The sequence below is a fragment of the Oncorhynchus gorbuscha genome, unplaced genomic scaffold, assembly GCF_021184085.1.
Source record: "Oncorhynchus gorbuscha isolate QuinsamMale2020 ecotype Even-year unplaced genomic scaffold, OgorEven_v1.0 Un_scaffold_1435, whole genome shotgun sequence".
NCBI lineage: Eukaryota > Metazoa > Chordata > Actinopteri > Salmoniformes > Salmonidae > Oncorhynchus > Oncorhynchus gorbuscha.
The window spans coordinates 1-72,089 of NW_025746215.1; the positions used below are offsets into that span (position 1 = coordinate 1).

Here is a 72,089-nt window from a genome sequence, read left to right on the forward strand (position 1 = left end):
GGTTAAATCCACTTCAGTCAGTGTAGATGAAGGGGAGGAGTCAGGTTAAATCCACTTCAGTCAGTGTAGATGAAGGGGAGGAGTCGGGTTAAATCCACTTCAGTCAGTGTAGATGAAGGGGAGGAGACGGGATAAAAGAAGGATTTTTAAGTCTTGAGACATGGATTGTGTCTGTGTGTCATTCAGAAGGTGACTGGACAAGACAAAATATTTAAGTGTCTTTGAACGGGGGTAGGGTAGTAGGTGCCAGGCACACTGGTTCTGTCAAACTGCAACGCTGCTGAGTTTTTAACGCTAATCCGTTTCCTGTCTGTGCCATGAACGGTCCACCAGCCAAAGGACATCCAGTCAACTTAATATATAATAATAATATATGCCATTTAGCAGACGCTTTTATCCAAAGCGACTTACAGTCATGTGTGCATACATTCTACGTATGGGTGGTCCCGGGAATCGAACCCACTACCCTGGCGTGACAAGCGCCATGCTCTACCAACTGAGCTACAGAAGGACTTGACACAACTGTGAGAAGCATTGCAGTAAACATGGGCCAGCATCCCTGTGGAACGCTTTAGACACCTTGTAGAGTCAACATGGGCCAGCATCCCTGTGGAATGCTTTCCACACCTTGTAGAGTCAACATGGGCCAGCATCCCTGTGGAACGCTTTAGACACCTTGTAGAGTCGACATGGGCCAGCATCCCTGTGGAATGCTTTCCACACCTTGTATAGTCAACATGGGCCAGCATCCCTGTGGAACGCTTTCAACACCTTGTAGAGTCAACATGGACCAGCATCCCTGTGGAACGCTTTAGACACCTTGTAGAGTCAACATGGACCAGCATCCCTGTGGAACGCTTTAGACACCTTGTAGAGTCAACATGGACCAGCATCCCTGTGGAACGCTTTAGACACCTTGTAGAGTCAACATGGGCCAGCATCCCTGTGGAACGCTTTAGACACCTTGTAGAGTCAACATGGACCAGCATCCCTGTGGAACGCTTTAGACACCTTGTATAATCAAACTGGACATTGTCTAGGGGTGTGAATACAACTGGACAATGTCTAGGGGTGTGAATACAATCAAACTGGACAATGTCTAGGGGTGTGAATACAATCAAACTGGACAATGTCTAGGGGTGTGAACACAATCTGAAAGCTCTGTACAATCTCCGGCTGTTATTCTACATGAGCCCCTGAAATTACCACCTTTCTCTCTCTCTCTCTCTCTCTCTTTCTCTCTCTCTCTTTCTCTCTTTCTCTCTTTCTCTCTCTCTCTCTCTTTCTCTTCTCTCTCTCTCTCTCTCTCTCTCTTTCTCTCTCTCTCTTTCTCTCTCTCTCCATCCAGGTCAGTGCTGAGCGCCACATACAACGTTCCAAATCATTCTGTAACCACACAGAGATCGAGAAGCTGCTGGACAAGGAGCTAATTGGCGATTTCACTAAATCCTTCGCCCTGTCTACCGTGGAGGGAAAACACCAGGACCTCAAATACATCACTCCTGACATGGTGAGGAACAGTCACCCTTTCATTTCTTTACCACGATACCTTGTTCTGTCCCTTTACCTGAGTTGGTGAGGACCAGTGTAGCTGTAGTCCCCCCCTCCCTCCCGAAAAATGAAACATGATAACATTTTGCATTGTATCAGCCACAGGAGGTTGGTGGCACCTTTGAATTGGGAGGACGGGCTCGTGGTAATTGCTTGAGTGTAAGGGTATTAAATACATCACACACACATGACATGGTTGTCATAATAGATAAATAACACATTCAGAAATGGCGAAAAATGAATCGTAATAACACGTTTTTGAAGTGTTTTTGTCCTATATCTAGGAGATGTAAGAGCAGCAGCTGGGTAACGCCCAGTTGGGGAGAGGTAATGCTGTATTTAAGATGCTGTATGGAAAAGCTGCTGCGCCTTTTGCCTGTAGATTTCTTCACATTTTATTTTTTACAAAGTGACATTAAAATAGATTTGTCAACAATCTACACAAAATACTGGGTCAGTGGAAGATCATTTTCTTTGTGGATAATAACTAAAATAGTCATTGAATGAGTATTCAGTACCTTTGACCAGCCACAATTCTGTTCAGGAGGCAAATGTGGCATCTTCAATAATAGGGGTTGAAATGTCTTTTTTTGAATGACCACTCCTTCCTCTGTCCCCCCCCCCCCACACACACACACACACACACACACACCCATCCATCCATTCGTAACGTCCCTCAGGTAGATGGGTAACAAATCAGACAGTGAATATCTCTTTATGGTCAAGTATTGTATTAAACCACCCAGACACCAAGAAAGTCGACCTTATGAACTGCAGAACAGGAAGGCCACTGTTCAGGGAGCCATGAGGCCGTTGGGGATTTTTTAAAACCACAGTTCAATGGTTGTGATGGAAGGACAGGATGGATCATCAACATTGTACTGATAGTGACTGAGCTGACAGTGTCTAACCAATGACCTCATGTTTCCCTGAGTACAAATATACAGAATAATAATCTTGTATACAACGAGGTACTAAACTAATACTGCAAAAAAAAACACACAGCAAAGGAATATACTTTTTGGCCTGAAGTCAAAGCATTTTATGTTTGGGGTAAAAAATAGAAAATAAATTATATTTAGTCTACACACACTACATTTACATTTAAGTCATTTAGCAGACGCTCTTATCCAGAGCGACTTACAAATTGGTGCATTCACCTTATGACATCCAGTGGTACAGTCACTTTACAATAGTGCATCTAAATCTTAAAGGGGGGGGGGGGGTGAGAGGGATTACTTATCCTATCCTAGGTATTCCTTAAAGAGGTGGGGTTTCAGGTGTCTCCGGAAGGTGGTGATTGACTCCGCTGTCCTGGCGTCGTGAGGGAGTTTGTTCCACAATTGGGGGGGCCAGAGCAACGAACAGTTTTGACTGGGCTGAGCGGGAGCTGTACTTCCTCAGTGGTAGGGAGGCGAGCAGGCCAGAGGTGGATGAACGCAGTGCCCTTGTTTGGGTGTAGGGCCTGATCAGAGCCTGGAGGTACTGAGGTGCCGTTCCCCTCACAGCTCCGTAGGCAAGCACCATGGTCTTGTAGCGGATGCGAGATTCAACTGGAAGCCAGTGGAGAGAACGGAGGAGTGGGGTGACGTGAGAGAAACTTGGGAAGGTTGAACACCAGACAGGCTGCGGCGTTCTGGATGAGTTGAAGGGTTTAATGGCACAGGCAGGGAGCCCAGCCAACAGCGAGTTGCAGTAATCCAGACGGGAGATGACAAGTGCCCGGATTAGGACCTGCGCCGCTTCCTGTGTGAGGCAGGGTCGTACTCTGCGGATGTTGTAGAGCATGAACCTACAGGAACGGGCCACCGCCTTGATGTTGGTTGAGAACGACAGGGTGTTGTCCAGGATCACGCCAAGGTTCTTAGCGCTCTGGGAGGAGGACACAGTGGAGTTGTCAACCGTGATGGCGAGATCATGGAACGGGCAGTCCTTCCCCGGGAGGAAGAGCAGCTCCTTCTTGCCGAGGTTCAGCTTGAGGTGGTGATCCGTCATCCACACTGATATGTCTGCCAGACATGCAGAGATGCGATTCGCCACCTGGTCATCAGAAGGGGGAAAGGAGAAGATTAATTGTGTGTCGTCTGCATAGCAATGATAGGAGAGACCATGTGAGGTTATGACAGCCAAGTGACTTGGTGTATAGCGAGAATAGGAGAGGGCCTAGAACAGAGCCCTGGGGGACACCAGTGGTGAGAGCGTGTGGTGAGGAGAGACAGATTCTCTCCACGCCACCTGGTAGGAGCGACCTGTCAGGTAGGACGCAATCCAAGCGTGGGCCGCGCCCGGAGATGCCCAACTCGGAGAGGGTGGAGAGGAGGATCTGATGGTTCACAGTATCGAAAGCAGCCGATAGATCTAGAAGGATGAGAGCAGAGGAGAGAGAGTTAGCGTTAGCAGTGCGGAGCGCCTCCGTGATACAGAGGAGAGCAGTCTCAGTTGAATGACTAGTCTTGAAACCTGACTGATTTGGATCAAGAAGGTCATTCAGAGAGAGATAGCGGGAGAGCTGGCCAAGGACGGCACGTTCAAGAGTTTTGGAGAGAAAAGAAAGAAGGGATACTGGTCTGTAATTGTTGACATCGGAGGGATTGAGTGTAGGTTTTTTCAGAAGGGGTGCAACTCTCGCTCTCTTGAAGACTGAAGGGACGTAGCCAGCGGTCAGGGATGAGTTGATGAGCGGGGTGAGGTAAGGGAGAAGGTCTCCGGAAATGGTCTGGAGAAGAGAGGAGGGGATATAGGGTCAAGCGGGCAGGTTGTTGGGCGGCCGGCCGTCACAAGACACGAGATTTCATCTGGAGAGAGAGGGGAGAAAGAGGTCAGAGCACAGGGTAGGGCAGTGTGAGCAGAACCAGCGGTGTCGTTTGACTTAGCAAACGAGGATCGGATGTCGTCGACCTTCTTTTCAAAATGGTTGACGAAGTCATCTGCAGAGAGTGAGGAGGGGGAGGAGGATTCAGGAGGGAGGAGAAGGTGGCAAAGAGCTTCCTAGGGTTAGAGGCAGATGCTTGGAATTTAGAGTGGTAGAAAGTGGCTTTAGCAGCAGAGACAGAGGAGGAAAATGTAGAGAGGAGGGAGTGAAAGGATGCCAGGTCCGCAGGGAGGCGAGTTTTCCTCCATTTCCGCTCGGCTGCCCGGAGCCCTGTTCTGTGAGCTCGTAATGAGTCATCGAGCCACGGAGCGGGAGGGGAGGACTGAGCCGGCCTGGAGGATAGGGAACATAGAGAGTCAAAGGATGCAGAGAGGGAGGAGAGGAGGGTTGAGGAGGCAGAGTCAGGAGATAGGTTGGAGAAGGTTTGAGCAGAGGGAAGAGATGATAGGATGGAAGAGGAGAGAGTAGCGGGGGAGAGAGAGCGAAGGTTGGGACGGCGCGATACCATCCGAGTAGGGGCAGTGTGGGAGGTGTTGGATGAGAGCGAGAGGGAAAAGGATACAAGGTAGTGGTCGGAGACTTGGAGGGGAGTTGCAATGAGGTTAGTGGAAGAACAGCATCTAGTAAAGATGAGGTCGAGCGTATTGCCTGCCTTGTGAGTAGGGGGGGAAGGTGAGAGGGTGAGGTCAAAAGAGGAGAGGAGTGGAAAGAAGGAGGCAGAGAGGAAAGAGTCAAAGGTAGACGTGGGGAGGTTAAAATCGCCCAGAACTGTGAGAGGTGAGCCGTCCTCAGGAAAGGAGCTTATCAAGGCATCAAGCTCATTGATGAACTCTCCGAGGAACCTGGAGGGCGATAAATGATAAGGATGTTAAGCTTGAAAGTGCTGGTAACTGTGACAGCATGGAATTCAAAGGAGGCGATAGACAGATGGGTAAGGGAGAAAGAGAGAATGACCATTTGGGAGAGATGAGGATCCCGGTGCCACCACCCCGCTGACCAGAAGCTCTCGGGGTGTGCGAGAACACGTGGGCGGACGAAGAGAGAGCAGTAGGAGTAGCAGTGTTGTCTGTGGTGATCCATGTTTCCGTCAGTGCCAAGAAGTCGAGGGACTGGAGGGAGGCATAGGCTGAGATGAACTCTGCCTTGTTGACCGCAGATCGGCAGTTCCAGAGGCTACCGGAGACCTGGAACTCCACGTGGGTCGTGCGCTGGGACCACCAGATTAGGGTGGCCGCGGCCACGTGGTGTGGAGTGTTTGTATGGTCTGTGCAGAGAGGAGAGAACAGGGATAGACCGACACATAGTTGACAGGCTACAGAAGAGGCTACGCTAATGCAAAGGAGATTGGAATGACAAGTGGACTACACGTCTCGAATGTTCAGAAAGTTAAGCTTACGTAGCAAGAATCTTATTGACTAAAATGATTAAAATGATACAGTACTGCTGAAGTAGGCTAGCTGGCAGTGGGTGCGTTGTTGACACTACACTAATCAAGTCGTTCCGTTGAGTGTAATAGTTTCTGCAGTGCTGCTATTCGGGGGCTAGCTGGCTAGCTAGGAGTTTTGATTACTTTACGTTGCGTTAAAGAACGACAATAGCTGGCTAGCTAACCTAGAAAATCGCTCTAGACTACACAATTATCTTTGATACAAAGACGGCTATGTAGCTAGCTATGTAGCTAGCTACGATCAAACAAATCAAACCGTTGTACTGAAATGAAATGAAATGAAAATGTGATACTACCTGTGAATGCGACCGGGTTGTGAGTCTATTCGGTAGACGTTGGCTAGCTGTCGGCTAGCTGTTGGCTAGCTAGCAGAGTCTCCTACGTTAAGGACGACAAATAGCTGGCTAGCTAACCTCGGTAAATTAAGATAATCACTCTAAGACTACACACTCTAAACTACACAATTATCTTGGATACGAAGACAGAAAAGACAGCTATGTAGCTAGCTAACACTACACTAATCAAGTCGTTCAGTTGAGTGTAATAGTTTCTCAGTGCAGCTAATCAGTGGACGTTAGCTAGCTGGCTAGTGAAGACTACGTTAGGATGGTGAAATACAATAATTACGCAATTATCTTTGATACAAAGACGGCTATGTAGCTAGCTAAGAAGAAATAATGACAAATCGAAAACTGTTTTTTAGAGTTGTTTTTTTTTTAAATTAAGGAAAAGAACTATTACATTTACATTACATTTGAGTCATTTAGCAGACGCTCTTATCCAGAGCGACTTACAAACTATCTTATAAAATACTTATTTTCCAGCATAATTTGCAAATAAATTCATTACAAATCCTACAATGTGATTTTCTGGATTTTTTTCTTTCATTTTGTCTGTCATAGTTGAAGTGTACCTATGATGAAAATTACAGGCCTCATCTTTTTAAGTGGGAGAACTTGCACAATTGGTGGCTGACTAAATACTATTTTGCCCCACTGTAGATGAGGCATCAGGCTTGAATGTTCATGCTGCTGAAAGCTCTAATCAAATCCTGACCTATTAATATGCTTTAGGTTGACCTCTTGTCGAGAGGATCTATAACAAACCTGTCTGTCTGTCTGTTCCTCAGGTGGTGTCTGTCTGTTCCTCAGGTGGTGTCTGTCTGTTCCTCAGGTGGTGTCTGTCTGTTCCTCAGGTGGTGTCTGTCTGTTCCTCAGGTGGTGTCTGTCTGTTCCTCAGGTGGTGTCTGTCTGTTCCTCAGGTGGTGTCTGTCTGTTCCTCAGGTGGTGTCTGTCTGTTCCTCAGGTGGTGTCTGTCTGTTCCTCAGGTGGTGTCTGTCTGTTCCTCAGGTGGTGTCTGTCTGTTCCTCAGGTGGGTCCTCTATAACCTGGGACTAACCTGTCTGTCTGTTCCTCAGGTGGATCCTCTATAACCTGTCTGTCTGTTCCTCAGATGGTGTCTGCTCTGAGCGGCCAGCTGCATCACGTTGTCGAGAGGATCGTGGTGATTGACTGTCGCTACCCGTATGAGTTTGAGGGGGGCCACATCAAAGGAGCCCTGAACCTCTACCAGGAGGAGCAGGTAGAGGAGTACCTCCTACGCACCCCCATCACCCCCCTCTCCCCTGACCACAGGGTCCTGCTCGTCTTCCACTGTGAGTTCTCCTCGGAGCGAGGGCCCGGGATGTGTCGTTTCGTACGTCGGAGGGACAGGGCGATGAACGAGTACCCTAACCTGCACTACCCAGAGCTCTACGTTCTCAAGGGAGGCTACCAGGAGTTCTTCCGTCACTTCGGGGTAAAACACAATCATAGATGACAAAACGTTTTCATCTCTAGAGGTGTGCTCATTTAAATGATCGTTACCATGCAGCCATGTCATATTTATTTCTATAACAAAAAACACGTAGTTAGGATGCAGCGTTGACGGGGGGCCTCGGCGTTGACGGGGCCTCGGCGTTGACGGGGGCCTCGGCGTTGACATCTACTCACACATGTTCAATGTATTTGCGTCAATGGTGTCAAAGCAACGATGGTCTCTATCTGTCCTCTCTGGGCAGCCAGACTGTCCTCTCTGGGCAGCCAGACTGTCCTCTCTGGGCAGCCAGACTGTCCTCTCTGGGCAGCCAGACTGTCCTCTCTGGGCAGCCAGGTTTGTCTGTGACGACCGGTCTCTATAGCCAGACTGTCCTCTCTGGGCAGCCAGGTTTGTCTGTGATGACCGGTCTCTATAGCCAGACTGTCCTCTCTGGGCAGCCAGACTGTCCTCTCTGGGCAGCCAGGTTTGTCTGTGACGACCGGTCTCTACAGCCAGACTGTCCTCTCTGGGCAGCCAGGTTTGTCTGTGACGACCGGTCTCTACAGCCAGACTGTCCTCTCTGAGTCTGTACCTAGTCAATGTTTTCCTCAGTTTTCTATCAGTCACAGTGGTCAGGTAGTACATGGTGGCAGACTGTCTGTTTAGGGACAAATTGCATTGCAGTTGACCTTTATGTGGTGTCTTTACAACAGGTGATTTTAGTTCTGTGATGATTTGGTTGGGCCAGATTTTCTGACTGCTGTCCTGAGGCTCTATGGGGTTGGTTTGGGTTAGTGAACTGAGCCTCAGAACCAGCTGGCTGACTGCTGTCCTGAGGCTCTATGGGGTTGGTTTGGGTTAGTGAACTGAGCCTCAGAACCAGCTGGCTGACTGCTGTCTTGAGGCTCTATGGGGTTGGTTTGGGTTAGTGAACTGAGCCTCAGAACCAGCTGGCTGACTGCTGTCCTGAGCCTCTATGGGGTTGGTTTGAGTTGGTGAACTGAGCCTCCGAACCAGCTGGCTGAGGGTCGACTTCTCTGGTTTCATCTCTTGACATTGTAGAGCTGTGTGATGGAATGTTTTGGGGTCACTTGTTTTGACATGGTTGTAAAATGTGATGTCTCCTTTTTTTCTATATGTATGAAGTGTGGGTATTGGCCCAATTCTGATCTACATTAGTTATTTGGAAGGTTTCAGTCTGGCAAAACTCTGCATGCAGTACTTCGATTGGATGTTTGTCCCTTTTGGTAAATGCATTATTAGAGATGGGATCCCATACTGGATACTGGATCCCATACTGGATACTGGATCCCATACTGGATCCCATACTTCACTGCCATATAGAGCAATTGGTTCTAGAACTGATATGAAAATGTTGAGCCAGATTCTAATTGGAATTTCTAATTTAATGTTCCTTTTAATGGCATAGAATGCTCTTCTTGATTTAGTCTCTCAGCTCATTCACAGCCCTGTGAAAGCTACCTGTGTTGCTGATATTTAGGTTGGTTTTGGTGTGTTCTAATAGAACTGGGTCCAAATACAATTTTATATTTGTCATCCTGATTTCCAGAAAAAAAATTGGAATATATATTTTTTTTAGATTAACGGTCAGAGCCCAGGTCTGACAGAACCTGTGCAGATGATTTAGGTGCTGCTGTAACTTCTCCTTAGTGGGAGACAGCAGGCCCTCCGTAGTGGGAGACAGCAGGCCCTCCGTAGTGGGAGACAGCAGGCCCTCCGTAGTGGGAGACAGCAGGCCCTCCGTAGTGGGAGACAGCAGGCCCTCCCGTAGTGGGAGACAGCAGGCCCTCCCGTAGTGGGAGACAGCAGGCCCTCCCGTAGTGGGAGACAGCAGGCCCTCCCGTAGTGGGAGACAGCAGGCCCTCCCGTAGTGGAGACAGCAGGCCCTCCCGTAGTGGGAGACAGCAGGCCCTCCCGTAGTGGGAGACAGCAGGCCCTCCCGTAGTGGGAGACAGCAGGCCCTCCCGTAGTGGGAGACAGCAGGCCCTCCCGTAGTGGGAGACAGCAGGCCCTCCCGTAGTGGGAGACAGCAGGCCCTCCCGTAGTGGGAGACAGCAGGCCCTCCCGTAGTGGGAGACAGCAGGCCCTCCCGTAGTGGGAGACAGCAGGCCTTCCCGTAGTGGGAGACAGCAGGCCTTCCCGTAGTGGGAGACAGCAGGCCTTCCCGTAGTGGGAGACAGCAGGCCCTCCCTTAGTGGGAGACAGTAGACCCTCCGTAGTGGGAGACAGTAGCACCAGGTCATCTGCGTACAGCAGACCCTCCGTAGTGGGAGACAGCAGGCCCTCCGTAGTGGGAGACAGCAGGCCCTCCGTAGTGGGAGACAGCAGGCCCTCCGTAGTGGGAGACAGCAGGCCCTCCGTAGTGGGAGACAGCAGGCCCTCCGTAGTGGGAGACAGCAGGCCCTCCGTAGTGGGAGACAGCAGGCCCTCCGTAGTGGGAGACAGCAGGCCCTCCGTAGTGGGAGACAGCAGGCCCTCCGTAGTGGGAGACAGCAGGCCCTCCGTAGTGGGAGACAGCAGGCCCTCCGTAGTGGGAGACAGCAGGCCCTCCGTAGTGGGAGACAGCAGCACCAGCTCATACAGAAAGGTCTGCTCAATCCAAGAGTACAACCAATTGATTACAGCATCAATACTGGAGGAGGCAGGTGGCAGCGGGAGGAGGTAGCGAACTGGTCTGTCTGCCAATATAAAGGATCAATACTGGAGGAGGGTAGGAGGAGGTAGGGAACTGGTCTGTCTGCCAATATAAAGGATCAATACTGGAGGAGGCAGGTGGGAGTGGGAGGTGGTAGGGAACTGGTCTGTCTGCCCAATATAAAGGATCAATACTGGAGGAGGGTAGGAGGAGGTAGGGAACTGGTCTGTCTGCCAATATAAAGGATCAATACTGGAGGAGGCAGGTGGCAGTGGGAGGAGGTAGGGAACTGGTCTGTCTGCCCAATATAAAGGATCAATACTGGAGGAGGTAGGGAACTGGTCTGTCTGCCCAATATAAAGGATCAATACTGAAGGAGGTAGGGAACTGGTCTGTCTGCCCAACATAAAGGATCAAAACTGGAGGAGGCAGGTGGCAGCGGGAGGAGGAAGGGAACTGGTCTGTCTGCCCAATATAAAGGATCAATACTGGAGGAGGCAGGGTAGGAGGAGGAAGGGAACTGGTCTGTCTGCCCAATATAAAGGATCAATACTGGAGGAGGCAGGGGGAGGAGGCAGGGAACTGGTCTGTCTACCCAATATAAAGGATCAATACTGGAGGAGGAGGCAGGGAACTGGTCTGTCTACCCAATATAAAGGATCAATACTGGAGGAGGAGGCAGGGAACTGGTCTGTCTACCCAATATAAAGGATCAATACTGGAGGAGGAGGCAGGGAACTGGTCTGTCTACCCAATATAAAGGATCAATACTGGAGGAGGAGGCAGGGAACTGGTCTGTCTGCCAATATAAAGGATCAATACTGAAGGAGGTAGGGAACTGGTCTGTCTGCCAATATAAAGGATCAATACTGGAGGAGGCAGGGAACTGGTCTGTCTACCCAATATAAAGGATCAATACTGGAGGAGGAGGCAGGGAACTGGTCTGTCTACCCAATATAAAGGATCAATACTGGAGGAGGAGGCAGGGAACTGGTCTGTCTACCCAATATAAAGGATCAATACTGGAGGAGGAGGCAGGGAACTGGTCTGTCTGCCAATATAAAGGATCAATACTGAAGGAGGTAGGGAACTGGTCTGTCTGCCCAATATAAAGGATCAATACTGAAGGAGGTAGGGAACTGGTCTGTCTGCCCAATATAAAGGATCAATACTGGAGGAGGAATAAAAACCGCATAAATAGTAAAGTAATCCAGTTTCATTTGAGGACCAGGATGTTGAGAGCTGTGCCATACAGATTCCATGGTACAGGGTATGCGTTGTTTTATATATCAACGCAAGATTCAAGACTTCGTGCTTTTCAGCTAAAATGATTTTATAGAATTCTTGCCACCAACAAAATGTTGAATATTTGGGGCATTAAATCATCGAAGCGCTGCAGATTTTGTTGTGAGGATACAGAATCAATAGACTGTTTATTTTGGTATTGCCCTCAGCTAGCCTGTTTCTGGTCTTAGGTTCAGGAATGGCTGAAAATGCACAACATTGATCTAAAATTCACCCGAGAAATAGTACTGTTAGGAGATCTGGAGAGACCAGGTCAGTCAATTACTAATATACTAATACTCTTAGTAAAAGTATTTATCTTCAACAGGTAATCTGTAGATTCTATTCGATACATTGGCAGGTTGATTGGTCTGTCAGTCTCTGTCCCTCAACTTATGGCAGGCAGCAATGTAGTGCGCTGCCAACCCACAGCTCTCTGCGTCCTCCCCCAACAGGACGGGTAGCCTATCCTCATCAGAGAGGTCTTCAATGTAGTGCGCTGCCAACCCACAGCTCTCTGCGTCCTCCTCCAACAGGGCGGGTAGCCTACTCCCATCAGAGAGGTCTTCAATGTAGTGCGCTGCCAACCCACAGCTTTCTGTGTCCTCCCCCAACAGGACGGGTAGCCTATCCTCATCAGAGAGGTCTTCAATGTAGTGCGCTGCCAACCCACAGCTCTCTGCGTCCTCCTCCAACAGGGCGGGTAGCCTACTCCCATCAGAGAGGTCTTCAATGTAGTGCGCTGCCAACCCACAGCTCTCTGCGTCCTCCCCCAACAGGACGGGTAGCCTACTCCCATCAGAGAGGTCTTCAATGTAGTGCGCTGCCAACCCACAGCTCTCTGCGTCCTCCTCCAACAGGACGGGTAGCCTATCCTCATCAGAGAGGTCTTCAATGTAGTGCGCTGCCAACCCACAGCTCTCTGCGTCCTCCTCCAACAGGGCGGGTAGCCTATCCTCATCAGAGAGGTCTTCAATGTAGTGCGCTGCCAACCCACAGCTCTCTGCGTCCTCCTCCAACAGGGCGGGTAGCCTACTCCCATCAGAGAGGTCTTCAATGTAGTGCGCTGCCAACCCACAGCTCTCTGCGTCCTCCCCCAACAGGACGGGTAGCCTATCCTCATCAGAGGGGTCTTTGAAACCTTGAATAAGGTTTTCAAATTTGGGGAAATGACACTAATTGTAAATTTGACATTGTGTCAGGAAATGCAGCTCCGTCTCAGGTTCTGCTCTGGTGCAGTGGTTGCACGCCCTTTCCTCTACAGGAAGTCAGGTTTTTATGTGTCTACCCTTCTCGATGGAAAGCCTTTGCTCACCGAGTCTGTACTTATCATCACTAATCATGGTCAAATAGTTTGTCAATTTAGGGCCAGATAGCACTGCGCTTTGCTTTGTGCTTGTGTTTCCCAATAAGTCATGTAGTTTTGTTTTGACTGTGTTGTAATTTGTTTTATTGTGATTGATTGGATGTTCTGGTCCTGAGGCTTCAGTGTGTTAGTAGAACAGGTTAGTGAACTCAGCCCCAGGACCAGCTGGATGAGGGGACTGAGGCTTCAGTGTGTTAGTAGAACAGGTTAGTCAACTCAGCCCCAGGACCAGCTGGATGAGGGGACTGGGGCTTCAGTGTGTTAGTAGAACAGGTTAGTGAACTCAGCCCCAGGACCAGCTGGATGAGGGGACTGAGGCTTCAGTGTGTTAGTAGAACAGGTTAGTGAACTCAGCCCCAGGACCAGCTGGATGAGGGGACTGAGGCTTCAGTGTGTTAGTAGAACAGGTTAGTGAACTCAGCCCCAGGACCAGCTGGATGAGGGGACTGAGGCTTCAGTGTGTTAGTAGAACAGGTTAGTGAACTCAGGACCAGCTGGATGAGGGGACTGAGGCTTCAGTGTGTTTTTATTATCCGTGGATATTGGCCTAATTCTGCCCTGAGTGCAGGGTTTCAATTGGGTGAAATCTTGTTTTGTAAGTGGACCTCACACCTCACTGCCATAATGTGCAATTGGTTCAATAACGCATTCAATTAGTTTTAGCCAAATTGTAATGGGTATTTCAATTCTAATGTGTTTTTTTAAATTGCTTAGAATGCCCTGTGTGCTTTCTTTCTCTGTTCATTCACTGCCTCATTAAGGTGACCAGTTAAACTAATGTATTCTATCTCAATTCACTTCACTTTATTGGCCTGATGTAACAATGTACATATTGCCAAAGCTGGCTGGCTGTATGTATGTTGTAACTGGTCTCTCTCTCTGTGTGTAGATGCAGTGTGAGCCCCAGGGGTACCGGCCCATGCACCACCAGGACTTTAAAGAGGACCTGAGGAAGTTCAGACTGAAGAGCAGTACCTGGGCCGGAGAGCACAGCAAGAGAGACCAGTACAGCAGACTGAAGAAGCTGTAACCCTACTGCCCCCCTGTAACCCTACTGCCCCCCTGTAACCCTACTGCCCCCTGTAACCCTACTGCCCCCTGTAACCCTACTGCCCCCTGTAACCCTACTGCCCCCCTGTAACCCTACTGCCCCCTGTAACCCTACTGCCCCCCTGTAACCCTACTGCCCCCCTGTAACCCTACTGCCCCCTGTAACTCTACTGCCCCCTGTAACTCTACTGCCCCCTGTAACCCCCTGTAACCCTACTGCCCCCTGTAACCCCCTGTAACCCTACTGCCCCCTGTAACCCTACTGCCCCCTGTAACCCTACTGCCCCCTGTAACCCCCTGTAACCCTACTGCCCCCTGTAACCCTACTGCCCCCTGTAACCCTACTGCCCCCTGTAACCCCCTGTAACCCTGTAACCCTACTGCCCCCTGTAACCCTACTGCCCCCTGTAACTCTACTGCCCCCTGTAACCCCCTGTAACTCTACTGCCCCCTGTAACTCTACTGCCCCCTGTAACTCTACTGCCCCCTGTAACCCTACTGCCCCCTGTAACTCCCCTGTAACTCTACTGCCCCCTGTAACCCCCCTGTAACTCTACTGCCCCCTGTAACTCTACTGCCCCCCTGTAACCCCCTGTAACTCTACTGCCCCCTGTAACCCCCTGTAACTCTACTGCCCCCTGTAACCCCCTGTAACCCTACTGCCCCCTGTAACCCGACTGCCCCCTGTAACCCGACTGCCCCCTGTAACCCGACTGCCCCCTGTAACCCGACTGCCCCCTGTAACCCGACTGCCCCCTGTAACCCCCTGTAACTCTACTGCCCCCTGTAACCGCCCTGTAACCCTACTGCCCCCTGTAACTCTACTGCCCCCTGTAACTCTACTGCCCCCTTGTAACCCTACTGCCCCCTGTAACTCTACTGCCCCCTTGTAACCCTACTGCCCCCTGTAACTCCCCTGTAACCCTACTGCCCCCTGTAACCCCCTGTAACTCTACTGCCCCCTGTAACCCCTGTAACTCTACTGCCCCCTGTAACTCTACTGCCCCCTGTAACTCTACTGCCCCCGTAACCCTACTGCCCCCTGTAACCCCCCTGTAACTCTACTGCCCCCCTGTAACCCTACTGCCCCCTGTAACTCTACTGCCCCCTGTAACTCTACTGCCCCCTGTAACCCCCTGTAACTCTACTGCCCCCTGTAACCCTACTGCCCCCGTAACCCTACTGCCCCCTGTAACCCCCTGTAACCCTACTGCCCCCGTAACCCTACTGCCCCTGTAAACCCCCATTAACCCGACTGCCCCCTGTAACCCGACTGCCCCCTGTAACCCTACTGCCCGGGGGGTTGTGACATATATATATATATATATGGGTTATATGCACCACGGCAAAGGGAAGATATAGAAATGTATTCATGTCTACATTTGTTTTTACCACTTTCAGACAACTTAATGCATTTAAATTATATTACTTGAGCTAAACATAAATAAAAACATTAAGAATACTCTTTTGAAAGTTCATTACTATCCCCAATACAACAAAAACACTACTTAAATACTGTTATTTTGTCTGAAATATTTCATTGAAGTATTGTGGAATTGCATTCATTCCCATGGAGGTTTCCTCCTGCTGGGGACTGCTGACTTCAAAGCCTCTCAATGGCCAATACTTAGCGTCAGCAATCCAGAGTTTTTATATAATGATCCATACCCTCCTCTAGATATAAACCCACTATACCCTCCTCTAGATATAAACCCACCATACCACCACTATACCTCCTCTAGATATAAACCCACTATACCTCCTCTAGATATAAACCCACCATACCACCACTATACCTCCTCTAGATATAAACCCACTATACCTCCTCTAGATATAAACCCACCACTATACCTCCTCTAGATATAAACCCACCACTATACCTCCTCTAGATATAAACCCACCACTATACCCTCCTCTAGATATAAACCCACTATACCTCCTCTAGATATAAACCCACCACTATACCTCCTCTAGATATAAACCCACTATATCACCACTATACCTCCTCTAGATAGAAACCCACCACTATACCGCCTCTAGATAGAAACCCACCACTATACCTCCTCTAGATATAAACCCACTATACCTCCTCTAGATATAAACCCACCACTATACCTCCTCTAGATATAAACCCACTATATCACCACTATACCTCCTCTAGATAGAAACCCACCACTATACCGCCTCTAGATAGAAACCCACCACTATACCGCCTCTAGATAGAAACCCACCACTATACCGCCTCTAGATAGAAACCCACCACTATACCGCCTCTAGATAGAAACCCACCACTATACCTCTAGATATAAACCCACCACTATACCCTCCTCTAGATATAAACCCACTATACCTCCTCTAGATATAAACCCACCACTATACCTCCTCTAGATATAAACCCACCACTATACCTCCTCTAGATGTAAGCCCACCACTATACCTCCTCTAGATATAAACCCATCACTATACCTCATCTAGATGTAAACCCACCACTATACCTCCTCTAGATGTAAACCCACCACTATACCTCCTCTAGATATAAACCCACCATACCACCACTATACCTTCTCTAGATATAAACCCACCACTATACCTCCTCTAGATATAAACCCACCATACCACCACTATACCTTCTCTAGATATAAACCCACCACTATACCTCCTCTAGATATAAACCCACTATACCACCACTATACCTCCTCTAGATATAAACCCACTATCTCCTCTAGATATAAACCCACCACTATACCTCCTCTAGATATAAACCCACCACTATACCTCCTCTAGATATAAACCCATCACTATACCTCCTCTAGATATAAACCCACCATACCACCACTATACCTCGTCTAGATATAAACCCACTATACCACCACTATACCTCGTCTAGATATAAACCCACTATACCACCACTATACCTCCTCTAGATATAAACCCACTATACCACCACTATACCTCCTCTAGATATAAACCCACTATACCTCCTCTAGATATAAACCCACCATACCACCACTATACCTCGTCTAGATATAAACCCACTATACCACCACTATACCTCCTCTAGATATAAACCCACCACTATACCTCCTCTAGATGTAAGCCCACCACTATACCTCCTCTAGATATAAACCCATCACTATACCTCATCTAGATGTAAACCCACCACTATACCTCCTCTAGATATAAACCCACCATACCACCACTATACCTTCTCTAGATATAAACCCACCACTATACCTCCTCTAGATATAAACCCACCATACCACCACTATACCTTCTCTAGATATAAACCCACCACTATACCTCCTCTAGATATAAACCCACTATACCACCACTATACCTCCTCTAGATATAAACCCACTATCTCCTCTAGATATAAACCCACCACTATACCTCCTCTAGATATAAACCCACCACTATACCTCCTCTAGATATAAACCCATCACTATACCTCCTCTAGATATAAACCCACCATACCACCACTATACCTCGTCTAGATATAAACCCACTATACCACCACTATACCTCGTCTAGATATAAACCCACTATACCACCACTATACCTCCTCTAGATATAAACCCACTATACCACCACTATACCTCCTCTAGATATAAACCCACTATACCTCCTCTAGATATAAACCCACCATACCACCACTATACCTCGTCTAGATATAAACCCACTATACCACCACTATACCTCCTCTAGATATAAACCCACTATACCTCCTCTAGATATAAACCCACTATACCTCCTCTAGCTATAAACCCACTATACCTCTAGATATAAACCCACTATACCTCCTCTAGATATAAACCCACTATACCTCCTCTAGATATAAACCCACTATACCTCCTCTAGATATAAACCCACTATACCTCCTCTAGATATAAACCCACTATACCTCCTCTAGATATAAACCCACTATACCTCCTCTAGATATAAATCCACTATACCTCCTCTAGATATAAACCCACTATACCTCCTCTAGATATAAACCCACTATACCTCCTCTAGATATAAACCCACCATACCACCACTATACCTCCTCTAGATATAAACCCACCATACCACCACTATACCTCCTCTAGATATAAACCCACCACTATACCTCCTCTAGATATAAACCCACTATACCACCACTATACCTCCTCTAGATATTAACCCACCACTATACCTCCTCTAGATATAAACCCACTATACCACCTCTAGATATAAACCCACTATACCACCTCTAGATATAAACCCACCACTATACCTCCTCTAGATATAAACCCACCATACCACCACTATACCTCCTCTAGATATTAACCCACCACTATACCTCCTCTAGATATAAACCCACTATACCACCTCTAGATATAAACCCACCATACCACCACTATACCTCCTCTAGATATAAACCCACTATACCACCACTATACTTCCTCTAGATTTAAACCCACCACTATACCTCCTCTAGATGTAAACCCACTATACCTCCACTAGATATAAACCCACTATACCTCCACTAGATATAAACCCACTATACCACCACTATACCACCTCTAGATATAAACCCAATATACCTCCTTTAGATATAAACCCACCACTATACCTCCTCTAGATGTAAACCCACTATACCTCCTCTAGATATAAACCCAATATACCTCCTTTAGATATAAACCCACCACTATACCTCCTCTAGATGTAAACCCACTATACCTCCTCTAGATATAAACCCACCACTATACCTCCTCTAGATATAAACCCACCACTATACCTCCTCTAGATGTAAACCCACTATACCTCCACTAGATATAAACCCACTATACCTCCACTAGATATAAACCCACTATACCACCACTATACCACCTCTAGATATAAACCCAATATACCTCCTTTAGATATAAACCCACCACTATACCTCCTCTAGATGTAAACCCACTATACCTCCTCTAGATATAAACCCAATATACCTCCTTTAGATATAAACCCACCACTATACCTCCTCTAGATGTAAACCCACTATACCTCCTCTAGATATAAACCCACCACTATACCTCCTCTAGATATAAACCCACCACTATACCTCCTCTAGATGTAAACCCACCATACCACCACTATACCTTCTCTAGATATAAACCCACTATACCTCCTCTAGATGTAAACCCACTATACCTCCTCTAGATGTAAACCCACCACTATACCTCCTCTAGATATAAACCCACCATACCACCACTATACCTTCTCTAGATATAAACCCACCACTATACCTCCTCTAGATATAAACCCACCATACCACCACTATACCTTCTCTAGATATAAACCCACCACTATACCTCCTCTAGATATAAACCCACTATACCACCACTATACCTCCTCTAGATATAAACCCACTATCTCCTCTAGATATAAACCCACCACTATACCTCCTCTAGATATAAACCCACCACTATACCTCCTCTAGATATAAACCCATCACTATACCTCCTCTAGATATAAACCCACCATACCACCACTATACCTCGTCTAGATATAAACCCACTATACCACCACTATACCTCCTCTAGATATAAACCCACTATACCACCACTATACCTCCTCTAGATATAAACCCACTATACCTCCTCTAGATATAAACCCACTATACCTCCTCTAGATATAAACCCACCATACCACCACTATACCTCGTCTAGATATAAACCCACTATACCACCACTATACCTCCTCTAGATATAAACCCACTATACCTCCTCTAGATATAAACCCACTATACCTCCTCTAGATATAAACCCACTATACCTCCTCTAGATATAAACCCACTATACCTCCTCTAGATATAAACCCACTATACCTCCTCTAGATATAAACCCACTATACCTCCTCTAGATATAAACCCACTATACCTCCTCTAGATATAAACCCACTATACCTCCTCTAGATATAAACCCACCACTATACCTCCTCTAGATATAAACCCACCACTATACCTCCTCTAGATATAAACCCACCACTATACCTCCTCTAGATATAAACCCACCATACCACCACTATACCCCCTCTAGATATTAACCCACCACTATACCTCCTCTAGATATAAACCCACCATACCACCACTATACCTCCTCTAGATATAAACCCACTATACCACCACTATACTTCCTCTAGATTTAAACCCACCACTTTACCTCCTCTAGATGTAAACCCACTATACCTCCACTAGATATAAACCCACTATACCACCACTATACCACCTCTAGATATAAACCCACCACTATACCTCCTCTAGATGTAAACCCACTATACCTCCTCTAGATGTAAACCCACTATACCTCCTCTAGATATAAACCCACTATACCTCCTCTAGATATAAACCCACTATACCTCCTCTAGATATAAACCCACCATACCTCCTCTAGATATAAACCCACCACTATACCTCCTCTAGATATAAACCCACCACTATACCTCCTCTAGATATAAACCCACCACTATACCTCCTCTAGATATAAACCCACTATACCTCCACTATACCTCCTCTAGATATAAACCCACCACTATACCTCCTCTAGATATAAACCCACTATACCACCACTATACCACCTCTAGATATAAACCCACCATACCACCACTATACCTCCTCTAGATATAAACCCACTATACCTCTAGATATAAACCCACTATACCTCCTCTAGATATAAACCCACCACTATACCTCCTCTAGATATAAACCCATTATACCACCACTATACCTCCTCTAGATATAAACCCACCACTATACCTCCTCTAGATATAAACCCACCACTATACCTCCTCTAGATATAAACCCACCACTATACCTCCTCTAGATATAAACCCACCACTATACCTCCTCTAGATATAAACCCACCACTATACCTCCTCTAGATATAAACCCACTATACCACCACTATACCTATACCCCAGAAGGCTGGGGGTATAGTAACAGAAGGCTGGGGGTATAGTAACAGAAGGCTGGGGGTATAGTAACAGAAGGCTGGGGGTATAGTAACAGAAGGCTGGGGGTATAGTAACAGAAGGCTGGGGGTATAGTAACAGAAGGCTGGGGGTATAGTAACAGAAGGCTGGGGGTATAGTGACAGAAGGCTGGGGGTATAGTGACAGAAGGCTGGGGGTATAATGACAGAAGGCTGGGGGTATAATGACAGAAGGCTGGGGGTATAATGACAGAAGGCTGGGGGTATAATGACAGAAGGCTGGGGTATAATGACAGAAGGCTGGGGGTATAATGACAGAAGGCTGGGGTATAATGACAGAAGGCTGGGGTATAGTGACAGAAGGCTGGGGGTATAGTGACAGAAGGCTGGGGGTATAGTGACAGAAGGCTGGGGGTATAGTAACAGAAGGCTGGGGGTATAGTAACAGAAGGCTGGGGGTATAGTAACAGAAGGCTGGGGGTATAGTAACAGAAGGCTGGGGGTATAGTAACAGAAGGCTGGGGGTATAGTAACAGAAGGCTGGGGGTATAATGACAGAAGGCTGGGGTATAATAACTAAAGGTTGCCTCTCTATACTTGGTCTTAGGCTTTGGGAAAGTTAAAAGGCCAGAGGACCTGAGGGACCTACTGGGTACATAAAGCATCTCTGATATGTATTCAGGGTCCAGAGGACCTGATATGGGTATTATGTATTCAGGGTAGTTAAAAGGCCAGAGGACCTGAGGGACCTACTGGGTACATAAAGCATCTCTGATATGTATTCAGGGTAGTTAAAAGGCCAGAGGACCTGAGGGACCTACTGGGTACATAAAGCATCTCTGATATGTATTCAGGGTAGTTAAAAGGCCAGAGGACCTGAGGGACCTACTGGGTACATAAAGCATCTCTGATATGTATTCAGGGTAGTTAAAAGGCCAGAGGACCTGAGGGACCTACTGGGTACATAAAGCATCTCTGATATGTATTCAGGGTAGTTAAAAGGCCAGAGGACCTGAGGGACCTACTGGGTACATAAAGCATCTCTGATATGTATTCAGGGTAGTTAAAAGGCCAGAGGACCTGAGGGACCTACTGGGTACATAAAGCATCTCTGATATGTATTCAGGGACCTAGTTAAAAAGCCAGAGGGTACCTGAGGGACCTACTGGGTACATAAAGCATCTCTGATATGTATTCAGGGTAGTTAAAAGGCCAGAGGACCTGAGGGACCTACTGGGTACATAAAGCATCTCTGATATGTATTCAGGGTAGTTAAAAGGCCAGAGGACCTGAGGGACCTACTGGGTACATAAAGCATCTCTGATATGTATTCAGGGTAGTTAAAGGCCAGAGGACCTGAGGGACCTACTGGGTACATAAAGCATCTCTGATATGTATTCAGGGTAGTTAAAAGAGAGGACCTGAGGGACCTACTGGGTACATAAAGCATCTCTGATATGTATTCAGGGTAGTTAAAAGGCCAGAGGACCTGAGGGACCTACTGGGTACATAAAGCATCTCTGATATGTATTCAGGGTAGTTAAAAGGCCAGAGGACCTGAGGGACCTACTGGGTACATAAAGCATCTCTGATATGTATTCAGGGTAGTTAAAAGGCCAGAGGACCTGAGGGACCTACTGGGTACATAAAGCATCTCTGATATGTATTCAGGGTAGTTAAAAGGCCAGAGGACCTGAGGGACCTACTGGGTACATAAAGCATCTCTGATATGTATTCAGGGTAGTTAAAGGCCAGAGGACCTGAGGGACCTACTGGGTACATAAAGCATCTCTGTATTCAGGGTAGTTAAAAGGCCAGAGGACCTGAGGGACCTACTGGGTACATAAAGCATCTCTGATATGTATTCAGGGTAGTTAAAAGGCCAGAGGACCTGAGGGACCTACTGGGTACATAAAGCATCTCTGATATGTATTCAGGGTAGTTAAAAGGCCAGAGGACCTGAGGGACCTACTGGGTACATAAAGCATCTCTGATATGTATTCAGGGTAGTTAAAAGGCCAGAGGACCTGAGGGACCTACTGGGTACATAAAGCAGGTCTGATATCAATCATGGATTGATTTCAAAACCAATTGAAGAATATTATATTATTATATTAATATATATTATATTATAATGTATTCTAAAACTGACAGGCAGCCAGTACAGAGATGTTAAAACTGGTGTAATGTCTGTTCTCCGTCTGATCAGTACATATTCTGTATGTTATGCAGTTGACCAATGGCTATCTTGGGTAGACCAGACAGGAGAGTATTGCAGTAGTCAAGCCGGCTTGTAATGGATGAGTCTCTCTGTATCAGCCTGAGAGAGAAACATCTGCACCGTGGCAATGTTCCTCAGGCGGTAAAAATCTATTTTGGTCACATTCCTAATGTGTGATGCACAATTGAGTACAGAATCTAAATTAACACCCCGGTTTCTTACCATGTGTTTTATCTTTATTGCCTGTGAATTATAATGTGTGGCCAGATTCTCTGTGCTTTGGCTCCAATAACAAGTACCCTGGTCTTATCTTGATTTAGCTGGAGGAAATTGTGAGCCATCAAAGTTTCTAAATCTCTAATACAGTCTCGTAATTGATCCGTGAAGCTAAAAATCCTCTGTTGACACAGAAATGTAAAGTTGTGTATCGTCTCAATAGCAATAAAAATCAATGCCGTTCCTTCTGATAATGCTGCTAAAAAGTAACATGCACACGGACCCAAAGTCAAACCTTGTGAAACGCCACATGTGATATGCATTTTCTCTGAGTTATGTTCACCAAGGGTGACAAACTCTCTCTCACTCACTCTCTCTGTCTCTCTCGTCTCTCTGTCGCTCTCTTCTCTCTGTCGCTCTCTTCTCTCTGTCTCTCTCTTCTCTCTGTCTCTCTCTTCTCTCTGTCTCTCTCTTCTCTCTGTCTCTCTCTCTCTGTCTCTCTCTTCTCTCTGTCTCTCTCTTCTCTCTGTCTCTCTCTTCTCTCTGTCTCTCTCTTCTCTCTGTCTCTCTCTTCTCTCTGTCTCTCTCTTCTCTCTGTCTCTCTCTTCTCTCTGTCTCTCTCTTCTCTCTGTCTCTCTCTTCTCTCTGTCTCTCTCTTCTCTCTGTCTCTCTCTTCTCTCTGTCTCTCTCTTCTCTCTGTCTCTCTCTTCTCTCTGTCTCTCTCTTCTCTCTGTCTCTCTCTTCTCTCTGTCTCTCTCTTCTCTCTGTCTCTCTCTTCTCTCTGTCTCTCTCTCTCTCTCTTCTCTCTGTCTCTCTCTTCTCTCTGTCTCTCTCTTCTCTCTGTCTCTCTCTTCTCTCTGTCTCTGTCACTCACTCACTCACTCACTCACTCACTCACTCAGTCACTCACTCTCTACCACAACACATCCTGTTATTCTGACTCTCGGCTCCAGACGAGGTCTGTCTTCACGCTAGCTGCTTAAGAGGAACCATGACTCATGTACTGCAGGTCAGAGATATGGAAGAGCTCAAACTCCAAGTTGGCTGTGTGGATCACATTTAAGGAGGTTTGGTCACGTGTTTCCTTTCAACCTGGTCTCAGAGCATTTCATATTATTCTGTATGTAAATCTGAGACACTCTGTTTAGTATGATATGTTAAGAATTGTCACGAATTCTAGCTAGGTGACTAATGTTAGCTAGGTGGCTAGGTGGCTAATGTTAGCTAGGTGGCTAGGTGGCTGATGTTAGCTAGGTGGCTAGGTGGCTGATGTTAGCTAGGTGGCTAGGTGGCTGATGTTAGCTAGGTGGCTAGGTGGCTGATGTTAGCTAGGTGGCTAGGTGGCTAATGTTAGCTAGGTGGCTGATGTTAGCTAGGTGGCTAGGTGGCTAATGTTAGCTAGGTGGCTAGGTGGCTAATGTTAGCTAGGTGGCTAGGTGGCTGATGTTAGCTAGGTGGCTAGGTGGCTAATGTTAGCTAGGTGGCTAGGTGGCTGATGTTAGCTAGGTGGCTAGGTGGCTAATGTTAGCTAGGTGGCTGATGTTAGCTAGGCTAGGGGTTAGGGTTAAAGTTAGGGAAATGTTTAGGAGTTAGGTTAAAGGGTTAAGGGAAAGGTTAGCTAACATCCTAAGTAGTTGCAAAGTAGTAAGTAATGAGATTTGAACTCTCAGCCTTTGGGTTGCTAGACGTTCGCATTATACGCCCGACCAACCACCCTACTTTCATCTTTGCTTTAAGTAACCATCTATCTTATGTAACCATACCAAAAGTAACATATCATGCTAATTTCACTGTTTGTGGATTTACATCTACTATCTTACGTCTAGTCTATGAGACCAGGTTGTTCCTTTAGCCTGCCTGGAGTGCCAGGGGGGCGGGGTTTGCACTTTAACTGTGCTTGATTGAGTTTGCCTGATGCAACAAAATAAATAGAAAAATACAATGATTTCAAATAGTACCCAGGTCTGGGTCTAAACCTAAAGCAACTGAAAAGCATGTGTCATGAAATTGGTCTTTGTCATTGGTTGCTTTTCACAGATTTGAAGATGTTGGTATGTACATCCCTAAAGCCAACACCTCATTCGGCCGCCTTTCGTTCCAGTACTCTGCTGCCTGTGACTGGAACAAATTGCAAAAATCGCTGAAGTTGGAGACTTTTATCTCCCTCACCAACTTCAAACATCTGCTATCTGAGCAGCTAACCGATCGCTGCAGTTGTACATAATCTATTGGTAAATAGCCCACCCATTTTCACCTACCTCATCCCCACAGTTTTTATTTATTTACTTTTCTGCTCTTTTGCACACCAATATCTCTACCTGTACATGACCATCTGATCATTTATCACTCCAGTGTTAATCTGCTAAATTGTAATTATTCGCCTACCTCCTCATGCCTTTTGCACACATTGTATATAGACCTTTTTTTTCTACTGTGTTATTGACATGTTAATTGTTTACTCCATGTGTAACACTGTGCTGTCTGTTCACACTGCTATGCTTTATCTTGGCCAGGTCGCAGTTGCAAATGAGAACCTGTTCTCAACTAGCCTACCTGGTTAAATAAAGGTGTTCTCAACTAGCCTACCTGGTTAAATAAAGGTGTTCTCAACTAGCCTACCTGGTTAAATAAAGGTGTTCTCAACTAGCCTACCTGGTTAAATAAAGGTGTTCTCAACTAGCCTACCTGGTTAAATAAAGGTGTTCTCAACTAGCCTACCTGGTTAAATAAAGGTGTTCTCAACTAGCCTACCTGGTTAAATAAAGGTGTTCTCAACTAGCCTACCTGGTTAAATAAAGGTGTTCTCAACTAGCCTACCTGGTTAAATAAAGGTGTTCTCAACTAGCCTACCTGGTTAAATAAAGGTGTTCTCAACTAGCCTACCTGGTTAAATAAAGGTGTTCTCAACTAGCCTACCTGGTTAAATAAAGGTGTTCTCAACTAGCCTACCTGGTTAAATAAAGGTGTTCTCAACTAGCCTACCTGGTTAAATAAAGGTGTTCTCAACTAGCCTACCTGGTTAAATAAAGGTGAAATAAATACAAATAAATAAAAAAACATAGTCTGATGTTCCTAGCAACATGTTTGTTAAAGAGGAAGGAAACAGTCTCAGCAGATTCCGTTCCTTTTAAGGCAGACACAATGACAAAAATATTATTATATTAAATATTATATACTAATTTTGTTTGACCAGTTTCTCACAGCAGGAAAATAACCCGGCAGCAACAGAAAATGTGAATTATTATGTGGACGTTTCTATAAGGTCATGTAAATCTGTTAGTGTGGAAGAAGGGGAAAGGGGGGAGGAAATGGGGAATGAGTGTGTTCTTTCTCTCCTGTGTTTCTCCAGAGGTGCTTTGGGGCCCTCTGGCCTGGGAACTAAAGAAGTGTGGGCAGCAGCTGTTGAGTTACAACTGTCTTTGTGTCTGAGAATGTCTCCCAAATGGCCCCCTATTCCCTATAAAGTGCACTACTTTAGACCAGGGCCCATAGGGGTAGTGCACTACTTTAGACCAGGGCCCATAGGGGTAGTGCACTACTTTAGACCAGGGCCCATAGGGGTAGTGCACTACTTTAGACCAGGGTCCATAGGGGTAGTGGGTAGTGCACTACTTTAGACCAGGGTCCATAGGGGTAGTGCACTACTTTAGACCATGGCCCATAGGGGTAGTGCACTACTTTAGACCAGGGCCCATAGGGGTAGTGCACTACTTTAGACCAGGGCTCATAGGGGTAGTGCACTACTTTAGACCAGGGCCCACAGGGGGGAATAGGGCGTAGGGAATAGGGTACCATTTGGGAGACATCTCTGTCTGAGGCAATTCAAACTCATACAGATTATGACATAAAACGTTTCCGTAAAATAAAAACAAGTAAAACTCTGATAGATACAATTCTATATGCCCCACTTCTCTCCCTCTCTCTCACTGTCTCTCTCTTCTCTCACTGTCTCTCTCTGTCTTTCTCTCTCTTCTCTCACTGTCTCTCTCTGTCTCTCTCTCACTTCTCTCACTGTCTCTCTCTCTCTCTCTCTCTCTCTCCTCTGTCTCTTCTCTCACTTTCTCTCTCTTCTCTCACTTTCTCTCTCTGTCTCTCTCTCTCCCTCTCACTCTGTCTCTCTCTCTCCCTCTCACTCTGTCTGTCTCTCTGTCTCTCTCACTTTCTCTCTTCTCTCTCACTTTCTCTCTGTCTCTCTCTCTCTTCTCTGTCTCTCTCTCTCACTTTCTCTCTCTCTGTCTCTCTCTTTCACTTTCTCTGTCTCTCTCGCTTTCTCTCTTCTCTCACTTTCTCTCTTCTCTCTCTCTCTTGCTCTCTCTCTTGCTCTCTCTGTCTCTCACTTTCTCTCTTCTCTCACTTTCTCTCTTCTCTCTCTCTCTCTCTCTCTCTCTCTCTCTCTCTCTCTCTCTCTCTCTCTGTCTCTCTCTCTCCTCTCACTGTCTCTCTCTGTCTCTCTCTCTCTCTTCTCACTTTCTCTCTCTGTCTCTCTCTCTCCCTCTCTCTCTCTCACTGTCTCTCTTCTCACTGTCTCTCTCTCTCTGTCTCTCTCTGTCTCTCTCTCCCCTCTCACTCTGTCTCTCTCTCTCTGTCTCTCTCACTTTCTCTCTTCTCTCTCACTTTCTCTCTGTCTCTCTCTCTCTCTTCTCTCTGTCTCTCTCTCACTTTCTCTCTCTCTCTTTCACTTTCTCTCTGTCTCTCTCACTTTCTCTCTCTCTCTCTCTCTCTTGCTCTCTCTCTTCTGCTCTCTCTCTGTCTCTCACTTTCTCTGTCTCTGTCTCTCACTTTCTCTGTCTCTGTCTCTCTCTCTCTCTCTCTCTCTCTCTCTCGCTCTCTCTCTCTCTCTCTCTCTCTCTCTCTCTCTCTCTCTCTCTCTCTCTCTCTTGCTCTCTCACTTGCTCTCTCTCTTGCTCTCTCTCTTGCTCTCTCTCTTGCTCTCTCACTTTCTCTCTCACTTTCTCTGTCTCTGTCTCTCTCTCTCTCTCTCTCTCTCTCTCTCTCTCTCTCTCTCTCTCTCTCTCTCTCTCTCTCTCTCTCTCTCTCTCTCTCTCTCTCTCTCTCTCTCTCAATTCAATTTCAATTCAATTCAAGGGCCTTATCGGCATGGGAAACGTGTTAACATTGCCAAAGCAATAATATATGCCATAATAATATAATAAGCAAGCAAGTGAAGTAGATAATATATAAAGTGAAATAAACAATCAAATTAACAGTAAACATCACACATACAGAAGTTTCAAAACAAAGACATTACAAATGTCAAATATATACACAGTGTTTTAACAATGAACAAATGGTTAAAGGACACAAGGGAAAATAAATCTGCATAAATATGGGTTGTATTTACAATGGTGTTTTGTTCTTCACTGGTTGCCCTTTTCTCGTGGCAACAGGTCACAAATCTTGTTGCTGTGATGTCACACTGTGGAATTTCACCCAGTAGATATGGGAGTTTTTTCAAAATTGGGTTTGTTTTCAAATTCTTTGTGGATCTGTGTAATCTGAGTTTGTCCCATTTTGTGAAGTCTTGGTTGGTGAGCAGACCCCAGACCTCACAACCATAAAGGGCAATGGGTTCTATAACTGATTCAAGTATTGTTTCCCAGATCCTAATTGGTATGTAGAATTTGATGTTCCTTTTGATGGAGTAGAAGACCCTTCTTGCCTTGTCTGTCAGATCATTCACAGCTTTGTGGAAGTTACCTGTGGCGCTGATGTTGAGGCAGAGGTATGTATAGTTTATTTGTGTGCTCTATAGGGGAACAGTGTCCCGATGGAATTTGTATTTGTGGTCCTGGCAACTGGAACTTTTGTGGAACATCATTATTTTTGTGTTTCTGAGATTTTACTGTCAGGGACCAGGGTCTGTCAGAATCTGTGCAGATGATCTAGGTGCTGCTGTAGGCTCTCCTCGGTTGGGGACAGAGGCACCAGATCATCAGCAAACAGTAGACATTTTACTTTAGATTCCAGTAGGGTGAAGCCAGGTGCTGCAAACTGTTCCAGGTTCTTGTATGAGATCTTCAGTTTCTTGCCTGTTTCTCACATGGAATAGCCTTCATTTCTCTGAACAAGAATAGACTGACGAGTTTCAGAAGAAAGTTATTTGTTTCTGGGCATTTTGAGCCTGTAATCGAACCCACAAATGCTAATGCTTCAGTTACTCAACTAGTCTAATGCAGGCCAGTTTTATTGATTCTTTAATCACTTGGATTAGCTAACAAAACGTGCCATTGGAACACAGGAGTGATGGTTGCTTATTATGGTCCTCTATACGCCTATGTAGATTTTCCATTATAAAAAATCTGCAGTTTCCAGCTGCAATAGTCTTTTACAACATTACCAATGTCTACACTGTATTTCTGATCAATTTGATGTTATTTTAATGGACCAAAAATGTGCTTTTCTTTCCAAAACAAGGACATTTCGAAATGACCCCAAACCTTTGAGTGGTAGTGTATATATTCAAACATCTTGCCTATCTTCATTTCCATCATTAACAATTAATATGTGTAATAATGTTGGCAGTTTGTGCAAAGGATTGTTACCTATAACCAGGATTGTTATATATAACCAGGATTGTTACCTCTAACCAGGATTGTTATATATAACCAGGATTGTTATATATAACCAGGATTGTTACCTATAACCAGGATTGTTATATATAACCAGGATTGTTACCTATAACCAGGATTGTTATATATAACCAGGATTGTTACCTCTAACCAGGATTGTTATATATAACCAGGATTGTTATATATAACCAGGATTGTTACCTATAACCAGGATTGTTACCTATAACCAGGATTGTTATATATAACCAGGATTGTTACCTCTAAGCAGGATTGTTACCTCTAACCAGGATTGTTACCTAGAACCAGGATTGTTATATATAACCAGGATTGTTACCTCTAACCAGGATTGTTACCTCTAACCAGGATTGTTACCTCTAACCAGGATTGTTACCTAGAACCAGGATTGTTACCAGGATTGTTACTCTAACCAGGATTGTTACCTCTATTGTTACCAGGATTGTTACCTCTAGGATTGTTACCTATAACCAGGATTGTTACCTACCTTGTTAGAACCAGGATTGTTACCTATAACCAGGATTGTTACCTAGAACCAGGATTGTTACCAGGATTGTTAGAACCAGGATTGTTACCTCTATCCAGGATTGTTACCTCTTGTTATCCAGGATTGTTACCTAGAACCAGGATTGTTACCTTGTTAGAACCAGGATTGTTATATATAACCAGGATTGTTACCTCTAACCAGGATTGTTACCTAACCAGGATTGTTACCTCCAGGATTGTTACCTAGAACCAGGATTGTTACCTAGAACCAGGATTGTTACCTAGAACCAGGATTGTTACCTAGAACCAGGATTGCCATTGCATTACATTTTTGTCAAGCAAATATCATTTTAGCAAACAATTATTGTGACTCCTCCTATGTTGTCCCTAACATAACATCATGTGTGTGGACACTCACTCACTCACTCACTCACTCACTCACTCACTCACTCACCACTCACTCACTCACTCACTCACTCACTCACTCACTCACCACTCACTCACTCACCACCACTCACTCACTCACTCAACCCACCTCTTTCCCCCACAATCAATCATAAGCTCAGACGGTTGTCACATCCCAGAGCCCAACTCAAGAAAGGACCTGATTTATGCATATACAGTTGCAGCTGTTTGAGAAAGCATGAAAGATTGAGCAAAAATGTGAGATTTGATTAACCATTGTCAAGTCCTAGGTGATGGAGATCAGATCCTTTCCTGAAACACCCACACGCTGGTTCCCCCTTGTGACCATTTCCCCAAAGCATCTCTGTGCAATCAGACCATCTGATCATTTTGTGTCACCAAGGCCACAATAATATACCCCCTTTCTGAATGTCCGAGTGTGACCCCCTCCCCATGGGTTACTGCAGCTAGTGTTGCCAGCACTGCCACTGCCTGGGTGGGGGCCCCCACCGTAATCCCCACCGGCTAGGTACAAGGTCATCAAGGTTCTCATTAGCAGCTTTGAGAATTTCCTTGTATATTATGCTCTCCCATCAGGAGGCTTTGCAGGACCAACCCTGCCAGGCAGAATCTAGAGGGAGCGGTGCTGCTCTAGGTCTCTGACCACATGCATCTTCCTGTTTCGGCTGCGTGTAGGCAGCTTACAGCCCATGAAACAGGCTTATCTTTAGTGTATGGGTTGTTCAGGCGGGCGTCTAGGGTTGGGGACCGTTCCAATATGATAGGAAAACAAATCAACTGCATGTTTAATTTATTTCAACATGTATATGCCATATCTGCACAAAATTGAAAACTCTCAAAACCCCTGCTCACAGACACATATTGGTTTGCAACCATTTCCTTTCTCTCTCAAAACCCCTGCTCACAGACACATATTGGTTTGCAACCATTTCCTTTCTCTCTCAAAACCCCTGCTCACAGACACATATTGGTTTGCAACCATTTCCTTTCTCTCTCAAAACCCCTGCTCACAGACACATATTGGTTTGCAACCATTTCCTTTCTCACTCAAAACCCCTGCTCACAGACACATATTGGTTTGCACCAAACACCAAAAACACAAAAACACCACACCTTCCATCACAATACGCCCAGACTAGAGGTCGACCGAATATGATTTTTCAACACCGATACCGATTATTGGTGGACCAAAAAAGCCGATACCGATTAATCGGCCAATTTTAAAGATATTTTTATTGGTAATAATGACAATTACAACAATACTGAATGAACACTTATTTTAACTTAATATAATACATCAATAGAAATAAATTTAGCCTCAAATAAATAATGAAACATGTTCGATTTGGTTTAAATAATGCAAAAATAAAGTGTTGGAGAAGAAAGTAAAAGTGCAATATGTGCCATGTAAAGCTAACGTTTCAGTTCCTTGCTCAGAACATGAGAACATATGAAAGCTGGAGGTTCCTTTTACCATGAGACTTCAATATTCCCAGGTAAGAGGTTTTAGGTTGTAGTTAATATAGTATTTATAGGACTAGTGTAACAGTATAGCTTCCGTCCCTCTCCTCGCCCCTACCTGGGCTCGAACCAGGAACACATCGACAACAGCCACCCTCAAAAGCCGCGGCCCTTGCAGAGCAAGGGGAATAACTACTCCAAGTCTCAGAGCGAGTGACGTTTGAAACACTATTAGCGCACACCCAGCTAACTAGCTAGCCATTTCACATCGGTTACACCAGCCATTAGGCTTATAGGCTTGAAGTCATAAACAGTGCTGTGCTTGCGAAGAGCTGCTGGCAAAACACACAAAAGTGCTGTTTGAATGAATGCTTACGAGCCTGCTGCTGCCTACCATCGCTCAGTCAGACTGCTCTATCAAATCATAGACTTAATTATAACATAATAACACACAGAAATACGAGCCTTAGGTCATTAATATGGTCGAATCTGGAAACTATCATCTCGAAAACAAGATGTTTATTCTTTCAGTGAAATACGGAACCATTCGGTATTTTATCTAACGGGTGTCATCCCTAAGTCTAAATATTGCTGTTACATTGTACAACCTTCAATGTTATGTCATAATTACGTAAAATTCTGGCAAATTAGTTCGCAATGAGCCGGGCTGCCCGAACTGTTGCATATACCCCGACTCTGCATGTAAGGAACGCAAGAGAAATGACACAATTTCACCTGGTTAATATTGCCTGCTAACCTGGATTTCTTTTAGCTAAATATGCAGGTTTAAAAATATATTGATTTTTGATATTATTGATTTTAAGAAAGGCATTGAGGTTTATGGCTAGCTACAGTCGTCCAACGATTGTGCTTTTTTCGCAAATGCTCTTTTGTTAAATCATCCCCCAGCGTTGCATCGATTATATGCTACGCAGGACACGCTAGATAAACTAGTAATATCATCAACCCTGTGGAGTTATAACTAGTGATTATGATTGATTGTTTTTATAAGTTAAGTTTTGTAAACAAGATGCAGTAGATGGTATAGAGTGACAGTATATACATATGAGATGAGTAATGTAGGAGTATGTAAACAAGATGCAGTAGATGGTATAGAGTACAGTATATACATATGAGATGAGTAATGTAGGGTATGTAAACAAGATGCAGTAGATGGTATAGAGTACAGTATATACATATGAGATGAGTAATGTAGGGTATGTAAACAAGATGCAGTAGATGGTATAGAGTACAGTATATACATATGAGATGAGTAATGTAGGGTATGTAAACAAGATGCAGTAGATGGTATAGAGTACAGTATATACATATGAGATGAGTAATGTAGGGTATGTAAACAAGATGCAGTAGATGGTATAGAGTACAGTATATACATATGAGATGAGTAATGTAGGGTATGTAAACAAGATGCAGTAGATGGTATAGAGTACAGTATATACATATGAGATGAGTAATGTAGGGTATGTAAACAAGATGCAGTAGATGGTATAGAGTACAGTATATACATATGAGATGAGTAATGTAGGGTATGTAAACAAGATGCAGTAGATGGTATAGAGTACAGTATATACATATGAGATGAGTAATGTAGGGTATGTAAACAAGATGCAGTAGATGGTATAGAGTACAGTATATACATATGAGATGAGTAATGTAGGGTATGTAAACAAGATGCAGTAGATGGTATAGAGTACAGTATATACATATGAGATGAGTAATGTAGGGTATGTAAACAAGATGCAGTAGATGGTATAGAGTACAGTATATACATATGAGATGAGTAATGTAGGGTATGTAAACAAGATGCAGTAGATGGTATAGAGTACAGTATATACATATGAGATGAGTAATGTAGGGTATGTAAACAAGATGCAGTAGATGGTATAGAGTACAGTATATACATATGAGATGAGTAATGTAGGGTATGTAAACAAGATGCAGTAGATGGTATAGAGTACAGTATATACATATGAGATGAGTAATGTAGGGTATGTAAACAAGATGCAGTAGATGGTATAGAGTACAGTATATACATATGAGATGAGTAATGTAGGGTATGTAAACAAGATGCAGTAGATGGTATAGAGTACAGTATATACATATGAGATGAGTAATGTAGGGTATGTAAACAAGATGCAGTAGATGGTATAGAGTACAGTATATACATATGAGATGAGTAATGTAGGGTATGTAAACAAGATGCAGTAGATGGTATAGAGTACAGTATATACATATGAGATGAGTAATGTAGGGTATGTAAACAAGATGCAGTAGATGGTATAGAGTACAGTATATACATATGAGATGAGTAATGTAGGGTATGTAAACAAGATGCAGTAGATGGTATAGAGTACAGTATATACATATGAGATGAGTAATGTAGGGTATGTAAACAAGATGCAGTAGATGGTATAGAGTACAGTATATACATATGAGATGAGTAATGTAGGGTATGTAAACAAGATGCAGTAGATGGTATAGAGTACAGTATATACATATGAGATGAGTAATGTAGGGTATGTAAACAAGATGCAGTAGATGGTATAGAGTACAGTATATACATATGAGATGAGTAATGTAGGGTATGTAAACAAGATGCAGTAGATGGTATAGAGTACAGTATATACATATGAGATGAGTAATGTAGGGTATGTAAACAAGATGCAGTAGATGGTATAGAGTACAGTATATACATATGAGATGAGTAATGTAGGGTATGTAAACAAGATGCAGTAGATGGTATAGAGTACAGTATATACATATGAGATGAGTAATGTAGGGTATGTAAACAAGATGCAGTAGATGGTATAGAGTACAGTATATACATATGAGATGAGTAATGTAGGGTATGTAAACAAGATGCAGTAGATGGTATAGAGTACAGTATATACATATGAGATGAGTAATGTAGGGTATGTAAACAAGATGCAGTAGATGGTATAGAGTACAGTATATACATATGAGATGAGTAATGTAGGGTATGTAAACAAGATGCAGTAGATGGTATAGAGTACAGTATATACATATGAGATGAGTAATGTAGGGTATGTAAACAAGATGCAGTAGATGGTATAGAGTACAGTATATACATATGAGATGAGTAATGTAGGGTATGTAAACAAGATGCAGTAGATGGTATAGAGTACAGTATATACATATGAGATGAGTAATGTAGGGTATGTAAACAAGATGCAGTAGATGGTATAGAGTACAGTATATACATATGAGATGAGTAATGTAGGGTATGTAAACAAGATGCAGTAGATGGTATAGAGTACAGTATATACATATGAGATGAGTAATGTAGGGTATGTAAACAAGATGCAGTAGATGGTATAGAGTACAGTATATACATATGAGATGAGTAATGTAGGGTATGTAAACAAGATGCAGTAGATGGTATAGAGTACAGTATATACATATGAGATGAGTAATGTAGGGTATGTAAACAAGATGCAGTAGATGGTATAGAGTACAGTATATACATATGAGATGAGTAATGTAGGGTATGTAAACAAGATGCAGTAGATGGTATAGAGTACAGTATATACATATGAGATGAGTAATGTAGGGTATGTAAACAAGATGCAGTAGATGGTATAGAGTACAGTATATACATATGAGATGAGTAATGTAGGGTATGTAAACAAGATGCAGTAGATGGTATAGAGTACAGTATATACATATGAGATGAGTAATGTAGGGTATGTAAACAAGATGCAGTAGATGGTATAGAGTACAGTATATACATATGAGATGAGTAATGTAGGGTATGTAAACAAGATGCAGTAGATGGTATAGAGTACAGTATATACATATGAGATGAGTAATGTAGGGTATGTAAACAAGATGCAGTAGATGGTATAGAGTACAGTATATACATATGAGATGAGTAATGTAGGGTATGTAAACAAGATGCAGTAGATGGTATAGAGTACAGTATATACATATGAGATGAGTAATGTAGGGTATGTAAACAAGATGCAGTAGATGGTATAGAGTACAGTATATACATATGAGATGAGTAATGTAGGGTATGTAAACAAGATGCAGTAGATGGTATAGAGTACAGTATATACATATGAGATGAGTAATGTAGGGTATGTAAACAAGATGCAGTAGATGGTATAGAGTACAGTATATACATATGAGATGAGTAATGTAGGGTATGTAAACAAGATGCAGTAGATGGTATAGAGTACAGTATATACATATGAGATGAGTAATGTAGGGTATGTAAACAAGATGCAGTAGATGGTATAGAGTACAGTATATACATATGAGATGAGTAATGTAGGGTATGTAAACAAGATGCAGTAGATGGTATAGAGTACAGTATATACATATGAGATGAGTAATGTAGGGTATGTAAACAAGATGCAGTAGATGGTATAGAGTACAGTATATACATATGAGATGAGTAATGTAGGGTATGTAAACAAGATGCAGTAGATGGTATAGAGTACAGTATATACATATGAGATGAGTAATGTAGGGTATGTAAACAAGATGCAGTAGATGGTATAGAGTACAGTATATACATATGAGATGAGTAATGTAGGGTATGTAAACAAGATGCAGTAGATGGTATAGAGTACAGTATATACATATGAGATGAGTAATGTAGGGTATGTAAACAAGATGCAGTAGATGGTATAGAGTACAGTATATACATATGAGATGAGTAATGTAGGGTATGTAAACAAGATGCAGTAGATGGTATAGAGTACAGTATATACATATGAGATGAGTAATGTAGGGTATGTAAACAAGATGCAGTAGATGGTATAGAGTACAGTATATACATATGAGATGAGTAATGTAGGGTATGTAAACAAGATGCAGTAGATGGTATAGAGTACAGTATATACATATGAGATGAGTAATGTAGGGTATGTAAACAAGATGCAGTAGATGGTATAGAGTACAGTATATACATATGAGATGAGTAATGTAGGGTATGTAAACAAGATGCAGTAGATGGTATAGAGTACAGTATATACATATGAGATGAGTAATGTAGGGTATGTAAACAAGATGCAGTAGATGGTATAGAGTACAGTATATACATATGAGATGAGTAATGTAGGGTATGTAAACAAGATGCAGTAGATGGTATAGAGTACAGTATATACATATGAGATGAGTAATGTAGGGTATGTAAACAAGATGCAGTAGATGGTATAGAGTACAGTATATACATATGAGATGAGTAATGTAGGGTATGTAAACAAGATGCAGTAGATGGTATAGAGTACAGTATATACATATGAGATGAGTAATGTAGGGTATGTAAACAAGATGCAGTAGATGGTATAGAGTACAGTATATACATATGAGATGAGTAATGTAGGGTATGTAAACAAGATGCAGTAGATGGTATAGAGTACAGTATATACATATGAGATGAGTAATGTAGGGTATGTAAACAAGATGCAGTAGATGGTATAGAGTACAGTATATACATATGAGATGAGTAATGTAGGGTATGTAAACAAGATGCAGTAGATGGTATAGAGTACAGTATATACATATGAGATGAGTAATGTAGGGTATGTAAACAAGATGCAGTAGATGGTATAGAGTACAGTATATACATATGAGATGAGTAATGTAGGGTATGTAAACAAGATGCAGTAGATGGTATAGAGTACAGTATATACATATGAGATGAGTAATGTAGGGTATGTAAACAAGATGCAGTAGATGGTATAGAGTACAGTATATACATATGAGATGAGTAATGTAGGGTATGTAAACAAGATGCAGTAGATGGTATAGAGTACAGTATATACATATGAGATGAGTAATGTAGGGTATGTAAACAAGATGCAGTAGATGGTATAGAGTACAGTATATACATATGAGATGAGTAATGTAGGGTATGTAAACAAGATGCAGTAGATGGTATAGAGTACAGTATATACATATGAGATGAGTAATGTAGGGTATGTAAACAAGATGCAGTAGATGGTATAGAGTACAGTATATACATATGAGATGAGTAATGTAGGGTATGTAAACAAGATGCAGTAGATGGTATAGAGTACAGTATATACATATGAGATGAGTAATGTAGGGTATGTAAACAAGATGCAGTAGATGGTATAGAGTACAGTATATACATATGAGATGAGTAATGTAGGGTATGTAAACAAGATGCAGTAGATGGTATAGAGTACAGTATATACATATGAGATGAGTAATGTAGGGTATGTAAACAAGATGCAGTAGATGGTATAGAGTACAGTATATACATATGAGATGAGTAATGTAGGGTATGTAAACAAGATGCAGTAGATGGTATAGAGTACAGTATATACATATGAGATGAGTAATGTAGGGTATGTAAACAAGATGCAGTAGATGGTATAGAGTACAGTATATACATATGAGATGAGTAATGTAGGGTATGTAAACAAGATGCAGTAGATGGTATAGAGTACAGTATATACATATGAGATGAGTAATGTAGGGTATGTAAACAAGATGCAGTAGATGGTATAGAGTACAGTATATACATATGAGATGAGTAATGTAGGGTATGTAAACAAGATGCAGTAGATGGTATAGAGTACAGTATATACATATGAGATGAGTAATGTAGGGTATGTAAACAAGATGCAGTAGATGGTATAGAGTACAGTATATACATATGAGATGAGTAATGTAGGGTATGTAAACAAGATGCAGTAGATGGTATAGAGTACAGTATATACATATGAGATGAGTAATGTAGGGTATGTAAACAAGATGCAGTAGATGGTATAGAGTACAGTATATACATATGAGATGAGTAATGTAGGGTATGTAAACAAGATGCAGTAGATGGTATAGAGTACAGTATATACATATGAGATGAGTAATGTAGGGTATGTAAACAAGATGCAGTAGATGGTATAGAGTACAGTATATACATATGAGATGAGTAATGTAGGGTATGTAAACAAGATGCAGTAGATGGTATAGAGTACAGTATATACATATGAGATGAGTAATGTAGGGTATGTAAACAAGATGCAGTAGATGGTATAGAGTACAGTATATACATATGAGATGAGTAATGTAGGGTATGTAAACAAGATGCAGTAGATGGTATAGAGTACAGTATATACATATGAGATGAGTAATGTAGGGTATGTAAACAAGATGCAGTAGATGGTATAGAGTACAGTATATACATATGAGATGAGTAATGTAGGGTATGTAAACAAGATGCAGTAGATGGTATAGAGTACAGTATATACATATGAGATGAGTAATGTAGGGTATGTAAACAAGATGCAGTAGATGGTATAGAGTACAGTATATACATATGAGATGAGTAATGTAGGGTATGTAAACAAGATGCAGTAGATGGTATAGAGTACAGTATATACATATGAGATGAGTAATGTAGGGTATGTAAACAAGATGCAGTAGATGGTATAGAGTACAGTATATACATATGAGATGAGTAATGTAGGGTATGTAAACAAGATGCAGTAGATGGTATAGAGTACAGTATATACATATGAGATGAGTAATGTAGGGTATGTAAACAAGATGCAGTAGATGGTATAGAGTACAGTATATACATATGAGATGAGTAATGTAGGGTATGTAAACAAGATGCAGTAGATGGTATAGAGTACAGTATATACATATGAGATGAGTAATGTAGGGTATGTAAACAAGATGCAGTAGATGGTATAGAGTACAGTATATACATATGAGATGAGTAATGTAGGGTATGTAAACAAGATGCAGTAGATGGTATAGAGTACAGTATATACATATGAGATGAGTAATGTAGGGTATGTAAACAAGATGCAGTAGATGGTATAGAGTACAGTATATACATATGAGATGAGTAATGTAGGGTATGTAAACAAGATGCAGTAGATGGTATAGAGTACAGTATATACATATGAGATGAGTAATGTAGGGTATGTAAACAAGATGCAGTAGATGGTATAGAGTACAGTATATACATATGAGATGAGTAATGTAGGGTATGTAAACAAGATGCAGTAGATGGTATAGAGTACAGTATATACATATGAGATGAGTAATGTAGGGTATGTAAACAAGATGCAGTAGATGGTATAGAGTACAGTATATACATATGAGATGAGTAATGTAGGGTATGTAAACAAGATGCAGTAGATGGTATAGAGTACAGTATATACATATGAGATGAGTAATGTAGGGTATGTAAACAAGATGCAGTAGATGGTATAGAGTACAGTATATACATATGAGATGAGTAATGTAGGGTATGTAAACAAGATGCAGTAGATGGTATAGAGTACAGTATATACATATGAGATGAGTAATGTAGGGTATGTAAACAAGATGCAGTAGATGGTATAGAGTACAGTATATACATATGAGATGAGTAATGTAGGGTATGTAAACAAGATGCAGTAGATGGTATAGAGTACAGTATATACATATGAGATGAGTAATGTAGGGTATGTAAACAAGATGCAGTAGATGGTATAGAGTACAGTATATACATATGAGATGAGTAATGTAGGGTATGTAAACAAGATGCAGTAGATGGTATAGAGTACAGTATATACATATGAGATGAGTAATGTAGGGTATGTAAACAAGATGCAGTAGATGGTATAGAGTACAGTATATACATATGAGATGAGTAATGTAGGGTATGTAAACAAGATGCAGTAGATGGTATAGAGTACAGTATATACATATGAGATGAGTAATGTAGGGTATGTAAACAAGATGCAGTAGATGGTATAGAGTACAGTATATACATATGAGATGAGTAATGTAGGGTATGTAAACAAGATGCAGTAGATGGTATAGAGTACAGTATATACATATGAGATGAGTAATGTAGGGTATGTAAACAAGATGCAGTAGATGGTATAGAGTACAGTATATACATATGAGATGAGTAATGTAGGGTATGTAAACAAGATGCAGTAGATGGTATAGAGTACAGTATATACATATGAGATGAGTAATGTAGGGTATGTAAACAAGATGCAGTAGATGGTATAGAGTACAGTATATACATATGAGATGAGTAATGTAGGGTATGTAAACAAGATGCAGTAGATGGTATAGAGTACAGTATATACATATGAGATGAGTAATGTAGGGTATGTAAACAAGATGCAGTAGATGGTATAGAGTACAGTATATACATATGAGATGAGTAATGTAGGGTATGTAAACAAGATGCAGTAGATGGTATAGAGTACAGTATATACATATGAGATGAGTAATGTAGGGTATGTAAACAAGATGCAGTAGATGGTATAGAGTACAGTATATACATATGAGATGAGTAATGTAGGGTATGTAAACAAGATGCAGTAGATGGTATAGAGTACAGTATATACATATGAGATGAGTAATGTAGGGTATGTAAACAAGATGCAGTAGATGGTATAGAGTACAGTATATACATATGAGATGAGTAATGTAGGGTATGTAAACAAGATGCAGTAGATGGTATAGAGTACAGTATATACATATGAGATGAGTAATGTAGGGTATGTAAACAAGATGCAGTAGATGGTATAGAGTACAGTATATACATATGAGATGAGTAATGTAGGGTATGTAAACAAGATGCAGTAGATGGTATAGAGTACAGTATATACATATGAGATGAGTAATGTAGGGTATGTAAACAAGATGCAGTAGATGGTATAGAGTACAGTATATACATATGAGATGAGTAATGTAGGGTATGTAAACAAGATGCAGTAGATGGTATAGAGTACAGTATATACATATGAGATGAGTAATGTAGGGTATGTAAACAAGATGCAGTAGATGGTATAGAGTACAGTATATACATATGAGATGAGTAATGTAGGGTATGTAAACAAGATGCAGTAGATGGTATAGAGTACAGTATATACATATGAGATGAGTAATGTAGGGTATGTAAACAAGATGCAGTAGATGGTATAGAGTACAGTATATACATATGAGATGAGTAATGTAGGGTATGTAAACAAGATGCAGTAGATGGTATAGAGTACAGTATATACATATGAGATGAGTAATGTAGGGTATGTAAACAAGATGCAGTAGATGGTATAGAGTACAGTATATACATATGAGATGAGTAATGTAGGGTATGTAAACAAGATGCAGTAGATGGTATAGAGTACAGTATATACATATGAGATGAGTAATGTAGGGTATGTAAACAAGATGCAGTAGATGGTATAGAGTACAGTATATACATATGAGATGAGTAATGTAGGGTATGTAAACAAGATGCAGTAGATGGTATAGAGTACAGTATATACATATGAGATGAGTAATGTAGGGTATGTAAACAAGATGCAGTAGATGGTATAGAGTACAGTATATACATATGAGATGAGTAATGTAGGGTATGTAAACAAGATGCAGTAGATGGTATAGAGTACAGTATATACATATGAGATGAGTAATGTAGGGTATGTAAACAAGATGCAGTAGATGGTATAGAGTACAGTATATACATATGAGATGAGTAATGTAGGGTATGTAAACAAGATGCAGTAGATGGTATAGAGTACAGTATATACATATGAGATGAGTAATGTAGGGTATGTAAACAAGATGCAGTAGATGGTATAGAGGACAGTATATACATATGAGATGAGAGTAATGTAGGTATGTAAACAAGATGCAGTAGATGGTATAGAGGACAGTATATACATATGAGATGAGTAATGTAGGGTATGTAAACAAGATGCAGTAGATGGTATAGAGGACAGTATATACATATGAATGAATAATATAGGGTATGTAAACAAGATGCAGTAGATGGTATAGTGTACAGTATATACATATGAGATGAGTAATGTAGGGTATGTAAACAAGATGCAGTAGATGGTATAGAGTACAGTATATACATATGAGATTAGTAATGTAGGGTATGTAAACAAGATGCAGTAGATGAGGTAGTGTACAGTATATACATATGAGATTAATAATGTAGGGTATGTAAACAAGATGCAGTAGATGGTATAGAGTACAGTATATACATATGAGATTAATAATGTAGGGTATGTAAACAAGATGCAGTAGATGGTATAGTGTACAGTATATACATATGAGATGAGTAATGTAGGGTATGTAAACAAGATGCAGTAGATGGTAGAGAGGACAGTATATACATATGAGATTAATAATATAGGGTATGTAAACAAGATGCAGTAGATGGTATAGTGTACAGTATATACATATGAGATTAATAATGTAGGGTATGTAAACATTATATGAAGTGGCATTGTTTAAAGTGGCTTGTGATCCCTTTATTAAAGGGGCCAGAGATTTGAGTCAGTATGTTGGCAGCAGCCTCTCTATGTTAGCGATGGCTGTTCCCTCTCTATGTTAGTGATGGCTGTTCCCTCTCTATGTTAGTGATGGCTGTTCCCTCTCTATGTTAATGATGGCTGTTCCCTCTCGTATGCTAGTGTTGGCTGTTCCCTCTCTATGTTAGTGATGGTTGTTCCCTCTCTATGTTAGTGATGGCTGTTCCCTCTCTATGTTAGTGATGGTTGTTCCCTCTCTATGTTAGTGATGGCTGTTCCCTCTCTATGTTAGTGATGGCTGTTCCCTCTCTATGTTAGTGATGGCTGTTCCCTCTCTATGTTAGTGATGGCTGTTCCCTCTCTATGTTAGTGATGGCTGTTCCCTCTCTATGTTAGTGATGGCTGTTTCTTGGACTTCTAACCCCTTTAAATCACACAGACTAATAGTTGGTATCTACCCAGAAGTCTGTAGCTCAAACATGTCAGTCAAAAATGTGGAGTCACCTACTCATTCAAGTGACAGTGTCACCAGCAAAGCACCATCGCACCTCCTCCTCCATGCTTCACGGTGTGAACCACACATACAGAGATCATCCATTCACCTACTCTGTGTCTCACAAAGACACGGCGGTTGGAACCAAACATCTCCAATTTGGACTCATCAGACCAAAGGACAGATTTCCACCGGACTAATATCCATTGCTTGTGTTTTTTGGCCCAAGCAAGTCTCTTCTTCTTTTCTTGGTGTCCTTTAGTAGTGGTTTCTTTGCAGCAATTCGACCATGAAGGCCTGATTCACGCAGTCTCCTCTGAACAGTTGATGTTGATGTGTCTGTTACTTGAACTCTGCAGTCCAAATAAATGCTTCAATCTGAGGTGCAGTTAACTCTGATGAACTTATCCTCTGCAGCAGAGGTAACTCTGGGTCTTCTTGTTCTGTGGTGGTTCTCATGAGAGCCAGTTTCATCAAAGCCCAAGATAGGTTTTTGGGACTGCACTTGAAGAAACTTTCAAAGTTCTTGAAATGTTTCGTATTGACTGACCTTCATGTCTTAAAGTAATGATGGTCTGTCGTTTCTCTTTGCTTTTTGAGCTGTTCTTTCCATAATATGGACTTGGTGTTTTACCAAATAGGGCTATCTTCTGTATACCACCCCTACCTGGTCACAACACAACTGATTGGCTCAAATACTTTTTTTGGTTACGACATGATTCCATGTGTGTTATTTCATAGTTTTGATGTCTTCACTATTATTCTACAATGTAGAAAATAGTCAAACTAAAGAAAAACCCTGGAATGAGTAGGTGTCCAAACGTTCGACTGGTACTGTACCTCCCAGATTCCTTGTTTAACCACAACCGGTTAATTAACTAATTATATGATATGTACAGGAGAGTAATGTTGTTACGTTAAACAGCTGGTAGACGAGAATGTTCCCATTTGTCCACTAGAGGGCAGTGTTTGACCAGGCATTAGCTACACTACAGACCTGGCAGTATTCTCTTCTCTCAGCCACCAGAGTGATACCAGGTACAGTAGTGGAAATACTGAAGAGGTTGTTAAAATGAATATTTTTCTGTGTGAGCCCAATGTTTTGTCATTTTACATTCACATCAGGTAAATGGGTTGGTATCATCTTGAGTAGGTGAGTATTTAAACACAGAACGGATGTTTTTCATAGCTACTTAAATCAGCATTATGCTGAGGTAGACTATGCAGATCCACGTCCATAAAGTAGAACAGTGCCCTTGAATGAATCCACAGGATTTGTCACTGCAGTTTCTGTTGGTTTTACTGTATCATGGGCAACGTGTGTGATGTCATGGGTGATGGAGTGTGATGTCATGGGAGATGGAGTGTGATGTCATGTGCGACGTGTGTGATGTCATGGGTGATGTGTGTGATGTCATGGGTGATGTGTGTGATGTCATGGGTGAAGTGTGTGATGTCATGGGAGATGGAGTGTGATGTCATGGGCAACGTGTGTGGTGTCATGGGTGATGTGTGTGATGTCATGGGAGATGGAGTGTGATGTCATGGGCGACAGTGTGTGATGTCATAGGAGACATGTGTGTGATGTCATGGGAGATGGAGTGTGATGTCATGGGCGACGGTGTGTGGTGTCATGGGAGACGGTGTGTGATGTCATGGGAGACGTGTGTGATGTCATGGGAGACGTGTGTGATGTCATGGGACACGGTGTGTGATGTCATGGGACACGGTGTGTGATGTCATGGGAGACGTGTGTGATGTCATGGGAGACGTGTGTGATGTCATGGGAGACGTGTGTGATGTCATGGGAGACGTGTGTGATGTCATGGGAGATGGTGTGTGATGTCATGGGAGACGTGTGTGATGTCATGGGAGACGTGTATGATGTCATGGGAGACGTGTGTGATGTCATGGGAGACGGTGTGTGATGTCATGGGAGACGGTGTGTGATGTCATGGGAGACGGTGTGTGATGTCATGGGAGACGTGTGTGATGTCATGGGAGACGTGTGTGATGTCATGGGAGACGTGTGTGATGTCATGGGAGACGTGTGTGATGTCATGGGAGACGTGTGTGATGTCATGGGAGACGTGTGTGATGTCATGGGAGACGTGTGTGATGTCATGGGAGACGGTGTGTGATGTCATGGGAGACGTGTTTGTGTCAGGGTTTCTGTTCACCGGTTAAAAGGTTATAATGGAAAGCTGATCAATTAAACGGTTGCCGTCCAAAATGACCTGGAGATAAAAACATCCCATTGCAAAATAATGTTTTTTATTCATCGATGGAAATGGGTCTTTCTATAAGCTTGGGTACCAGTGAGGTTCTTCAATAATTGTGCATAATACTTATTGGATGTGCATTTTGTGTCCAGCTGATTAGATAGGCCTTGATATTTTCACACATCATCCTCTGATCTAGGAATTTTCGGAATGATAGTCAAGTGACGAACTGCTGTTGTGATTGGGCATGTGATGCATGTGATTGGGCATGTGATGCATGTGATTGGGCATGTGATGCATGTGATTGGGCATGTGATGCATGTGATGCATGTGATTGGGCATGTGATGCATGTGATTGGGCATGTGATTGGGCATGTGATGCATGTGATTGGGCATGTGATGCATGTGATTGGGCATGTGATGCATGTGATTGGGCATGTGATGCATGTGATTGGGCATGTGATGCATGTGATTGGGCATGTGATGCATGTGATTGGGCATGTGATGCATGTGATTGGGCATGTGATGCATGTGATTGGGCATGTGATGCATGTGATGCATGTGATGCATGTGATGCATGTGATTGGGCATGTGATTGGGCATGTGATTGGGCATGTGATGCATGTGATTGGGCATGTGATGCATGTGATTGGGCATGTGATGCATGTGATTGGGCATGTGATTGGGCATGTGATTGGGCATGTGATGCATGTGATGATGCATGTGATGCATGTGATGCATGTGATTGGGCATGTGATGCATGTGATGCATGTGATTGGGCATGTGATGCATGTGATTGGGCATGTGATTGGGCATGTGATTGGGCATGTGATGCATGTGATTGGGCATGTGATGCATGTGATTGGGAATGTGATGCATGTGATTGGGCATGTGATGCATGTGATGCATGTGATTGGGCATGTGATGCATGTGATGCATGTGATTGGGCATGTGATGCATGTGATTGGGCATGTGATGCATGTGATTGGGCATGTGATTGGGCATGTGATGCATGTGATTGGGCATGTGATTGGGCATGTGATGCATGTGATTGGGCATGTGATGCATGTGATTGGGCATGTGATGCATGTGATGCATGTGATTGGGCATGTGATGCATGTGATGCATGTGATGCATGTGATTGGGCATGTGATGCATGTGATTGGGCATGTGATGCATGTGATTGGGCATGTGATTGGGTATGTGATGCATGTGATTGGGCATGTGATGCATGTGATTGGGCATGTGATGCATGTGATTGGGCATGTGATGCATGTGATTGGGCATGTGATTGGGCATGTGATGCATGTGATTGGGCATGTGATGCATGTGATTGGGCATGTGATTGGGCATGTGATTGGGCATGTGATTGGGCATGTGATTGGGCATGTGATGCATGTGATGCATGTGATTGGGCATGTGATGCATGTGATGCATGTGATTGGGCATGTGATGCATGTGATGCATGTGATTGGGCATGTGATGCATGTGATGCAGGTGATGCATGTGATTGGGCATGTGATTGGGCATGTGATGGAGCATGTGATGGAGCATGTGATGGAGCATGTGATGGAGCATGTGATGGAGCATGTGATGGAGCATGTGATGGAGCATGTGATGCAAATAACAGAACAAGTACTGGAAAAAGGTGTTCCCGAGGATTGTCCAGGATATTTTGGTGTCTCATTCGTTATGCTGGTAAAGACCGTTGTGTCTGGATCCATATGGGATCTAATGTCCCCAGTGAATGGATGTCGATATTATGTTGTAGTGGGCTTGATTTACAGCAGGGTTTCATTAGATTTAACAGAGAAAGCATCAAGGTAATGAGTTCATGTTTGTGTGCCTCAGATTGGACACAGTGTGCAATTGTGTAGGATAGACTGTTGCTTAAAACACCCAACGCTATTCTTATTCATTATTCTGTGTATAATGACAACAAATGACAGCTTAGTGGCCGTCTTCATGATTTGACCTGCTCATGACATAACATGACAAATACCCCTGCGATTTTGAACAATACCAGGGGATTGAAGCGGCCTACTTGAACTTCAATTTGAAGCTCAGAAATTCAAGTAATTGAATAGGCCTACTTGAAAATCAGACATTTCCTCAATTTTGTGCTTGATAAATCCTTGTAATTATTGTTGCCAATTTATAAGTTCTCCTGCTCCCTTGCAATTATCTGTGGTTTCATTATTTAAAATCTGTTTTTGTGATAGATGTGGCCACATTAGTTAGTCTCCCGCCGCTTCAATTGAAGGGCTTTTGTGCTACTCTGTTGCGGTAAAACCATGATTGGTAATTATGAGGATGACATCATCTGTTGGCTTCAACTTGGCTTTCCGTACAAATCCTTCCATTACAATGGGAACCTGGCTTTCCATACAAACCCTTCCATTACAATGGGAACCGGGCTTTCTGTACAAACCCAATGGGAACCGGGCTTTCTGTACAAACCCTTCCATTACAATGGGAACCTGGCTTTCCGTACAAACCCTTCCATTACAATGGGAACCTGGCTTTCCATACAAACCCTTCCATTACAATGGGAACCGGGCTTTCTGTACAAACCCTTCCATTACAATGGGAACCGGGCTTTCTGTACAAACCCTTCCATTACAATGGGAACCTGGCTTTCCGTACAAACCCTTCCATTACAATGGGAACCTGGCTTTCCATACAAACCCTTCCATTACAATGGGAACCGGGCTTTCTGTACAAACCCAATGGGAACCGGGCTTTCTGTACAAACCCTTCAATTACAATAGGAACCTGGCTTTCAATTACAATATGAACCTTGTTTTTGGAGCATTCTCACCATAACACCAACTGATGGTGAGATGAAGGCTACCTCTATTCATGGCTTTATGCCTTCGTCGGCCACGTAAGCTACAGAAAGACCGCCATGCACCCAATCTATTTAGTCAGGCAACGTCCTCATTATTCTCACATATTTTAGAATGTAATAACTATTTGAATATCAATGCATTGGCAACGCCTAAAACAAACATTAAAAATACATTCCTCTGATTTAAAAATAACAAAGTTGTACATTTACCAAGGATTCTAGAATCTTATCTAGACCAGGAAGCCTTGAAATAGTTATTAAACACCATTACTATCCACCCTTATGGAGAGGCAGCACAAGAGATGATTTACATACTTGTGGAATATTTCCTGATAAATGTTTAATATACAGTGCCTTGCGAAAGTATTCGGCCCCCTTGAACTTTGCGACCTTTTGCCACATTTCAGGCTTCAAACATAAAGATATAAAACTGTATTTTTTGTGTGAAGAATCAACAAGTGGGACACAATCATGAAGTGGAACGACATTTATTGGATATTTCAAACTTTTTTAACAAATCAAAAACTGAAAAATTGGGCGTGCAAAATGATTCAGCCCCCTTAAGTTAATACTTTGTAGCGCCACCTTTTGCTGCGATTACAGCTGTAAGTCGCTTGGGGTATATCTCTATCAGTTTTGCACATTCCTCCTTGCAAAACAGCTCGAGCTCAGTGAGGTTGGATGGAGAGCATTTATGAACAGCAGTTTTCAGTTCTTTCCACAGATTCTCGATTGGATTCAGGTCTGGACTTTGACTTGGCCATTCTAACACCTGGATATGTTTATTTTTGAACCATTCCATTGTAGATTTTGCTTTATGTTTTGGATCATTGTCTTTTTGAGTGACAAATCTCCGTCCCAGTCTCAGGTCTTTTGCAGACTCCATCAGGTTTTCTTCCAGAATGGTCCTGTATTTGGCTCCATCCATCTTCTCATCCATTTTAACCATCTTCCCTGTCCCCGCTGAAGAAAAGCAGGCCCAAACCATGATGCTGCCACCACCATGTTTGACAGTGGGGATAGTGTGTTCAGGGTGATGAGCTGTGTTGCTTTTACGCCAAACATAACGTTTTGAATTGTTGCCAAAAATTTCCATTTTGGTTTCATCTGACCAGAGCACCTTCTTCCACATGTTTGGTGCGTCTCCCAGGTGGCTTGTGGCAAACTTTAAACAACACTTTTATGGATATCTTTAAGAAATGGCTTTCTTCTTGCCACTCTTCCATAAAGGCCAGATTTGTGCAATATACGACTGATTGTTGTCCTATGGACAGTGTCCCACCTCAGCTGTAGATCTCTGCTGTTCATCCAGAGTGATCATGGGCCTCATGGCTGCATCTGTGATCAGTCTTCTCCTTGTATGAGCTAAAAGTTTAGAGGGACGGCCAGGTCTTGGTAGATTTTCAGTGGTCTGATGCTCCTTCCATTTCAATATTATCGCTTGCACAGTGCTCCTTGGGATGTTTAAAGCTTGGGAAATATTTTTGTATCCAAATCCGGCTTTAAGCTTCTTCACAACAGTATCCTCGGACCTGCCTGGTGTGTTCCTTGTTCTTCATGATGCTCTCTGCGCTTTAACGGACCTCTGAGACTATCACAGTGCAGGTGCATTTATACGGAGACTTGATTACACACAGGTGGATTGTATTTATCATCATTAGTCATTTAGGTCAACATTGGATCATTCAGAGATCCTCACTGAACTTCTGGAGAGAGTTTGCTGCACTAAAAGTAAAGGGGCTGAATAACTTTGCACGCCCAATTTTTCAGTTTTTGATTTGTTAAAAAGTTTGAAATATCCAATAAATGTTGTTCCACTTCATGATTGTGTCCCACTTGTTGTTGATTCTTCACAAAAATACAATTTTATATCTTTGTTTGAAGCCTGAAATGTGGCAAAAGGTCGCAAAGTTCAAGGGGGGCGAATACTTTCGCAAGGCACTGTATAAATGTGGGTTATTGAGCCAACCATGACAGATGCTGCACATTTTAAGCAGACCAGAATCCAATTGGTCGGCCGCTGTGGATTTCTTGTTGTCTATTGCTAACAAAGCACTCAGGACTTGTTCTGTAAGTAGCCTAAAAGAAAAAGCTTTGACTATCGTTTCTGTGATCATTCAGCAAGTTTCCCTATCAGCATCCAGCCCAGTATCATAGTGAATAGACTTAGAAGTTCTTTCAAAGAGATAAATGGTGATTAAATGCATCAATGATGGCATTTGATTTCCGTATGAGGCCTGTGTCTGAATTCATTTGTTGTGGCAGAGAAGAGGAAGTAGAACCCTTCAGGGATTTGACAGTTTTCTGATATTTAGCTGGGTTCTCATTACAATCCGAAAGAGAGGTTACATAATAATCAGATTTAGCCTTTCCGATTTGTTTTACAACAATGACGCCTCAGTTTCTATGGCTTGGGGGCAGTATTTTGACATCTCGATGAGAAGCGTGCCCAAAGTAAACGGCCTGTTAATCAGGCCCAGAAGCTAGGATATGCATATAATTGGTAGATTTGGATGGAAAACACTATAAAGTTTCCAAAACTGTTAAAATAATGTCTGTGAGTATAACAGAACTCATATGGCAGGAGAAAACCGGAGGAACAGCCATCCAGGAAGTGGGATTTTTTTTATGTGGGTATTTACAATTGAATACCTATAGAGTATCTAATGGGTTAGGACCCAGATTGCAGTTCCTATGGCTTCCACTAGATGTCAGCAGTCTTTAGACATTGTTTCAGGCTTGTTTTCTGAAAAATGAAGAAGGATGAGACCTTTCTGTCAGTGGACTGTAGAATCATGCAGTGCTGGTTTGTGTGATGACCGAGTGCGTGCCCTTCTATTTGTTTGTATGCTTTTCTAAGCGGGGCGCTGTCCTCAGATAATCCCATGGTTTTCTTTCACGTCAGAAATCCTTTTAAAATCTGACAAAGCGGCTGGATTAACAAGAAGTTCATCTTTAAACCGATGTATAACACTTGATTTTTTTATGAATGTTTATTATGACTATTTCTGTATTTTGAATTTGGCGCTCTGCAATTTCACCGAATGTTGTCGAGGTGGGTCGCTAGCGGAACGCCTGCACCAGAAAGGTTAAAAGCTTGCCAGTCCAGGCCTGTGTTCCTGGTCGTGACCCAAGCATCATCTCTTTTAAGAATGATTATCCTCAGTAGTATTGAAGACATCTGTAAAAATGCTCAAGTTGAATCAAGTTCAGTGATCGCTGAAATACAATCAAGGTCACAAAAAAAAAACCTGTTCACTGAAGTTTTTAAAAGGTCTCTTTGTGATGACATGAGGGTTAGATGTCTGTATTTTCAAATCTCTAACACAAACAACTGGGCAATAGTCACTAATGTCTTAGCGAACACACCAGTATAAATATATTTCTCTGGTGTATTCATTAGAATAAGATCAGTCAGAGTTGATATCTAGGGTTGGGCCGTATAGGCTTAGTCACCAGCTGGGTTAGGTTTAGATCATTACACATGTCTTTTAGATTGTCTGATGCCTGAATTTCCAATCATAATTGAAGTCACCCAGAATAATAACTTGATTTAGTAAAAGAAGACAATAAACTAGTTAACTCCTCGAATGTGGATTTCCGTATTTTTATAAGAATGTCCAGTCCACCACATCTACCCTGTCTGTCAGCTCTAAACACATCATATCCTCCATATTAATATCAGAGTCCAGAATGACCTCAGAGATCCTAGTTTCAGTCAATACCAGAATGTCCCCAGAGATCCTAGTTTCAGTCAACACCAGAATGTCTCCAGAGATCCTAGTTTCAGTCAATACCAGAATGACCCCAGAGATCCTAGTTTCAGTCAACACCAGAATGACCCCAGAGATCCTAGTTTCAGTCAACACCAGAATGACCCCAGAGATCCTAGTTTCAGTCAATATCAGAATGTCCCCAGAGATCCTAGTTTCAGTCAACACCAGAATGACCCCAGAGATCCTAGTTTCAGTCAACTTCAGAATGTCCGGATTTGTCTGCGTAGCCCAGATCTTGATGTAATTCCGTTGAGGAAGTAAACTCCTCATGTTCAGATACATCAACCCAAGTCCTTTATGATTTTTAAAGTCACATGGAGTCTCCAACTCAAACAAGCTACATTCAATAGGCATTTACAGGCCCTGTCTGATGGTTGATATTATACAGTTGTTATGGCTATCAGATTGCATATAACTTCTCCATTTCGTCTATCCCTATTAGCAATAGTGGAAGGAGAAGAAATGTGAATGACTTTTCCAAGGTTAGCACCATAGGGCCTGAAGCCATAGCCAATGTCAATATGGGGAACCAATGATGTGATGTTACAAACTGACTTACAGTACATGGGCTTTGGTTGCTATCATGCAAGCCCTCTAGCCACAAGCCCTCTACCTGATTGAAAAATCGAGGGTGCATTCAAGTCTATAACATTGAGGTCCTTGAAAATCACAATGAAGTGCCCTGAAAGTACTTGAAATGGACCTGTTAATACCTCTATGAACCCTGCTTAAACAATGTGTAGTCTTAGACCTGTGTTGTTGTTGTACAGGTGACATTAAGGGCAATTTAAATATATTCACTTTTATTCCTCTAAGTACACGTGAAACTGCATGAAAATCATTTTTATTTCAGTTTCAAACCATTTAGACGTGTTGATGACACACCATTTAGACGTGTTGATGTCTCACCATTTAGACGTGTTGATCCTAATGTCACACCATTTAGATGTGTTGATGTCTCACCATTTAGACGTGTTGATCCTAATATCTCACCATTTAGACGTGTTGATGTCTCACCATTTAGATGTGTTGATGTCTCACCATTTAGACGTGTTGATCCTAATGTCACACCATTTAGACGTGTTGATGTCTCACCATTTAGACGTGTTGATCCTAATATCTCACCATTTAGACGTGTTGATGTCTCACCATTTAGACGTGTTGATCCTAATGTCACACCATTTAGACATGTTGATGTCTCACCATTTAGACGTGTTGATGTCACACCATTTAGACGTGTTGATGTCTCACCATTTAGACGTGTTGATGTCTCACCATTTAGACGTGTTGATCCTAATGTCACACCATTTAGACGTGTTGATCCTAATGTCACACCATTTAGACATGTTGATGTCTCACCATTTAGACGTGTTGATGTCACACCATTTAGACGTGTTGATGTCTCACCATTTAGACGTGTTGATGTCTCACCATTTAGACGTGTTGATGTCTCACCATTTAGACGTGTTGATCCTAATATCTCACCATTTAGACGTGTTGATGTCTCACCATTTAGACGTGTTGATCCTAATGTCACACCATTTAGACGTGTTGATGTCTCACCATTTAGACGTGTTGATCCTAATGTCACACCATTTAGACGTGTTGATCCTAATGTCACACCATTTAGACGTGTTGATGTCTCACCATTTAGTTGATCCCTAATGTCACACCATTTAGACATGTTGATGTCTCACCATTTAGACGTGTTGATGTCACACCATTTAGACGTGTTGATCCTAATGTCTCACCATTTAGACGTGTTGATGTCTCACCATTTAGACGTGTTGATGTCTCACCATTTAGACGTGTTGATCCTAATATCTCACCATTTAGACGTGTTGATGTCTCACCATTTAGACGTGTTGATCCTAATGTCACACCATTTAGACGTGTTGATGTCTCACCATTTAGACGTGTTGATCCTAATGTCACACCATTTAGACGTGTTGATCCTAATGTCACACCATTTAGACGTGTTGATCCTAATGTCTCACCATTTAGACGTGTTGATCCTAATGTCACACCATTTAGACGTGTTGATCCTAATGTCTCACCATTTAGACGTGTTGATGTCACACCATTTAGACGTGTTGATGTCTCACCATTTAGACGTGTTGATGTCTCACCATTTAGACGTGTTGATGTCTCACCATTTAGACGTGTTGATGTCTCACCATTTAGACGTGTTGATGTCTCACCATTTAGACGTGTTGATGTCTCACCATTTAGACGTGTTGATCCTAATATCTCACCATTTAGACGTGTTGATGTCTCACCATTTAGACGTGTTGATCCTAATGTCACACCATTTAGACGTGTTGATGTCTCACCATTTAGACGTGTTGATCCTAATGTCACACCATTTAGACGTGTTGATCCTAATGTCACACCATTTAGACATGTTGATGTCTCACCATTTAGACGTGTTGATGTCACACCATTTAGACGTGTTGATGTCTCACCATTTAGACGTGTTGATCCTAATATCTCACCATTTAGACGTGTTGATGTCTCACCATTTAGACGTGTTGATCCTAATGTCACACCATTTAGACGTGTTGATCCTAATGTCTCACCATTTAGACGTGTTGATCCTAATGTCACACCATTTAGACGTGTTGATCCTAATGTCACACCATTTGAGACGTGTTGATGTCTCACCATTTAGACGTGTTGATGTCCTAATGTCACACCATTTAGACGTGTTGATCCTAATGTCACACCATTTAGACATGTTGATGTCTCACCATTTAGACGTGTTGATGTCACACCATTTAGACGTGTTGATGTCTCACCATTTAGACGTGTTGTCACACCATTTAGTGTTGATGTCTCACCATTTAGACATGTTGATGTCTCACCATTTAGTGTTGATGTCACACCATTTAGACGTGTTGATCCTAATATCTCACCATTTAGACGTGTTGATGTCTCACCATTTAGACGTGTTGATCCTAATGTCACACCATTTAGACGTGTTGATGTCTCACCATTTAGACGTGTTGATCCTAATGTCACACCATTTAGACGTGTTGATCCTAATGTCACACCATTTAGACATGTTGATGTCTCACCATTTAGACGTGTTGATGTCACACCATTTAGACGTGTTGATCCTAATGTCTTTAGGCACCACCATTTAGATGTCTCACCATTTAGACGTGTTGATGTCTCACCATTTAGATGTTGATGGCCTGTTGATGTCTCACCATTTAGACGTGTTGATGTCACACCATTTAGACGTGTTGATCCTAATGTCACACCATTTAGACGTGTTGATGTCTCACCATTTAGACGTGTTGATCCTAATGTCACACCATTTAGACGTGTTGATCCTAATGTCACACCATTTAGACGTGTTGATCCTAATGTCACACCATTTAGACGTGTTGATCCTAATGTCACACCATTTAGACGTGTTGATGTCTCACCATTTAGACGTGTTGATCCTAATGTCACACCATTTAGACGTGTTGATCCTAATGTCACACCATTTAGACGTTTAGTGTGATCCTAATGTCACACCATTTAGACGTGTTGATCCTAATGTCACACCATTTAGATGTGTTGATGTCTCACCATTTAGACGTGTTGATGTCACACCATTTAGACGTGTTGATGTCTCACCATTTAGACGTGTTGATCCTAATGTCACATTTAGGCGTGTTGATCTAATGTCACCATTTAGACGTGTTGATCCTAATGTCTCACCATTTAGACATGTCACCATTTAGACGTGTTGATCCTAATGTCACACCATTTAGGCGTGTTGATGTCTCACCATTTAGACGTCACACCATTTAGACGTGTTGATCCTAATGTCACACCATTTAGACGTGTTGATGTCCACCATTTAGGCGTGTCACACCATTTAGACGTGTTGATCCTAATGTCACCATTTAGACGTGTTGATGTCTCACCATTTAGACGTGTTGATCACACCATTTAGATGTTGATGTCACACCATTTAGACGTGTTGATCCTAATGTCACACCATTTAGATCCTAATGTCACACCATTTAGACATGTTGATCCTTTAATGATGTCACACCATTTAGACGTGTTGATCCTAATGTCACACCATTTAGACGTGTTGATGTCTCACCATTTAGACGTGTTGATGTCTCACCATTTAGACGTGTTGATGTCCACCATTTAGGCGTGTCCTGATGTCACACCATTTAGACGTGTTGATGTCTCACCATTTAGACGTGTTGATCCACCATAGGACGTGTTGATGTCTCACCATTTAGACGTGTTGATCCTAATGTCACACCATTTAGACGTGTTGATCCTAATGTCACACCATTTAGACGTGTTGATCCTAATGTCACACCATTTAGACGTGTTGATGTCTCACCATTTAGACGTGTTGATCACACCATTTAATGTTGATGTCTCACCATTTAGACGTGTTGATCCTAATGTCACACCATTTAGACGTGTTGATCCTAATGTCACACCATTTAGACGTGTTGATGTCTCACCATTTAGACGTGTTGATCCTAATGTCACACCATTTAGACGTGTTGATCCTAATGTCTCACCATTTAGACGTGTTGATGTCTCACCATTTAGACGTGTTGATGTCACACCATTTAGACGTGTTGATCCTAATGTCACACCATTTAGACGTGTTGATGTCTCACCATTTAGACGTGTTGATGTCACACCATTTAGAGCGTGTTGATCACACCATTTAGACGTGTTGATCCTAATGTCACACCATTTAGACGTGTTGATCTAATGTCACACCATTTAGACGTGTTGTCTCACCATTTAGACGTGTTGATCCTAATGTCACACCATTTAGACGTGTTGATCCTAATCTCACCATTTAGACGTGTTGATGTCACACCATTTAGACGTGTTGATCCTAATGTCACACCATTTAGACGTGTTGATGTCTCACCATTTAGACGTGTTGATGTCTCACCATTTAGACGTGTTGATGTCTCACCATTTAGACGTGTTGATCCTTTAGAATGTCTCACCATTTAGACGTGTTGATGTCTCACCATTTAGACGTGTTGATCCTAATGTCTCACCATTTAGACGTGTTGATGTCTCACCATTTAGACGTGTTGATCCTAATGTCACACCATTTAGACGTGTTGATGTCACACCATTTAGACGTGTTGATGTCTCACCATTTGAATGTCACACCATTTAGACGTGTTGATCCTGATGTCTCACCATTTAGACGTGTTGATGTCTCACCATTTAGACGTGTTGATGTCTCACCATTTAGACGTGTTGATGTCACACCATTTAGACGTGTTGATGTCTCACCATTTAGACCTAATGTCTCACCATTTAGACGTGTTGATGTCTAATATCTCACCATTTAGACGTGTTGATGTCTCACCATTTAGACGTGTTGATCCTAATGTCACACCATTTAGACGTGTTGATGTCTCACCATTTAGACGTGTTGATCCTAATGTCACACCATTTAGACGTGTTGATCCTAATGTCACACCATTTAGACGTGTTGATCCTAATGTCTCACCATTTAGACGTGTTGATGTCTCACCATTTAGACGTGTTGATCCCATTTAGTGTCTCACCATTTAGACGTGTTGATCTCACCATTTAGATGTCTCACCATTTAGACGTGTTGATGTCACACCATTTAGACGTGTTGATGTCTCACCATGTCACACCATTTAGACGTGTTGATGTCTCACCATTTAGACGTGTTGATCCTAATGTCACACCATTTAGACGTGTTGATCCTAATGTCACACCATTTAGACGTGTTGATCCTAATGTCACACCATTTAGACGTGTTGATCCTAATGTCACACCATTTAGACGTGTTGATGTCTCACCATTTAGACGTGTTGATGTCTCACCATTTAGACGTGTTGATGTCTCACCATTTAGACGTGTTGATCCTAATGTCACACCATTTAGACGTGTTGATCCTAATGTCACACCATTTAGACATGTTGATGTCTCACCATTTAGACGTGTTGATGTCACACCATTTAGACGTGTTGATCCTAATGTCACACCATTTAGACGTGTTGATGTGTCACACCATTTAGACGTGTTGATGTCTCACCATTTAGACGTGTTGATGTCACACCATTTAGACGTGTTGATCCTAATGTCTCACCATTTAGACGTGTTGATGTCTCACCATTTAGACGTGTTGATCCTAATGTCACACCATTTAGACGTGTTGATCCTTTTAGAATGTCACACCATTTAGACGTGTTGATCCTAATGTCACACCATTTAGACGTGTTGATGTCACACCATTTAGACGTGTTGATCCTAATGTCACACCATTTAGACGTGTTGATCCTAATGTCACACCATTTAGACATGTTGATGTCTCACCATTTAGACGTGTTGATGTCACACCATTTAGACGTGTTGATCCTAATGTCTCACCATTTAGACGTGTTGATGTCTCACCATTTAGACGTGTTGATGTCTCACCATTTAGACGTGTTGATGTCACACCATTTAGACGTGTTGATCCTAATGTCACACCATTTAGACATTTAGACGTGTTGATCCTAATGTCACACCATTTAGACGTGTTGATCCTAATGTCACACCATTTAGACGTGTTGATCCTAATGTCACACCATTTAGACGTGTTGATCCTAATGTCACACCATTTAGACGTGTTGATCCTAATGTCACACCATTTAGACGTGTTGATCCTAATGTCACACCATTTAGACGTGTTGATCCTAATGTCTCACCATTTAGACGTGTTGATCCTAATGTCACATTTAGACGTGTTGATGTCTCACCATTTAGACGTGTTGATCCTCTCACCATTTAGACGTGTTGATCCTAATGTCTCACCATTTAGACGTGTTGATGTCTCACCATCTCACCATTTAGACGTGTTGATCCTAATGTCACACCATTTAGACGTGTTGATGTCTCACCATTTAGACGTGTTGATCCTAATGTCACCATTTAGACGTGTTGATCCTAATGTCACACCATTTAGACGTGTTGGATGTCTCACCATTTAGACGTGTTGATCCTAATGTCACACCATTTAGACGTGTTGATCCTAATGTCAAACCATTTAGACATGTTGATGTCTCACCATTTAGACGTGTTGATGTCTCACCATTTAGACATGTTGATCCTAATGTCACACCATTTAGACGTGTTGATGTCACACCATTTAGACGTGTTGATCCTAATGTCACACCATTTAGACCTAATGTCACACCATTTAGACGTGTTGATGTCTCACCATTTAGACGTGTTGATCCTAATGTCACACCATTTAGACGTGTTGATGTTCACCATTTAGACGTGTTGATGTCACACCATTTAGACGTGTTGATCCTAATGTCACACCATTTAGACGTGTTGATCCTAATGTCACACCATTTAGACGTGTTGATCCTAATGTCACACCATTTAGACGTGTTGATCCTAATGTCACACCATTTAGATGTGTTGATCCTAATGTCACACCATTTAGACGTGTTGATCCTAATGTCACACCATTTAGACGTGTTGATCCTAATGTCTCACCATTTAGACGTGTTGATGTCTCACCATTTAGACGTGTTGATCCTAATTTAGTCTCACCATTTAGACGTGTTGATGTCTCACACATTTAGACGTGTTGATGTCTCACCATTTAGACGTGTTGATGTCTCACCATTTAGACGTGTTGATCCTAATGTCACACCATTTAGACGTGTTGATCCTAATGTCACACCATTTAGACGTGTTGATCCTAATGTCACACCATTTAGACGTGTTGATCCTAATGTCACACCATTTAGACGTGTTGATCCTAATGTCACACCATTTAGACATGTTGATGTCTCACCATTTAGACGTGTTGATGTCTCACCATTTAGACATGTTGATCCTAATGTCACACCATTTAGACGTGTTGATGTCACACCATTTAGACGTGTTGATGTCTCACCATTTAGACGTGTTGATGTCACACCATTTAGACGTGTTGATCCTAATGTCTCACCATTTAGACGTGTTGATCCTCTGTCACACCATTTAGACGTCTCACCACCATTTAGACGTGTTGATGTCTCACCATTTAGACGTGTTGATGTCACACCATTTAGACGTGTTGATCCTAATGTCACACCATTTAGACATGTTGATGTCTCACCATTTAGACGTGTTGATGTCTCACCATTTAGACATGTTGATCCTAATGTCACACCATTTAGACGTGTTGATGTCTCACGTGTGTTGATCCTATTTAGACGTGTCACACCATTTAGACGTGTTGATCCTAATGTCACACCATTTAGACGTGTTGATCACACCATTTAGACGTGTCTCACCATTTAGACGTGTTGATCCTAATGTCACACCATTTAGACGTGTTGATCCTAATGTCACCATTTAGACGTGTTGATGTCTCACCATTTAGACGTGTTGATGTCTCACCATTTAGACGTGTTGATGTCACACATTTGTGACGTGTTGATCCTAATGTCACACCATTTAGACGTGTTGATGTCTCACCATTTAGACGTGTTGATGTCACACCATTTAGACTCACCATTTAGTTTGATCCTAATGTCACACCATTTAGACGTGTTGATCCTAATGTCACACCATTTAGACGTGTTGATGTCTCACCATTTAGACGTGTTGATCCTAATGTCACACCATTTAGACGTGTTGATCCTAATGTCTCACCATTTAGTGTTGATGTCTCACCATTTAGACGTGTTGATGTCTCACCATTTAGATGTGTTGATGTCTCACCATTTAGACGTGTTGATGTCTCACCATTTAGACGTTTTGATCCTAATGTCACACCATTTAGACGTGTTGATCCTAATGTCTCACCATTTAGACGTGTTGATCCTAATGTCTCACCATTTAGACGTGTTGATCCTAATGTCTCACCATTTAGACGTGTTGATCCTAATGTCACACCATTTAGACGTGTTGATGTCTCACACCATTTAGACGTGTTGATCCTAATGTCACACCATTTAGACGTGTTGATGTCTCACCATTTAGACGTGTTGATGTCTCACCATTTAGACGTGTTGATCCTAATGTCACCCATTTAGTGTTGATGTCTCACCATTTAGACGTGTTGATCCTAATGTCCCATTTAGACGTGTTGATCCTAATGTCACACCATTTAGACGTGTTGATGTCTCACCATTTAGACGTGTTGATCCTAATGTCACACCATTTAGAATGTCTCACCATTTAGACGTGTTGATGTCACACCATTTAGACGTGTGTCTCACCATTTAGACGTGTTGATCCTAATGTCTCACCATTTAGACGTGTTGATCCTAATGTCTCACCATTTAGACGTGTTGATCCTAATGTCACACATTTAGACGTGTTGATCCTAATGTCTCACCATTTAGACGTGTTGATCCTAATGTCACACCATTTAGACGTGTTGATGTCTCACCATTTAGACGTGTTGATCCTAATGTCTCACCATTTAGACGTGTTGATGTCTCACCATTTAGATGTCTCACCATTTAGACGTTTGATGTCTCACCATTTAGACGTGTTGATCCACCATTTAGACGTGTTGATGTCTCACCATTTAGACGTGTTGATCCTAATGTCTCACCATTTAGACGTGTTGATGTCACACCATTTAGACGTGTTGATCCTAATGTCTCACCATTTAGACGTGTTGATGTCTCACCATTTAATGTCTCACCATTTAGACGTGTTGATCCTAATGTCACACCATTTAGACGTGTTGATCCTAATGTCACACCATTTAGACGTGTTGATCCTAATGTCTCACCATTTAGACGTGTTGATCCTAATGTCACACCATAATGTCACACCATTTAGACGTGTTGATGTCTCACCATTTAGATGTCTCACCATTTAGACGTGTTGATCCTAATGTCTCACCATTTAGACGTGTTGATCCTAATGTCTCACCATTTAGACGTGTTGATCCTAATGTCACACCATTTAGACGTGTTGATCCACCATTTAGATGTTGATCTAATGTCACCATTTAGACGTGTTGATCCTAATGTCTCACCATTTAGACGTGTTGATGTCTCACCATTTAGATGTCTCACCATTTAGGCGTGTTGATGTCACACCATTTAGACGTGTTGATGTCTCACCATTTAGACGTGTTGATCCTAATGTCTCACCATTTAGACGTGTTGATCCTAATGTCACACCATTTAGACGTGTTGATGTCACACCATTTAGACGTGTTGATGTCTCACCATTTAGAAGTGTTGATGTCTCACCATTTAGACGTGTCTGATGTCCATTTAGACGTGTTGATGTCTCACCATTTAGACGTGTTGATCCTAATGTCTCACCATTTAGACGTGTTGATGTCTCACCATTTAGACGTGTTGATCCTAATGTCTCACCATTTAGACGTGTTGATCCTAATGTCACACCATTTAGACGTGTTGATCCTAATGTCTCACCATTTAGATGTGTTGATCCTAATGTCTCACCATTTAGATGTGTTGATGTCTCACCATTTAGACGTGTTGATCCTAATGTCTCACCATTTAGATGTGTGTTGATGTCTCACCATTTAGACGTGTTGATGTCTCACCATTTAGACGTGTTGATCCTAATGTCACACCATTTAGATGTGTTGATGTCACACCATTTAGATGTGTTGATCCTAATGTCACACCATTTAGATGTGTTGATCCTAATGTCTCACCATTTAGACGTGTTGATGTCTCACCATTTAGACGTGTCTGATCCTAATGTCTCACCATTTAGACGTGTCCTAATGTCTCACCATTTAGACGTGTTGATCCTAATGTCTCACCATTTAGACGTGTTGATGTCTCACCATTTAGACGTTTGTCCACCACCATTTAGACGTGTTGATGTCTCACCATTTAGACGTGTTGATGTCTCACCATTTAGACGTGTTGAATGTCTCACCATTTAGACGTGTTGATCTCTAATGTCTCACCATTTAGACGTGTTGATCGTGTCTCACCATTTAGACGTGTTGATCCTCTGTCACCATTTTAGACGTGTTGATGTCTCACCATTTAGACGCGTGTTGATCCTACCATTTAGACGTGTTGATGTCTCACCATTTAGACGTGTTGATCCTAATGTCTCACCATTTAGACGTGTTGATGTCTCACCATTTAGACGTGTCATGATGTCTCACCATTTAGACGTGTTGATGTCTCACCATTTAGACGTGTTGATGTCTCACCATTTAGACGTGTTGATGTCTCACCATTTAGACGTGTTGATGTCACACCATTTAGACGTGTTGATCCTAATGTCTCACCATTTAGACGTGTTGATCATAATGTCACACCATTTAGACGTGTTGATCCTAATGTCTCACCATTTAGACGTGTTGATCCTAATGTCACACCATTTAGACGTGTTGATGTCTCACCATTTAGACGTGTTGATGTCTCACCATTTAGACGTGTTGATGTCTCACCATTTAGACGTGTTGATGTCTCACCATTTAGACGTGTTGATCCTAATGTCTCACCATTTAGATGTGTTGATGTCTCACCATTTAGATGTGTTGATCCTAATGTCTCACCATTTAGATGTGTTGATCCTAATGTCTCACCAATTAGACGTGTTGATGTCTCACCATTTAGATGTGTTGATCCTAATGTCTCACCATTTAGATGTGTTGATGTCTCACCATTTAGATGTGTTGATCCTAATGTCTCACCATTTAGATGTGTTGATCCTAATGTCTCACCATTTAGACGTGTTGATGTCTCACCATTTAGACGTTTTGATCCTAATGTCTCACCATTTTAGTCTCACCATTTAGTGTTGATCCTAATGTCTCACCATTTAGACGTGTTGATCCTAATGTCTCACCATTTAGACGTTTTGATCCTAATGTCTCACCATTTAGACGTGTTGATGTCTCACCATTTAGACGTGTTGATCCTAATGTCTCACCATTTAGACGTGTTGATCCTAATGTCACACCATTTAGACGTGTTGATGTCTCACCATTTAGACGTGTTGATGTCTCACCATTTAGACGTGTTGATCCTAATGTCTCACCATTTAGACGTGTTGATCCTAATGTCTCACCATTTAGACGTGTTGATGTCTCACCATTTAGACGTGTTGATCCTAATGTCTCACCATTTAGACGTGTTGATGTCTCACCATTTAGACGTGTTGATCCTAATGTCACACCATTTAGACGTGTTGATGTCTCACCATTTAGACGTGTTGATGTCTCACCATTTAGACGTGTTGATGTCTCACCATTTAGACGTGTTGATGTCTCACCATTTAGACGTGTTGATGTCTCACCATTTAGACGTGTTGATCCTAATGTCTCACCATTTAGACGTGTTGATGTCACACCATTTAGACGTGTTGATGTCTCACCATTTAGACGTGTTGATGTCTCACCATTTAGACGTGTTGATGTCTCACCATTTAGACGTGTTGATCCTAATGTCTCACCATTTAGACGTGTTGATCCTAATGTCTCACCATTTAGACGTGTTGATGTCTCACCATTTAGACGTGTTGATCCTAATGTCTCACCATTTAGACGTGTTGATCTCACCATTTAGATGTCTCACCATTTAGACGTGTTGATCCTAATGTCTCACCATTTAGACGTGTTGATGTCACACCATTTAGACGTGTTGATGTCTCACCATTTAGACATGTTGATGTCTCACCATTTAGACGTGTTGATCCTAATGTCACACCATTTAGACGTGTTGATGTCTCACCATTTAGATGTGTTGATCCTAATGTCTCACCATTTAGATGTGTTGATCCTAATGTCTCACCAATTAGACGTGTTGATGTCACACCATTTAGACGTGTTGATCCTAATGTCTCACCATTTAGACGTGTTGATGTCTCACCATTTAGACGTGTTGATCTTTAATGTCTCACCATTTAGACGTGTTGATGTCTCACCATTTAGATGTCTCACCATTTAGACGTGTTGATGTCTCACCATTTAGATGTGTTGATGTCTCACCATTTAGATGTGTTGATCCTAATGTCTCACCATTTAGATGTGTTGATCCTAATGTCTCACCAATTAGACGTGTTGATGTCACACCATTTAGACGTGTTGATGTCTCACCATTTAGACGTGTTGATCCTAATGTCTCACCATTTAGACGTGTTGATCCTAATGTCTCACCATCTAGACGTGTTGATGTCACACCATTTAGACGTGTTGATCCTAATGTCTCACCATTTAGATGTGTTGATGTCTCACCATTTAGACGTGTTGATCCTAATGTCTCACCATTTAGATGTGTTGGTCCTAATGTCACACCATTTAGACGTGTTGATGTCTCACCATTTAGACGTGTTGATGTCTCACCATTTAGACGTTTTGATCCTAATGTCACACCATTTAGACGTGTTGATCCTAATGTCTCACCATTTAGACGTGTTGATCCTAATGTCTCACCATTTAGATGTTGATCCTAATGTCTCACCATTTAGACGTGTTGATCCTAATGTCTCACCATTTAGACGTGTTGATCTCACCATTTAATGTCTCACCATTTAGACGTGTTGATCTCACCATTTAATGTCTCACCATTTAGACGTGTTGATGTCTCACCATTTAGACGTGTTGATCCTAATGTCTCACCATTTAGATGTGTTGATGTCTCACCATTTAGACGTGTTGATCCTAATGTCTCACCATTTAGATGTGTTGGTCCTAATGTCTCACCATTTAGACGTGTTGATCTCACCATAATGTCTCACCATTTAGATGTGTTGGTCCTAATGTCACACCATTTAGACGTGTTGATGTCTCACCATTTAGACGTGTTGATGTCTCACCATTTAGACGTTTTGATCCTAATGTCTCACCATTTAGACGTGTTGATGTCTCACCATTTAGACGTGTTGATCCTAATGTCACACCATTTAGACGTGTTGATGTCTCACCATTTAGACGTGTTGATCCTAATGTCTCACCATTTAGATGTGTTGATGTCTCACCATTTAGATGTGTTGATCCTAATGTCTCACCATTTAGATGTGTTGATCCTAATGTCTCACCAATTAGACGTGTTGATGTCACACCATTTAGACGTGTTGATCCTAATGTCTCACCATTTAGACGTGTTGATGTCTCACCATTTAGACGTGTTGATCCTAATGTCTCACCATTTAGATGTGTTGATGTCTCACCATTTAGACGTGTTGATCCTAATGTCTCACCATTTAGATGTGTTGATGTCTCACCATTTAGACGTGTTGATGTCTCACCATGTAGACGTGTTGATGTCTCACCATTTAGACGTTTTGATCCTAATGTTTCACCATTTAGATGTGTTGATCCTAATGTCACACCATTTAGACGTGTTGATGTCTCACCATTTAGACGTGTTGATGTCTCACCATTTAGACGTGTTGATGTCTCACCATTTAGACGTTTTGATCCTAATGTCTCACCATTTAGACGTGTTGATGTCTCACCATTTAGACGTGTTGATCCTAATGTCTCACCATTTAGACGTGTTGATGTCTCACCATTTAGACGTGTTGATGTCTCACCATTTAGACGTGTTGATCCTAATGTCTCACCATTTAGACGTGTTGATCCTAATGTCACACCATTTAGACGTGTTGATGTCTCACCATTTAGATGTGTTGATGTCTCACCATTTAGACGTGTTGATCCTAATGTCTCACCGTTTAGACGTGTTGATGTCTCACCATTTAGACGTGTTGATCCTAATGTCACACCATTTAGACGTGTTGATGTCTCACCATTTAGACGTGTTGATGTCTCACCATTTAGACGTGTTGATGTCTCACCATTTAGACGTGTTGATGTCTCACCATTTAGACGTGTTGATGTCTCACCATTTAGACGTGTTGATCCTAATGTCTCACCATTTAGACGTGTTGATGTCTCACCATTTAGACGTGTTGATCCTAATGGCACACCATTTAGACGTGTTGATGTCTCACCATTTAGACGTGTTGATCCTAATGCGTCTATATGACAGAGGCAGACTCATTCATAACTAGAGTGTAGAGATCTGTGCCTCGACACAATCCTGTCTTGGAGCTCTACGGACAATTCCTTTGACCTCACGGATTGGGTTTTGCTCTGACGTGCACTGTCAACCGTGGGACCTTATATAGACAGGTGTGTGCCTTTCCAAATCATGGCCAATCAGTTGAATTTACAACAGGTGGACTCCAATCAAGTTGTAGAAACATCTCAAGGATGATCAATGGAAACAGGATGCACCTGAGCTCATAGCAAAGAGTCTGAATACTTCTGTCAATATTTGTAATAAATTTGCAAAAATGTCTAAAAACCTGTTTTTGCTTTGTCATTATGGGGTATTGTGTGTAGATTGATGTGATTTTTTAAAACTTAATCCATTTTACAATAAGGCTGTAACACCATTTAGTAACAAAATGCAGAAAAAAAAAGTAAAGGATACACTGTAGTTAGTAGAGGTTAGTTGGTGGAGATTAGTTAGTCGAGGTTAGTTGGTGGAGGTTAGTTAATCAAGGTTAGTTGAGGTTCAGTATGAAATCCACAGCCCTAGAGGAGGTTTGTTTGTAGATGTTGGTTATTGGTTAGTTAGTGGATGTTAGTTAGTGGAGGTTAGTTAGTGGAGGTTAGTTAATCAAGGTTAGTTGAGGTTCAGTATGAAATCCACAGCCCTAGAGGAGGTTTGTTTGTAGATGTTGGTTATTGGTTAGTTAGTGGATGTTAGTTAGTGGAGGTTAGTTAGTGGAGGTTAGTTAGTGGGGGTTAGTTAGTGGGGGTTAGTTAGCGGGGGTTAGTTAGCAGGGGTTAGTTAGCGGAGGTTAGTAAACGGAGGTTAGTTAGTGGGGTTAGTTAGTGGGGGTTAGTTAGCGGGGTTAGTTAGCAGAGGTTAGTTAGTGGGGGTTAGTTAGTGGGGGTTAGTTAGTGGGGGTTAGTTAGCGGGGGTTAGTAAACGGAGGTTAGTAAACGGAGGTTAGTTAGCGGAGGTTAGTAAACAGAGGTTAGTTAGCGGAGGTTAGTTAGCGGAGGTTACTTAGCGGAGATTAGTAAACGGAGATTAGTTAGCAGAGATTACTTAGCGGAGGTTAGTAAACGGAGGTTAGTTAGTGGAGAATAGTTAGACGAGGTTAGTTAGAGGAGGTTAGTAAACGGAGGTTAGTAAACGGAGGTTAGTTAGCGGAGGTTAGTAAACAGAGGTTAGTTAGCAGAGGTTAGTTAGCGGAGGTTACTTAGCGGAGGTTAGTAAACGGAGGTTAGTAAACGGAGATTAGTTAGCGGAGGTTACTTAGCGGAGGTTACTTAGCGGAGGTTACTTAGCGGAGATAACTTAGCGGAGATAACTTAGCGGAGATAACTTAGCGGAGGTTAGTAAACGGAGGTTAGTTAGTGGAGGTTAGTTAGTGGAGGTTAGTTAGTGGAGGTTAGTTAGCGGAGGTTAGTTAGCGGAGGTTAGTTGAGGTTCAGTATGAAATCCACAGCCCTAGAGGAGGTTTGTTTGTAGATGTTGGTTATTGGTTAGTTAGTGGAGGTTAGTAAACAGAGGTTAGTTAGTTGAGGTTAGTTAGTTGAGGTTAGTTAGTTGGGGTTAGTTGGCGGGGGTTAGTTAGCAGGGGTTAGTTAGCAGGGGTTAGTTAGCAGGGGTTAGTTAGCAGGGGTTAGTTAGCGGAGGTTAGTTAGCGGAGGTTAGTAAACGGAGGTTAGTTAGAGGAGGTTAGTAAACGGAGGTTAGTAAACGGAGGTTAGTTAATGGGGGTTAATTAGCGGAGGTTAGTAAACAGAGGTTAGTTAGCGGAGGTTAGTTAGCGGAGGTTAGTTAGCGGAGGTTAGTTAGCGGAGATTAGTTAGCGTAGGTTAGTTAGCGTAGGTTAGTTAGCGGGGGTTAGTTAGTGGGGGTTAGTTAGCAGGGGTTAGTAAACGGAGGTTAGTAAACGGAGGTTAGTAAACGGAGGTTAGTTAGCGGAGGTTAGTTAGCGGAGGTTAGTTAGCGGATGTCAGTTAGCGGATGTCAGTTAGCGGATGTCAGTTAGCGGAGGTTAGTTAGCGGAGGTTATTTAGCGGAGGTTAGTTAGCGGATGTTAGTGGATGTTAGTAAACGGAAGTTAATTTGCGGAGGTTAGTAAACGGAGGTTAGTAAACGGAGGTTAGTTAGAGGGGGTTAGTTAGCGGGGGTTAGTTAACGGAGGTTAGTAAACGGAGGTTAGTAAACGTAGGTTAGTAGACGTAGGTTAGTAGACGAGGTTAGTTAGTGGGGGGTTAGTTAGCGGGGGTTAGTTAGCGGGGTTAATTAGCGGGGGTTAGTTAGAGGGGGTTAGTTAGCGGGGGTTAGTAAACGGAGGTTAGTTAGCGGAGGTTAGTTAGCGGAGGTTAGTTAGCGGGGGTTAGTAAACGGAGGTTAGTAAACGGAGGTTAGTAAACGGAGGTTAGTTAGTGGGGGTTAGTTAGTGGGGGTTAGTTATCTGGGGTTAGTTAGCAGGGGTTAGTAAACGGAGGTTAGTTAGCGGAGGTTAGTTAGCGGAGGTTGGTAAACGGAGGTTGGTAAACGGAGGTTGGTTAGCGGGGGTTGGTTAGCGGCGATTGGCTAGCGGAGGTTAGCTGGCGCTGGTTAGTTGGTGGAGATTAGTTGAGTTTCAGTAGGAAATCCACAACCCTAGAAGAGGTTTGTTTGTAGATGTTGGTTATTGGTTAGTTAGTGGAGGTTAGTTAGCGGAGGTTAGTAAACAGAGGTTAGTTAGTTGAGGTTAGTTAGTTGAGGTTAATTAGTTGAGGTTAGTTAGTTGAGGTTGGTAAACGGAGGTTAGTAAACAGAGGTTAGTAAACAGAGGTTAGTAAACAGAGGTTAGTAAACAGAGGTTAGTAAACAGAGGTTAGTAAACAGAGGTTAGTAAACAGAGGTTAGTAAACAGAGGTTAGTAAACAGAGGTTAGTAAGTTGAGGTTGGTAAATGGAGGTTGGTTAGCTGAGGTTGGTTAGCGGAGGTTGGTTAGCGGAGGTTGGTTAGCGGAGGTTAGTTAGCGGAGGTTAGTTAGCGGAGGTTAGTAAACAGAGGTTAGTTAGTTGAGGTTAGTTAGTTGAGGTTAGTTAGTTGAGGTTGGTAAACGGAGGTTGGTAAACGGAGGTTGGTAAACGGAGGTTGGTAAACGGAGGTGGGCTAGCGGAGGTGGGCTAGCGGAGGTGGGCTAGCGGAGGTGGGCTAGCGGAGGTTGGCTAGCGGAGGTTGGCTAGCGGAGGTGGGCTAGCGGAGGTTAGTTAGTGGATGTTACTGCAGTTACATTACATATCTCTCTCTGTCTCTGTGTGTGGTGGTGTGGAAAACATCCAGACATATCTGTCTCTGTCTCGTGTGGTGGTGTATTGGTGTGGAAAACATCCAGACGTATCTCTCTCTGTCTCGGTGTGTGGTGGTGTGGAAAACATCCAGACATATCTCTCTCTGTCTCGGTGTGTGGTGGTGTGGAAAACATCCAGACATATCTGTCTCTGTCTCGTGGTGGTGTATTGGTGTGGAAAACATCCAGACATATCTCTCTAAACTATACAGGGAATAGGAGCACCCTGGTCAGGGTACTATACAGGGAATAGGAGCACCCTGGTCAGTGTACTATACAGGGAATAGGAGCACCCTGGTCAGGGTACTATACAGGGAATAGGAGCACCCTGGTCAGGGTACTATACAGGGAATAGGAGCACCCTGGTCAGTGTACTATACAGGGAATAGGAGCACCCTGGTCAGGTACTATACAGGAATAGGAGCACCCTGGTCAGTGTACTATACAGGGAATAGGAGCACCCTGGTCAGGGTACTATACAGGGAATAGGAGCACCCTGGTCAGGGTACTCTACAGGGAATAGGGGAACCCTGGTCAGGGTACTATACAGGGAATAGGAGCACCCAGGTCAGGGTACTATACAGGGAATAGGAGCACCCTGGTCAGGTACTATACAGGGAATAGGAGCACCCTGGTCTGGGTACTATACAGGGAATAGGAGCACCCAGGTCAGGGTACTATACAGGAATAGGAGCACCCTGGTCAGGGTACTATACAGGGAATAGGAGCACCCTGGTCAGTGTACTATACAGGGAATAGGAGCACCCTGGTCAGTGTACTATACAGGGAATA

At 42.4% G+C, this 72,089-nt stretch overlaps 1 protein-coding gene across 1 annotated transcript; it reads left to right on the forward strand.

Moving 5' to 3' along the window:
• Positions 1-1,339: 1,339 nt before the first annotated feature.
• LOC124022808 (M-phase inducer phosphatase 1-like) lies at positions 1,340-14,111 on the forward strand (the record flags this gene model as incomplete). Its single annotated transcript, XM_046337491.1, has 3 exons — positions 1,340-1,510; positions 7,323-7,667; positions 13,863-14,111. Coding segments are annotated over 3 exons (657 nt in total), but the record flags the coding sequence as incomplete, so codon positions are not given.
• Positions 14,112-72,089: the final 57,978 nt, after the last annotated feature.